At 46.0% G+C, this 72,089-nt stretch overlaps 1 protein-coding gene across 1 annotated transcript; it reads left to right on the top strand.

Annotated features, from left to right (window-relative positions):
• Positions 1-23,660: 23,660 nt before the first annotated feature.
• LOC140723494 (NACHT, LRR and PYD domains-containing protein 3-like) lies at positions 23,661-60,515 on the top strand. Its single transcript, XM_073038061.1, has 11 exons — positions 23,661-23,707; positions 31,394-31,562; positions 36,083-36,174; positions 37,774-37,940; positions 40,671-40,842; positions 40,941-41,006; positions 45,080-46,829; positions 54,754-54,840; positions 59,116-59,286; positions 59,442-59,609; positions 59,774-60,515. Exons 3-11 carry the CDS (start codon positions 36,165-36,167, stop codon positions 59,859-59,861), a joined length of 2,679 nt encoding a protein of 892 aa, XP_072894162.1. The 5' UTR covers positions 23,661-23,707; positions 31,394-31,562; positions 36,083-36,164; the 3' UTR covers positions 59,862-60,515.
• The last annotated feature ends 11,574 nt before the right edge of the window (positions 60,516-72,089 follow it).

The raw sequence follows: 72,089 nt of genomic DNA, 5'->3' as shown, positions 1-72,089 counted from the left end.
TGTGCCCAGTGAGAACCCAGATAAATCTGCTAGAAAAGCAATTTCAGGATACGCGACGTATAAGGTCCATGTGTTAACTTGATGATTAATTTTGTTGAATCTTCACCTTTATCCTCTGGAGCACTGAAATATATCTTCGAGATAGTGGATGCGATCACCAAGTGGAGAGAGGCTTTCCCAACTTGATAATGAAAACCGCTGACGGCACAGCCAGGATTTTGTTGGACAGAGTTTCTACCCGCTGGGGATTGCAAAGCGGTCTAGAAACAGTTATGGTCCCCGCTACACCCACATGTGAAACTGTTTGGGGTAAAACATATGTTGGTATCCATTATCGACCACAATAGAGTGAAATTGCTGAACGGATGAACAGAACTTTAAGGACAATGTTATCAAAAATGAAATGGTTATAATCCCTCTTTGGGCTAGATTTATCAAAGTCCGCGTATGATGTTATTGGAAAGGACAAATGCAAGCAGCAATTAAGGAGGCTCAGAATGATGCCGTCCATAATAATGTCCCCTAGTAGCTGAGTTCCAGAAAACATATTGTCAATGGGATGCCCTGGACCGAGATGAGATGATCCTCTTTGAATTATGTCTCAGGTAATTGACGGTGATGCGGATGAAGGAGTTGCGTAACCATTTCCACATTGCTCCCGGAGGATGAGGCTATTTCACATCTTTACACTCGCCCAAGCCAGGTGGAGACACTGGAAGAGATGGGAGATTGGAGATAAATACTCCGAACCTACAGGTTTTAGTTTTTACCTCACTTTTAGCAAGGACAGCAATCTTGCTTAAATGGAATGAGTCAACCCCTGCTACACATCTTCAATGGCTAGTTCATATTATGTCTTAGTTAAATTTAGAGAAGATCCGCTGCTCAGTCTTAAATTCGAAACAATCTTTTTATGATATCTGGGGACCTTTCTTAAATTACTTTTCCAAATTATTAAGTTTCACAGTGCACAGTCTTTTATGTATAGTTCTGTCTTCCCTTCTTTAGAGAATATGTTTTTTTTTCTAATGATCCATTACCATCCATCAGCTTTTTTCTTTGGTAGTTGGTAAGGTGTTGACTTTTTTATATAAAAATATTTTTATGATGTATGACCTATCTTTAATATTTTGATTACAGAGTGATATACCTTTATGTGATATGCTATAACATTTTGATCAATTTTATTACAATATATGAATGGTCACACTTTATGTTGAGATGTATCTATGTGTTGCACTCTGTAAATCTTGTTTTTGTCTTCTGAATAAAAATACTGTAAAAGAATATTTCACATATTTACACTCGCCCAAGCCAGGTGGAATCAATGGAAGAGAAAAACAGATGGGAGACCGTGTTTGTTGCGTGGTTTTCTGGAAATAAAGTGGGGATAATTGATCTGATATGAATGGATTTTAACAAGGCGTAAAGTTTAGCCATTGTAGGACCATTTATAACGTCACAAGCTTTGGTATCCAGGTATACAGAAAGCAAAGGATAGTTGTGGATGGAAAATTGTTCTCCCTGGATGTCGGTGAACTGTGGAGTTCTGCGGAGATCTGTTCTGAGACCACCGGATTTATGTGCTTCAATGAATGATTTGGCTGAGGAGGTGGAAGGGTGGTTTATGGTATTTGCAGAGTTTCGAAGGTTGGTGCAATTACGCAGAGTATAGATGGTAGTCACAGGTTACAACAGGACAGTGACAGGACGCAGAGCAGCGCTGAGAATTTACAGATGGAGTTCAACCCGGAAAGGTACGAAGTGATTCACTTTGGAAGGATGGATTTGAAGGCAAAGGTGATACTTTCTCGAGTCTACAGAGGGCCGTACATTAGTACGAGTTCAACAATGGAAACAGAGTGGTGACACTTTCGCCAATAAGCCGAGGTCCGCTCATCGTTACGAGAACCACAATCGGCACGGAGTGGTGCACTGCAGGAGCAGGAAGAAGTGTGGTTGACAGGTGGGCTTGGCTACATCCGGTGTTCTAAGCATACTTATAGTGATTCTCAAAAGGCAATATACCTAACAGTAAATCAAGGGAGAAAAAGACAACTTCATGGCAAATAATACAACAGCCTGAGTGTCTGTGGATTATGCATAGACTTTACTGACTATATTTGTTTAAACTGAGAATGGATGGAAAAATAGTAGTAGAATTGTGGCAGGTTTGAGAATATCTTTAAATTTAAAAAGACTGTATGGCACGTCAAGAGTGTGGGGAGGTCAAGTCATTGACTGGCAGAGGTCAGGTTCCTGCCAAACTGCTCATCTGTGCGCTGGAAAACATTGTCCTTCAAACTGTCCACAGTCCTCGCTCATTTCCCGAAGACACTCTCCCTTTTTGATCACAGGTCTCTGGAATATCGCTGTGGATCTTTTAAATTGTTTGTGGAGGAATATAAGTGCAGTGTTATTGTAATGCATGTCAGCTGTCATTGTTTATTCCATCAATCACTCCGCCCGGAATGACTGGATCGAACGAAAGAAAAGAGTGAACGAATGTTCCCCTTTAATAAAGAAGTGTTCTCCATTTCACCCGCCAGAAAAAAAAATCTTTCTCTCAATTTCAAAAGCGAATGTACTGCGTCAAACGTTAGAAAATAAATCGACTTCATGATGAAGCCTGTTTTAAACCAACAATGATATAAAAATATGCTATTTAAATCGCTGAAGCCAGGTATCATGGAAAAAAACATATCATATTTTGTTTTAAAGTAATTGGATTGCAATATCCCTTGAGGAGTTAAATTAATGACACGGGGACAGTGAGTAAAAATAGTTTAACGTAAGTGTTTGTACATTTGGTTGTCACTAATGTCCCTGACGTGATAGCCACTTTAATTGCCTCAGTGGAATTGCTCTCTCCTCAATAAAAGTCTGCTAAACCGATCACTGGTCCATCTGAGCAGATGGACCAGTCCGTACAACTGAACGCTGCTTCTGACGGAATATGGGATATCCGGCGATTTACTACATCGCGGCCATTTTCTATCCCACACTTGTAGCGGTTGGCGTCCCCGGTAAGATGCCGGAGCTGGTTACTTTATGTATGGTGCCGTCGTTACTCTGCTGCGGTATCCGCACTGTTACTGAACACAGATGCTACCATCGACTGAAACGTGTTTCCGGAATGGAGGATTCGAGCATCTAATGGTTTTATTTCCATTTTTTTCATATTTTGATCGTAGTTTTTTCTTCGTTTGTCAATTATGTTGGTGCCGATATTGACATTGCTTCACAATTTCACCTCGCTAGGCTTTCTGAAGTGATGCTGATCTCTGTTTTTCTAGGTCCGAGTCTCTATCAGTGCAGACACTCCGAACTTATAACAACGTGGCAGCTTATTTAAATGATTGTCCAACTATTTCCAAAACGTAGGTCTGTTCTTCTGTAAGTTGGTAAATGAGAACATGTGTTTTGTATCTCCATGCTGTCACTTTGTCACCGCTACAAACAATTCCTTCGGCTCTTTCACCTCTAATAATGGAAATGGTGTTATTTACAGGAGCGATCGACTGCTTACCGGTACGTGAGTCGTGGAACTCGGATGCCTCGCTCTGAACTGTGGGAAGGTCGCCAATCCACTGACACTCACATCCGTCATTGTCCTCCAGCCGGAGTGCAGCGACCGAGACAGCACACACTAGATACCCTCCATAGCATCGGTAGAATGGGGGCATTCGGGCAATTGCTGCTGAACATATTTCTATTTTTTTCCAAATTTCTTGTAGTTAATTTAACGGCGATTGTGATCCTATCTCGGGGAAAATGCGGACTCTCCAAATGCATCTCCCGTTACCTGGTTGGAATGGCAACAGCGGATCTGATGGTGGTTATCGTTGTTGCTTTAGTGGAACAGACCAACAATATCTACATTTATTCCAGATCCCTGCTCATCACTCCTGTATGCGCTCTGACACTTGTATTTCGGGTCATCACGAGGGACTGTTCTGTTTGGTTCACGGTCAGTTTTACCTTCGATCGCTTCATCGCAATATGTTGCCTAAAGCTGCGGGAGCGATACTGCACCGAGAGAACAGCAACGGTGGTTATCGTGACCGTGGTTATAGTGAGCTGCGGGAGAGGTGTCCCGTTTTACTTTGCCCTTCAACCTTACGTCATCATTGACAACACGCCGTGGCGGTGCACCGGCACATATGAATACGCTACTTCACCCGTGTGGAGAGGATACCAAATACTGATGATTATTTTAATACCAATGCTACCACTCGGCTTAATCCTGATGTTTAATTGGATAACCGTAAAAAATATCTTTGTGGCAAATAGAGTCCGCAGAAGGCTTCGGCACAGCAGCGACAATCAGAAAGATGCCGAGGTGGAAAAACGCAGAAAGTCGATGATTTTGTTGTTTTCTATATGCTAATTTCATATTATTTTGGATGCCCAAGTTAGCCCATTCCTTGAAATGGCAAGTGCAAAATTATTTTTACCAGGACAGATATTTGAGTTCCCCGGTATACATCCTACAACAATTTGGGTTCATGTTGCAAATTCTCAGCGTGTGCACCAATACTTGTATCTATACACTGACACAGAGGAAGTTCAGAGAAGAGCTGAGGAATGGAATGAAGTATGCGTTTACATTAAATGGCTATCTGTGTAGATAACGCCCGCGTCTAATGGCAATTCAGCGGAGTTTTCAAATAAAGCCGTTTTACAATGAACAGGTTTGGCAAATACGTCATAAAATCAAACAATCATATGCCTGGACATCCGGAAATTGCAGATTTGGCGGAAGATTGCTGACTTCATACAGTTCAGGTACAAACGCAATACAAACGCCCAATGCTGCTGGCGTGATTGTCACTTTGGTTGAAGTATGTTCCAAACTATCACAGACACTCGACTGTCACAAGGGCAGGGATGGCTTCAGGTCTTTCCGGGTTTTAGATGTTGAAAAATGGACAGGGTCGGGTAACAGAGAGTAAAGGGAGTGCGATGGGAAACCAGGGATAGTATCGCAGCTGCAGAAAGGGGGTAAAACATGGAGCGTTTGTTTGTTAATTGACTGTGACCCGAACACAGAAACATGAAGGGAGCGAACACCCCATCTGGAGTATTCTGTACAGCCGCTCATCAAATTAACAAAAGAAAACGCAACGGGAACGTGAGAAACCGATCCGTAAGCGGATCTTTGACATGTGTCATGTTATTGACTCGGGCAGCTGAAACTTATACAATATTCTTTGGCACCTTCCCAGGGTAATAGGTTTAGGTATGGCATAATTTCTCAGTTATGTCAAGGTAGGATAAGAAAAAAGGCGGATTATCGAACAGTCCATACCGGATCTAATATTAGAAAAGGAAACGGATCAGGTGACAGATCTCTCCGCGAGTCAGCATTTCAGAACGATAGGGCATAACTCCACAACATTTACCTTGCACAGGGGTAGGACCAGGGAGAATGGAGTGTGTTTAATTGGGGGTCTGCGATGCATGGTACTACCTGGCAGGAACTTGGCAACGCCCTCTATTGTTCTAAGTTCCATGTACCTATCCAAAACTCTTTTAAAATACCCTATCGTATCCACCTCCACCACGTTTGCCTGCAGCCCATTCCACGCACTTACTACTCTCTGAGTAGAAAAATTACCCCTGACACCTCCTCTGTACCTACTCTCCAACACCTTAAAACTGTGTCCTCGTGGCAACTATTTCAGCTCTGGGAAAAAGCCTCTGACTATCCACACGATCAACACCTCTCAACATCTTATACACCTCTATCAGGTCACCTCTCATCCTCCTTCGCTCCAAGGAGAAAAGGCCGAGTTCACTCAAACGATTCTCATGAGACATCCTTGTAAATCTCCTCTGCACCCTTTCTATGGCTTCCACATCCTATCTGTTGTGAGGCGACCAAAACTGAGGACAACACTTCAAGTGAGGTCTGACCAGGGTCCTATAGAGCTGCAACATTACCTCTCGGCTTCTCAATATGATGAAGGTCAGTACACCGTACGCGTTCTTAACCACTCTGTCAACCTGCGCAGCTGCTTTGAGTGTCCTATGGTCTCGGATCCCAAGATCCCTCTGATCCTCCACACTGCCAAGAGTCTTACCATTAATACTATATTCTACCATCATATTTGACCAACCAAAATGAACTACTTCACAGTTATCTGGGTTGAAATCCATCTGCCACTTCTCAGCCCAGTTTTTCATCCTAATAATATCCCGCTGCAACCTTTGACCGCCCAGAACACTGTCCAGAACACCCCAACCTTTGTGTCATCAGCAGTGGAGCAACCCATCCCTCCACTTCCTCATCCAGGTCATTTATAAAAGTCACGAAGTGTAAGGGTCCCAGAACAGATCCCTGAGGCACACCACTGGTCACCGACCTCCATGCAGAATATGACCCGTCTACAACCACTCTTTGCCTGGGCAAAGTTCTGGATCCACAAAGCAATGTCCCTTGGATCCCATGCCTCTTTACTTTCTCACTAAGCCTTGCATGGGGTACCTTAGCAAATGCCTTGCAGAAATCCACATACACTACATCTACTGCTCTTCCTTCATTAATATGTTCAATTACATACAGAAAAAAATTCAATCAAGCTCGTAAGGCACGACCAGCCCTTGATAAAGCCGTGCTGACTATTCCTAATCATATTACACTTCTCCAAATGTTCATAAATCCTGCTTCTCGGGATCTTCTCCATCAACTTACCAACGACTGAGGTAAGACTCACTGGTCTATAATTTCCTGGTCTATCTCTATTTCCTGTCTTGAATAAAGGAACAACATTCGCAACTCTCGAATCCTCTGGAACCTCTCTCGTCCCTATTGATGATGCAAAGATCATCTTCCGAGGTTCAGCAATCTCCTTCCTCGCCTCCCACAGTAGCCTGGGGTACATCTCATCCGGCCCCGGCGGGTTATCCAACTTGATGCTTTCCAAAAGCTCCAGCACATCTTTTTTTAAAAAAAAATATCTACATGCTCAAGCTTTTCAATCTGCTGCACGTCGTCACTATTATCACCAAGAGCCTTTGCCATTGTGAATACCGAATTAAAGTATTCATTAAGTACCTCTGCTATTTCCTCCGGTTCCATACACACTTTCCCACTGTCACCCTTGATAGGTCCTATTCTTTCAGGTCTTATCCTCCTACTCTTCAAATACCTGTAGAATGTCTTGGGTTTTTCCTTAATCCTGTCCGCCAAGGGCTTCTCATGGCCCCTAATGGGTCTCCTAATTTCCTTCTTAAGGCCCTTCCTGTTAGCCTTATAATCTTCTGAATTTCAAACATTACCTAGCTCTCTAAAGCTTTTGTAAGCTTTTCTTTTCTTCTTGACCAGATTTATTACAGCCTTTGTACACCACGGTTCCTGCACCCTACCATAACTTCCCTGTCTTATAGGAACATACCTATGTAGAACTTCACACAAATATTCCCTGAACGTTTGCCACATTTCTTCCGTACTTTTTCCTGAGAACATCTGTTTCTAATTTAAGCTTCCAATTTCCTGCCAGATAGCCTCATAATTCCCCTTACGCCAATTAAACGCTTTTCTAACTTGTCTCTTCTTAGCTCTCTCCAATGTTATGGTAAAGGAGATAGAATTATGATCACTAACTCCAAAATGCTCTCCCACTCAGAGATCTGACACCTATCAAGGTTCATTTCCCAATACTAAATCAGGTACAGCTTCTCCTCTTATAGGTTTGTCTACATATTGTGTCAAGAAACCTTCCTGAACACACCTATCAAACTCCACACCATCTAAACCCCTAGCTCTAGGGAGATGCCAATCGATATTTAGGAAATTAAAATCTCCCATCACGACAACTCTGTTATTATTACACTTCTCCAGGATCTGTTTCCCTATCTGCACCTCGATATCCCTGTTACTATTGGGTGGCCTATAAAAAACACCCAGTAGAGTTATTGACCCCTTCCTGTTCCTAATCTCCAACCACAGAGACACCGTAGACAATCCCTCCGTGACGTTCACCTTTTCTGCAGCCGTGACACTAACTCTGATCAGCAGTGCCACGTCTCCACCTCTTTTGCCTCCCTCCCTCTCCTTCCTGAAACATCTAAAACCCGGCACCTGAAGCAACCATTCCTGATTCTGAGCCATCCAAGTCTCTGTAATGGCCACCACATCATATCCCCAAGTACTGATCCACGCTCTACGCTCATCCGCCTTGCGTTAAAATAGACACATCTCAAACCTTCGGTCTGAGCGCGTCCCTTCTCTATCACCTGCCTATCCTCCCTCACACACTGTCTTCGATCTTTCTGTATTTGAGAGCCAGACGCCTCTTCCCCAGTCTCTTCAGTTTGGCACCTGAGAACATTCCTATCACATACAAACCTTTGATTTCTGTCCAGACAATCAGTCATCGCATGACTTTCATCCCCCTCCCCCTCACAATCTGCTCTAACACACTGGTTCCCCTCCCCCTGCAAATCTAGTTTAAACCCCCCGGAGCAGCACTAGCTAACCTACCCGCAAGGACGTTAGTCCCCTTCCAGTTCACGTGCAAACCGTCCCGTTGGAACAGGTCCCAACTTCCCTGGAACAAGGCCCAGTTGTCCAGAAACATGAAGCCCTCCCTCCTGCACCATCCCCTCAGCCACGTATTTAGCTGCATTAACTTCCTATTTCTAGCCTCACTAGCACGTGGCACGGGAAGCAATCCTGAGATTGCAGCCCTGGAGGTCCTGTCCTTCAACCTTGCACCTAACTCCCTAAACTCTCTTTGCAGGACTTTCTTCTTCTTCCTATCCATGTCATTGGTCCCAACATGGACCATGACATCTGGCCGCTCACCCTCCCTCCTGAGAATACCGAGAACTCGATCCGAGATACCGCGGACCCTGGCACCAGGGAGGCAACAGACCATTCGAGGTTCTCGATCTCTCCCACAGAACCTCCTATCTGTCCCTCCAACTATCGAATCCTCTATCACTACTGTTCTCCTCTTTTCCTTTCTTAATTTCTGAGCTGAGGGTCCAGTCACGATGCCAGAGACGCGACCACTGCAACTTGTCCCTGGTAGGTCGTCCCCACCAACAGTATCCAAAACGGTATACTTATTGTTGATGGGAACGGCCACAGGGGTGCTCCGCTCATTCTGTCTGTTCCCCTTCCCTCTCCTGACAGTCACCCAGCTACCTGCCTCCTGACCTTGAGGGGTGACTATCTCCCTGAAACTCCTGTCTATTTCTACCTCTGCCTTACGAATGATCCGAAGTTCATCCAGCACCAGCTCCAGTTCCCTAACGCGGTTTGTCAGGAGCTGCAGCTGGATGCACCTTTTGCAGGTGTAGTCATCAGGGACAATTGTGCTCGCCCTGACTTCCTAAATACTGCACCGGGAGCACTCGATCGCCCTAAATGCTGCCTCCAATACCTACTCCGAAGTTAATTAAATTAATTAAAGGAACTTACCCGGCCTTACCTCACTGGGAGCAAACTCGTCCTCAGCCTCTGCTCGCCGAAGCCTCTCGAGCCAGAGCCTCAAAGCTCCACTCCTACCCTGAGCCACTCACACCACTGGCCGCTCCTCTTCAGTTACCCGCCCTTTTATTTGTCCCTGCCAATTATCTCACGAGCCCTTCGCTCCTTCTCTTCCTTCTGCAACGGTCACACAGAACCGAAGGGTGCATGGCATCACCCTCAGACTATTCAGACTGTTAATCTTCCTGAGCACTTGCTCAGTCGTAATTTTCACTGCACATAATCCGCTTCCCTGGCATTCTTAAATGTTGGGTATACTGCAGATGTCTTCCACTTGGCCTCTGATTACAATATCTCCGGCGTCATTTTCTATTATTCCTATATCTACCCTCAACTCTCTTTTACGCTTTATATACTGAAAGAAAAACTTTTAGTAGCTTCTTTGATATTAGTCGCCAGTTTCCTTTCATAATTAATCTCTTCTTTCCCAATGACCTTCTTAGATTCCTTCTGCAAGTTTTTAAAAGCTTCTTAATACGCTATCTATCCCTAGCTTCGGCTTCCTTCTATGGCCTCTGTTTTGCTTTTACATTGGCTCTGACTTCACTTGTCAGTCACGGCAGTGTCCTCCTTCCATTCGAAATTATCTTCGTAATTGGAATATAGCTGTCTTGCACATCCCTCATTTTTCGCAGAATCTCCAGCCATTGCTGCTCCGCTGTCCTTCCTGCTACTCTCCCGTTCCTGTCAACCTTGGCCGGTTCCCCGCTCATGCCATTGCAATTTACCTCATTCGACTGAAATAACGATACATTGGAATTTAGTTTCTCCTTCTCAAATTTCAAAGTGAACTCGATTATATTGAGATCACCGTTCCCTAAGGGTCCCTTGCCCTTAAGCTCCCTTATCACTCTGGATCGTTGCACAACACCCAATACAACACAGCCGATGCCCCAGTGGACTCAACAACAAACTGTTCTAAAAAGCCATCCCTTAAACATTCTGCAAATTCTCTTTCTTGTACTAGCCTGGTATTCCCAATGCCCTTTCATGTTAAAAACCCCAACGATGATCATAACACTGCCCTTCTGACAAGCTTTTTCTATCCTTTGCTGTAATCTGTAATACACATCCCGGCTGCTGTTTCGAGGCCTGTATAAAATTGTCATTAGGGTTCTTTTACCATTGCCATTTCTTAATTCAACCCATGCAGACTCTACACCTTCCGATCCTATGTTATCCCTTTCACATGATTTAATATTATTTCTTATACGCAGGGTCACACCACCTCCCTCTGCCTACTAACCTATCTTTCCGATACACCATATATCCTTGCAGCGATTGCCGACTGGGACTTTCGGGTTGAAAGTTAGGAAGAGAAAAGGGTCAATACCTCTACTGGGTGTTTTTTATAGACCACCCAATAGTAACAAGGACATCGAGGAGCAGACAGGAAGACGGTTTCTGGAAAGGGGTAATAATAACAGGGTCGTCGTGTTGCGAGATATTGATTTCCCAAATATCGATTGGCAACTCCCTCGAGCAAGGGGTTTAGATGGGGTGGAGTTTGTTGGGTGTGTTCAGGAAGGTTTCTTGATACAATATGTACAAACGTAGATAAGCCTACAGGAAGAGAGGCTGTTCTTGATCTGATATTGGGAAATGAACCTGGTCAGGTGTCAGATCTCTTAGTGGGAGTGCATTTTGGAGATATTGATCACAATTCTATTTCCTTTACCATAGCATTGGAGAGGGATAGGAACAGACACGTTAGGAAAGCGTTCAGTTAGAGTAAGGGGAAATACGAGTCTATCAGGCAGGAGTTTGGAAGCATAAAATGGGAACAGATGTTCTCAGGGAAATGGACGGCCGAAATGTGGCGAATGTTCAGGAAGAAGGTACAGGAGCCTTAGGTCCCACACCACCTGGTCAGGAACAGTTATTACCACTCAACCATCAGGACTCAAACCACCGGGTTCAGGAACAGCTATTACCCCTCAACCAACAGTGAGGAGGTACAGGAGACTTAGGATATCTGCATAGATACTTTCCAAAGAGATAGGGAAAGGATGGTAGGGTACAGTCTGTTGAAAATCTAGTCAAGAAGAAAAGAAAAGCTTACGTAAGGTTCATTAACCTGTTAATAATAGAGATCTCAAATAATACAAGAATAGCAGGAAACAGCTGAAGAATGAAATTAGGAGAGCCAGAACGGGCCATGAGAAGGTCTTGGCGATTTGGTTGAAGGAAAACCCCAGGGAATTCTACAAATTTGTGAAGAGCAAAAGGATAAGATGCGAGAGACTAGGACCAGTCAAGTGTAACAGTGGAAAAATCTGGCTGGAACCGGAGGAGATTGCAGAGGTACTTAATGAATACTTTGCTTCAGTATTCACTACAGAAAAAGATCTTGACGATTGTAGGGGTGACTTACTGCAGACCGAAAAGCTTGAGCATATGGATATTAAGAACGAGGATGTGCTGGAGCATTTGGAAAGCATCAAATTTGGTAAGTAACCGGGACCGGACGAGATTTACCCCAGGCCACTGTAGGAGGCGATGAAGGAGATTGCTGAGCCTTTGGTGATGATTATTGCATCATCAATGGGAACAGGAGAGACTCCTGATGATGGGAGGGTTGCGGATATTGTTCTCTTATTCAAGAAATGGAGCAGAGATAGCCCAGGAAATTGTAGGCTAGTGAGTCTTACTTCAGTGGTTGGTAAGTTGACGGAGAAGATCTTGAGAGGCAGGAGTTATGAACATTTGGTGAGGTATAATATGATTAGGAATAGTCAACATTACTTTGTCGAAAGCAGTTCGTGCCTTATGAGACTGACTGAAGTTTTGACGATGTGACTAAACACATGAAGGTAGAGCAATAAATGCAGTGTGTGTGGATTGCAGCAAGGCATTTGATAAGGTATCCCATGCAAGGCTTATTGGGAAAGTAAGGAGGCATGGGATTCAAGGGGACATTGCTTTGTGGATCGAGAACTGGCTTGCCCGCAGAAGGCAAAGAGTGGTTGTAGACGGGTCATATTCTGCATGGAGGTCGGTGACCAGTGGTGGGTCTCAGGAATCTGTTCTGGGACACTGTTCTTCGTGAATTTTAGAAATGACCTGTATGAGAAAGTGGAGGAATGTGTTAGTAAGTATGCTGAGGACACGATTGGGGATGTTGTGAATGGTGTGGCGGGCTGTCAGACGTTACAGCGGGACATCGATAAGATGCAAAACTGGGCTGAGAAGTGGCAGATGAAGTTCAAACCAGATAAGTCTGAGTTGGTTCATTTTGGTAGTCAAATATGATGGCCGAATATAGAATTAATGGTAAGGCTCTTGGCAGTGTGGAGGATTAGAGGGATCTAGGTGTCCGAGTTTGATAGGATACTTAAAGCTGCTACACAGCTGCTCGAATCTTGACTCTGTGGTTAAGAAGGCATACGGTGTATGGGCCTTCACCAACCGTGGGACTGAGTTTCGAAGCCGAGAGGTAATGTTGCAACAATATAGGACCCTGGTCAGAGCACATTTGGAGTAGTGTGCTTAATTCTGGTCGCATCAGTACAGGAAGGATATGGAAACCAGAGTGGGTGCAAAGAAGACTTACAAGGATGTTGCCTGGATTGGGGAGTATGCCTTGCGAGAATAGGTTGAGTGAACTCGGCCTTTTCTCCTTGGAGTGACGGAAGGTGAGAGGTGATCTGCTAGAGGTGTATAAGACGATGAGAGGCATTGATCGTGTGGGTAGAGAGATCACAGGGTGGGTAGTCAGAAACAGGGTGGGTTCGCAGGGCTGAAATGGATAACACCAGAGGGCACAGTTTTAAGGTGCTGGGAAGTAGGTACAGAGGAGATGTCAGGGGTAATATTTTTATTCAGAGAGTGGTGAGTGCATGGAATGGGCTGCCGGAGACGGTGGTGGAGGCGGATACGATAGGGTCTTTGAAGGGTCTGTGGATAGGTACATGAGCTTAGGAAAATAGAGGGCTATGGATAACCCTAGGTAATTTATAAAGGAAGTACAAGTTCGTCACAGCATTGTGGGCCGAAAGGCATGTATTGTGCTGTAGGTTTTCTATGTTCTATGTATACCACTCGCTGTGAGATGTGGGGACGATGTCTGAGGTTTCCGGATAGTAAACACAAAGTACACTGCAGATGCTGTGGTCCAATCAACACGTAGAACAAGTTGGAGGAACTCAGCAGGTCGGGCAGCATCCGTGGAAACGAGCAGTCAACTCTTCGGGCCAAGACCCTTCGTCAGGACTGAGAGGGAGGAGGCAGGGGCCCTATAAAGAAGGTGGGGAGAGGGTGGGAAGGAGAAGGCTGGTAGGTACCAGGTGAAAAACCATAGAGGAAAGATCAAGGGGTGGGGGAGGGGAAGCAGGGAGGGAATAGGCAGGAGAGGTGAAGAAGGAATGTAAGGGGAAAGCACTATGGGTAGTAGAAAAGGCAGAATCATGAGAGAGGTGATAGGGAGCTGGAAGAGGAGGCAGAGTGAAAGTGGGATGAGGGAAGAGGGGGGGGGAATTACCGGAAGCTGGAGAATTCGATGTTCATACCAAGGGGCTGGACACTACCTAGATGGTAGATGAGGTGTTGCTCCTCCAACCTGAATTTTGCCTCATCATGGCATTAGAGGAGGCCATGTAGGGACATATGCGAATGGGAATTTGAAGCAGAGTCGAAGTTGGTGGCAGCCGGGAGATCCTGTCTGTTGGGGAGGACAGGTTTCCGGGGTCGTTGAGTAGCAGATTCAGCTGTGTGACCATGTGAGGTTGGGTCCAAGTACAATGCACCCGGGGATGAAGCTGCTCAGTGTTTTGAGGTGTTGAGCCAGTATTTATTTTCTAAGCTCAGATGTTTGTTTCTGGAGTTCCTTTGGAATTAATGACTGCTAATCTGAGGAGAGATGAGTTCGCATTCCATCCCTCTCAGATAGAGGCTGAGAGCAAATGGCCTGTTCCGTGCTTGCAGTAGAAATAGACCCGTGAGTATGGTGTTCAAACTGTGTGTGGAAATCCACCCCGCCCCCACTGTTCCCTGTCTCTCAGTCGGTGGAAAATATGAAGAACCTCAAAATGCGGGAAATCTAGACTAAAAACGGGAGATAGTTGAAACCATTCTGACGTACGGTTGTGAAACCAAATCGCTAACTTAGTACCTCTTGAAGTGGACCTGTGCACAAGCGCATGTTTTGTGACTGCTAGGGGAACAGTAAAGAAACTTTAGTTTCCTCCTGTAAATAATCCTGGTACCACATTCCCTGTTTTTACTGAAATGTGTTCATTACAGCTGTTGCTCACAAGGGTAATCTCAGGAATAAGAGGGTTTATGTATGACAAGCATTTGATAACTCTGGGCCGGTACTCTATGGACTTCATAAGTATAGAGGTGGACGGGATCTTATTTAAACCAACAGAATGCTGAAAAGCCTGGATACAGTGGACGTGGACAGGATGTTTCCATCAGACGGAGAGTCTGTGGTCTGAGAGCACAGCCTCGGAATAAAGCAGCTTCCCTTTAAAACTGAGATGAGAGATATTTCTTCAGCCTACGAGTGGTCGGCCTGTGGAGTTTGTTACAACAGAGGATGGCTAAGACTCTCATTGGGTATATTTATGGCAGAGTGTGATTTTTTTGTTTGTTAGCCAGAACTACTAGAGGATAAATTAAATATAGCGTGAGGTATCGTTGAATGCAGCCTTCACAATTTTAGATTCTTCATTTCAAAATGGCTGCAGTGCTAATATGTGTCACAATGGCACTCACAGCATATGATGTAGAGTTTCTTAATTCCCTTTTCGGTTACGTTTGGAGTGCCACTTCCTCCGTTTCCAGGGTAACAGCCCAACAGAGCTGCAGGAAGTGTTGAACATATTTATGGCTCTGTGGTCATCGCAGAGCAAGGGTAACAGAGTGGTAGTGGGAGGAAATGATGCCGTGAGCATTGACTGTACGGAATGTATTACACCAGGTCCGGAATAGACTCAGAACTAACAAACCGGTGGGACGGGGTGGCATTTACACAGCTTGGGGTGTTGCTGACGTTTTGCAATCAGTTACAATCTGCGCAATAAAATGAAGAGAATAAATCTACAGTTGTAGGAAATTTAAAACAAGAAGGAGGAAATACAGGAAACGCTCCGCAGATTGCCAGATTCCGCATTCCACTCTCTGAGTGCAGCAGTTTCCCTCAGATTCCCCTTAAATAGTTCAATTTTCACCCTAAACCCATGCAACCAACCTAAGGGATGAATGCCAACATGCCTTCTCCCTATTTATACCATCATAGTTTGCATACATCTAGCAGGGGTTCCCAACGGACCCCACGGATAATGTCAGGGATCCATGGTATAAAGAAGTTTGGGAACCCCTGTAACTCAGTTCCTTAAATAACAGCAATTTCAGGATGTATATTATATATATTTCTCTGACATTAAATGCACCTTTGAAACCTTTGTCTGCCAGGGCTACTGCAGTTTCTACACTAACCTGCCGCAAGATCCGAGGGACACCTTGTCAGGCACTGGGTATTCATCCATCCTAATTCATGTCAACACAGCAAGCACCTGTTGTGCAATTTATGTTCAATCCATGGCCCGACTCCCAGGTAAATATAGACACACAGAAGTTATTAAAAATCTCCCCATCACTTTCAGCTCCATTGGTAGATGAGAACGCTGATTCTCAGGAGAAATTTTGTGACAGTTATTGGGGCGGTGAGAAAACCACAAGTTTTCTCAATGAATTATCCTGCCACCAAACTGTCTGTTATCCCATGGAGATGTGCACAATACAGTTGTGGTTTACAAAGTTCATGAGTGATTCTGGAACGAAAAACAATGGTGTAGGAGGGGCTTTTAGTGTCTCTGGGCCTGTGCTCAATGGAAGGGCGGTGACTCTGGGAGCAGCAACCTCAATGCAATCCTGCTGTCTGGGTAGATTGGATGGGGACAAGATGCGTCCAACAGAAGGAGAGTCTAGGATCTGAGGTCACCATCTGAACCCATTCAGTTGTATTTGGGGACCTCCCCTTCCATCATTCTGTCGGTAGCAGGATCTGAATTGCACCTGTATCAATGCCGGGGGTTGATTGTAATTATAAGTTACTTGCAGACACAAAAATATGACGGAATATTTAACCACTTAATGGGAAAAAGAGTGAAATTCATGATTATCACCACAATGTATTGTGTGATGCCTTTTGTAAATAGCCCAAAGTGGACAGTTAGAGCCGACAGGCAACATCCAACAACCTGTTTTGATTTTGTAACAGCTTCTGCACTACTAGAAGTTCAGAGATGGAACGACCAGCAGATGTACTGGAGGCACCTCTGGACAGGGTTAAAACAGCCACTGAAATTTTAGCTTCCCCATTACAAAATGGCTGAGAGCTCAGTATTCACCTTTGTCATAATGAAACTCAGAGCATGTGAGGTTGAGTTCCTTATTTCATATTTTCAGTTAGTTCTTCTCAGCCACTTCCTCCATCACCAGGGTAACAGCCCACCAGAGCTGGTGACCCATAGCCCGGTTCCCTGACCGTTGAAAGCATCATCAGGTTCAAGTTCTGTTTGGGATGATGGATTGTTAACTTTAGAACTGGGAATAGCCAAGACACTGCAGCACCTTACCGACAAGAAAGAGTCCTGGGAGTGTTGGTGCTTGGGCTATAATCCTGGAATGGGGCTCCAGAATTATGGGACTGGCAGTGTTAGGGTTTGGCTCTGGCCCAGGTTTGTGCTTCTGCAGATGAGGTTGAATGTTCCTCATTCTGCAGTAAAGCAGGTTTCCGGTCGGGTTGTGGATAGAGGTTGTAGAACATGAGTTATGATGAAAGTTTGAACAAACTCTGTGCTGTAGTGGAATTAATTTAAATTGGGTGTTCTACACATGTCCATTCCCCAGGAAAATTGCATCATTTCAATGTAAAACTTGGGTTGTTTCTATAGAGTGGTGCAGGCTGAGGTTTTCGCAATGAATTATCCTGCCACCAAATTGTCTGTTATACATGAAAATGTGCTCGTTAGAGTTGTTGTTTACAAGGTTCACAAGACTGATTCGGGAATGAAACGTTTGGGGCATTTGGTGTCTCTGGGCCTGTTCTCAATGAAAGACTGGTGACTCTGGGAACAGAAACCTCGATGAAGTGCTGAGGTCTGGGTGGATCCGATGGGGACAAGGTGTTATGGGGACCGTGGCGGGTCTCTTTTCTAAGAACGACAAGTCAGCATACAGAGGAGAGGTGCAGTGGCTAACGGACTGGTGCAGAGCCAACAACCTGTCTCTGAATGTGAACAAAACAAAATAGATGGCTGTTGACTTCAGAAGAGCACAGAGCGACCACTCCCCGCTGAACGTCGACGGCTTCTCCGTAGAGATCGTTACGAGCACCAAATTTCTTGGTGTTCACCTAGTGGAGAATCTCACCTGGTCCCTCAACACCAGCTCCATAGCAAAGAAAGACCAGCAGCGTCTCAACTTTTTCCGAAGGCTGAGGCAAGTCCACCTCCCATCTCACATCCTCATCACATTCTACAGGGGTTGTAATGAGAGCATCCTGTGAAGCTGCATCACTGCCTAGTTCGGAAATTGCACCATCTCCGATAGCAAGACCCTGCAGCGGATAGTGAGTTCAGATGAGAAGATCATCGGGGTCACTCTTCCCGCCATCACGGACATTTACACCACACGCTGCATCCGCAAATCTAACAGCATTGTGAAGGACCCCACGCACCCCTCATACAAACTCTTCTCCGTCCTGCCATCTGCAAAAAGGCACCGAAGCATTCGGGCTCTCACGACCAGACTATGTAACAATTTCTTCCCACAAGCCGTTAGACGCCTCAATTCCCAGAGTCTAGTCTGACGCCAACCTACACACACACACACACACACACACACACACACACACACACACACACACACACACACACACACACACACACACACACACACACACACACACACACACACACACACACACACACACACACACACACACACACACACCTGAACACCAACCCACTGCCTTTGCAATTGCTCATTGCTTTTTCAATTCCTGCTAAAACATGGCTTACATTCACATTTACATTTACATAATTTATTATTATATTTTAGTTTGTCCTCTACTGTTCCTGTTGTCTTGTTTATTAATTATTGAACTGGCTTGCTCTGTTTTGTGCACGTTATGTATTCTCGTGTAGGTCTGAAGTCCATTGCAGTTTTGTGTTGTTTCAGGTAGTCCAGTGTAGTTTTCTGCCGTTTCGGGTAGCACCAGGGTCCTGGAGGAACGTTGTTTCGTTTTTACTGTGCTCTGTACCAGCGGTTATTGTAGGAATGAGAATAAAAGCGATTTGATCCTGATGTTTTCAACAGCAGGAGAATCTGGGATCTGAGGTTACCATCTCAACCCATTAAATTTTATCTGAGGACCTTCTCTTTCATCATTCTGTCCGGTTGCAGGATCTGAATATCGCATATCAATGCCCGGGGTTGATAGTAGTTATAAGTTACTTGCAGACACAAGAATATGACGGAATTTTTAACCACTTAATTGAACAAAGAATGAAATTTCACAGTTATCACCTCAATATTTTGTGTGATGCCTTTTATAAATATCCTATAGTGGACATGAAATAGAGCAGACAGGCCGCATTCAAGAACCGGTTTTTATTTTGGGACAGATTCTGCACTACTGGAAGTTCAGAGATGGAACGACCAGCAGATTTACAGGATGCACCTCCAGACAGGATTAAAACAGTCACTGGAATTTTAGCTTCTCCATTACAAAATGGCTGAGAACTCAGTATTTATCTTTGCCATAATGAAACCCAGAGCATGTGATGTTGTTCCTTATTTCATATTTTCGGCAAGGTAACAGCCCACCAGAGCTGCAAAGAGTGTTCAACATTTTTATCTCTCACGACGAATGGTCTCGGCTCGGAACGTTGACTGCTCGTTTCCATGGATGTTGCCCGCCCTGCTGAGTTCCTCCAGCTTGTTGTACATGTTGATCAGTTTCACGTTCTGTTTGGAATGAGGTGGGGGGTGTTAATTTTAGAACTGGGAATAGCTAAGACACTGCAGCATATTACCGACAGGAAAGAGTCTTCCGAAAGTTGGAGCTTAGGCTAAAATCCTGGGATGGGGACTCCAGGATTATGGAACTGGCAGTGTAAGGGTTTGGCTCTGGCCCAGGTTTGTGATTCTACCGATGAGGCTGGATATTCCTCTTTCTGCAGTAAAGCAGATTTCCGGTCGGTGGTTGGATACAGTGGGTGAACAACGAGAGGTTGAGCAGACCATGTGCTGTAGGGGAATTAATTTAAATAGAGTTTTCTACACAAGTCCATTTCCCAGGAAACGTGGATCATTTCACTGTAAAGCTTGGTTGTTTCTCTAGAGTTGTGCAGGCTGAGGTTTTCTCAATAAATTATCCTGCCACCAAATTGTCTGTTATACATGGAAATGTGCACATTAGAGTTGTTGTTTACAAAGTTCACAAGAGTGATTCGGGAATGAAACGTTTGGGGCATTTGGTGTCTCTGGGCCTGTTCTCAATGGAAGGCTGGTGACTCTGGGAACCGTAGCCTCGATTAAATGCTGATGTCTGGGTGGATCGGATGGGGACAAGATATTAAGGGGACCGTGGCGGGTCTCATCAGCAAGAACGACCAGTCAGCATACAGAGAAGAGGTGCAGCGGCTAACGGATTGGTGCAGAGCCAACAACCTGTCTCTGAATGTGAACAAAACAAAAGAGATGGTTGTTGACTTCAGGAGAGCAACCACTCCCCGCTGAACATCGACGGCTCCTCGGTAGAGATCGGTAAGAGCACCAAATTTCTTGGTGTTCACCTGGCGGAGAATCTCACCTGGTCCCTCAACACCAGCTCCATAGCAAAGAAAGCCCAGCAGCGTCTCAATAGACAATAGACAATAGGCAGTAGGTGCAGGAGTAGGCCATTCGGCCCTTCTAGCCAGCACCGCCATTCACTGTGATCATGGCTGATCATACACAATCAGTACCCCGTTCCTGCCCTCTCCTCATATCCCTTGACCCCGCTATTTATAAGAGCTCTATCTAACTCTATCTTGAATGCATCCAGAGACTTGGCCTCCACTGCCTTCTGGGGCAGAGCATTCCACATATCCACCACTCTCTGGGTGAATTAATTTAAATTGAGCGTTCTACACGTCCATTTCCCAGGAACCTTGGGTCACAACTTGGGTTGTCTCTCTAGTGTGGTGCAGGCTGGGCTGAGACTTGATGGACGTTTATAAGATTATGACAGGCAAAGGGAGAGTAGATAGGCAATATCTTTCTCCCAGAGTTGAAATGTCTAAAGCCGGACGTCATGCATTTAAATTGAGGTCGGGTTGTTTCATCGGAGGTGTGAGAGACAAGTTTTTTTTTCCCACAGAAAGTGGTGTAGCTGGAAGGTCCTGCCTAGGATGGTGCCAGAGGCCAATATAATGGGAACTTGTAAGAGATATTTAGATGGGCACGTGAACGTGAGGGAAATGGAAGGATTGTGGGAATTGTGTAGGCAGGATGAATTAGTTTAGTTGGACAGTTGATTACAAATATAATTGGTTTGCCACAACATTGTGGGCCGAATGGCCTGTTTCTGTGCTGTACTGTTCTATGGTCTGTGTCTGCTATTGAGAAGTTCAGGGTAACAGAGGCAAAAGGAGTGAGTGGGAGCAACAGGTCAGCTGGAGCCCAGTGTGGGGAATGTGAGATCACCGAGTTCTGTCGGAGAAACGGAAACACTGAGTGTGTTTAAATGGTGAGGGACTGAGGTGCAGTGGGTAGCGAGAGAAGTCAAAGGTACAGTGAACTTATTGTAAGAGCTATTTGGTATAAGTTGGTCCATCTCTCACATCTTCGTGCCCTTTCATGATCTCTCTCTCTCTCTCTCTCTCTCTCTCTCTCTCTCTCTCTCTCTCTCTCTCTCTCTCTCTCTCTCTCTCTCTCTCTCTCTGTCTCCATCCCTGGAGACAGATTTTGAATCTACTTCTATTATAAACCTCCTGATCCTCATGATAATCTCGACCATACCTCTTCCCAACCTATCATCTTTAAGATACTGTTCACTCTTCTCAGTTTTCTTGCATCCGCCGAACTTGATCCCACTATGGATGCTGTCCTCACCCGCATCACCCCTATTTCTAGTACGTCCGTGCTCACCCCTTCCCACCGCCCTCCTAGTGATGGAGTTCCTCTTGTCCTTGTCTACCACGCCTTCAGCCCCTGCAACTTCCACCATCTCCAAAGAGATCTTACAACTAAACACCACCCCACTCTGTTCTTTCAACAGGGATCACTCCCTTCACAATTCCCTTGTTCGTTCATCCCCCCTCACTAATCTCCTTCCAGCCACTTAGCCCCGCAAGCGGACTAAGCGCTACACCTACCCGTACACCCCCTCCTTCACCTCCATTCAGACACAAAACTGTCCTTCCAGGTGAGCCAACACTTCACCTGCGTACCTGCTGGGGTCATCTATTGTGTCCGGTGCTCCCGATGCGGCTACATTTACACTGGTGAGACCCGCCATAAATTGGGAGACCGTTTTGTCGAGCATCTCTGTATCATCTGCCACAAGGGGGACTCCGCAGTGGTCAGACATTTTAATTCGGATTCCCATTCAGAGGTCTCGACCGATAGCCTTCTCTTGTGCCAGAATGAGACCACCCAGAGGGTGGAGGAGCAGGATATATTCTATCTGCGTACCCTCCAACCTGACTGTATGAATATTGAATTCTCCTTCCAGTAAACAAATACCCCCACCCACTTTTCTATTCCCCACTCTGAATTTTCATTTCTGCTCACCAGCTCTTTACTTCCCCCTGGGTCCCCTCCTTCCCTTTCTCCTATTGACAACACTCCAGTTCTATATTCTCCAGCCCTTGACCTGCCCAACACTTGACTTCACCTATCACCTCCCAGCTCGCCTCTGTCTCTTCCCCGATCTTTTTATTCAGATCTCATCCCCTCCTCCCTGGGATTGAAAAAAGGCTGTTGGTCCAAAATGTCGACTGTTTACTCTTGTCCATAGATACTGCCTGTTGTGCTGAATTCCCATGGCATTTTGTGTCTGTTGCTTTGGATTTCCAGCATCTGCAGGCTTTCTCGTGTTTGAAGTAATTATTTTGGCTTTGTTGAGATTATACCTGGAATATGGTGTAAAATCCCGCTCCCCATACGAACACGGGTTATACAGACCAAAGCACAAACTGCCGGAGGAACTCAGTGGGTCGGGCAGCATCTGTGGAGGGAAATGGACCATCAACATTTCGGGCCGAGGCCCTCCCTCTGGACTGAGAGTGGACGGGAAATAGTCAGAGAAAAGAGGTGAGGGGTGGGGATGGTGCAAGAGCTGGGGAGTGAGAGGTGGATCCAGGTGAGGGGGAGGTGAGAAGGTGGAAATAGTGACGGGGTGGGAGGTGAGTGGTTGGGGTAACACGGGGCTGCAGAAGATATTTAATTCCATGGAGGATTATCGAAGAGGTTAGAGAGTATTTGTTATAGAGATTGACCAGACTGATTCCTGGAGGACGATGAAGTCTCAGGGATGGTCTTCTCATAAAACAGCGGCCGGCTGATGTGTGGGGACCGAAGGGATCGAGGAAATGAGGATCGTGGAGAAACATGTGGCTGAGATGGGAGAGCAGCCGCCATCTTGCTGATGTTTTGAGGGGCTGAATGGCCACCTCCTCCTGTTTTTTGCTTGATGTTTCAGTGTTCCTGTCCAGTGAGGCTCCGGAGGAATGTGAATAGAAATTAGTGTTTAGAAACATAGAAGTCGTTTCAATGAATCTTGCACATTTCCTCTTCGGGTGGGAATTGTGTGTCGGACAGGAATGGGAATCGAACCCGTAACTCTGAGAACCGGGAGGTGGAGAGATGGGGACGGGGAAGATACAGAGGGAAACATTAACAATGTAGCTGGTGTAAATATGAAATAATGTGTAAAATGCGGCAGGTAGGTCGGGCAGTGTGAGAGGGGCGAGGAGCGGAGTCAGCGGGTCGGACGGGAGACCCTCCACCCTCACCCATCGCCTGATCCACTTCTTGTTCCCATTTCAAACGCAGATCAGCAGCATCTGCGCTTTTCGCTTCCGAGGCCCCGCCCCCGCTCTCACAGTGGGCGGTGGTTTTGGTTCCGTTCTTTGTTGAAGCGGATCGTCGGCGGGGAGCCGGTGGACCGATCGCTGTCTGCGGGACAAATTGATCAAGTTCTCATTGGTCAGTATGGAGGCCGTTCACTCGGGGTGAACGCGACCGACAAATTCCCATCGGTGTGTACTTTAGCCGATTCCGGGGGAGGGGAACCTGATGTTGGGCAGAGAGTCCCGTTAACTTCCTCGAACTGGCGGCCTCGTCCCGCTTCCGGGATACAACCTGTCGTGGTCGGTCCGGGTTATGGGACCTTCACACCGAACCGCCTGAGATGAGCCGCCGCTCAGCCGCTGGTGTTCTGGTCCCAGGAGCGGGATGAGGTGGTCATGCCGAGACTGAACCCATCCATTAAGATGTACCTGGGGAACTTTACCTCCATCACCCGGCCCGGTATCGAATCCAAAATTCACCTGGATCGACGCCTGGGGTCGATAATTGTTTTACATATTTCAAGCACACTGGAAGCGACCATTAGGCCTGTTGTGTTCTTGCAGACAGAGGGTTAAACAGAGTAATCGCACCCTCGGTTGAATCCTCCACGTGTATGAGTAGTTCCCTCTTTCCCCCGTTCAGACGGGACAGTGAGATCCAGATCTCTCACGTCCTCTCGGGGGACTGGGAAGTTTATTTCCATCTTCTTTCCATTGCTACGACTTGCCGAAATGCTGACAGTGTTTCCCGATGTCTGGCCCTATTAATGCGAGAATTAAGTCTTGTTCATTTATCTGGGTTTCTCAGCAGATCGGCAGCATCTTGGACAGTTCTGGAACTGGGTCTTCCACCATTTGTCCTTTCAGAGATGTAGTCTGATGTAACGAGTTCCCAGCATTTTCTACATCATAATTTTACGTTTTGTTCCTGCTACACTGCAGGAAACATGGCAGACAGCTCTGCTGGGCAAGATCCCACACAGCAGGAAGATTGTGATCAAATGTGCTCGGTTTAGCTGCTGGGGTCAGGCTGGAGTGTATCCGCATCCTCTATACAGACCGGGAAACCAGCCTGAGCACCGGACCCGGCAGAGGGTCATTCGGTTCCAATTCCACCTTAGTTTGTGAATCGGAAATGGCAGGAACACCACGGCAAATTGCCGGCACCAAAGCGTCTTTGTATGGGTGATAATATTGGGCTGGTGACTCTGATGATATGGAACTGGCAGTATACGGGCTTCAGTCCAGGTTTGTAATTCTACAGCTGGGATCGGAATTTTCTCAGTCTGCAGTGAAGCTGAAATCTCGGGCGGTTGGGCATTGGTTATGAGGAAATCACCGTCAACACTGTCCAATAGGATATCATATCTGTCAAGTATTTTGGAGATTATTTAACAGTTAACTAGGGAGTTGGGTGAAGTTGGGCAGTGATGTTGTTCATCTGAACTTCGATAGAGTCTGTAACAAGATCCCGCATGGCAGCTGATCGGAAAAGTTCGGTCACGTGGGATTCACGGGGAGCTGGCGAGGTGGATTCACACCGGGCTCGATGACAAGAAGCAGAGGGAGATGATTGAAGATGGTTTTAGCGAATGGAGCCCTGTAGCGAGTGGAATGTGTGTGTCAGTGTCGACACCTCTGTTATTCATTATTCATGCCATTGATTTGTACATGAATGTTCAAGGCACGATCAGCAAATTTGAATTGAATTGAATTAAATTGACTTTATTTCTTACATTCTTCACATACATGAGGAGTAAAAATCTTTACGTTACGTCTCGGTCTAAATGTGCTATGTGCAATCAAAGTAATTTATAATTTAAAATAAATTGAACATTCCATATAATATAGATTACCACAGATCAACGTGAGTTAACTAGTCTGATGGCCTGGTGGAAGGAGCTGTTCCGGAGCCCGTTGGTCCTGGTTTTTTATTCGGCGGTACTTTTTTTCGGAAGGTAGCAGCTGGAATAGATTGTAGTTGGGGTTTCTCTGGCCCCCAATGATCTTTCGGGCCCTCTTTACACACCTGTCCTTGTAAAGGTCCCAAATCATGGGAAGTTCACAACTACAGATACGCTGGACTGTCCGTACCACTGTCTACAGAGTCCTGCGACTGAGGGATGTACAGTTCCCATAGCAGGCAGTGATGCAGCCAGTCAGGATGCTCTCAGTGGTGCCCCCATAAAAAAACTTCTTCGGAATTAGGGGTTTTGGCATATAGATGAGGGTAGTGCAGTGGATGTGATCTACATAGATTCTAGTAAGGCATTTGACAAGTTCAAACGGTAGGCTTATTCAGATAAACAGAAGGCATGGGATCCAGGGAAGTTTGGCCAGGTGGATTCAGAATTGGCTTGCCTGCAGAAGGCAGAGGGTCGTGGTGGAGGGAGTACATTCAGATTGGAGGGTTGTGACTAGTGCTGTCCCACTAGGATCGGTTCTGCGACCTGTACGTTTCGTGATTATTATTAATGACCTTCATGTGGGGGTAGAAGGGTGGGTTGGCAAGTTTGCAGACGACACAAAGGTTGGTGGTGTTGTAGATAGTGTAGAGGATTGTCGAAGATTGCAGAGAGATATTGATAGGATGCAGAAGTAGGCTGAGAAGTGACAGATGGAGTTCAACCCGGAAATGTGTGAGATGGTACACTTTGGAAGGACAAACTCCAAGGCAGAGTACAAAGTAAATGGCAAGATACTTGGTAGTGTGGAGGAGCAGAGAGATCTGGGGGTACATGTCCAGAGATCCCTGAAAGTTGCCTCACAGGCAGATAGGGTAGTTAAGAAAGCTTATGGGGTGCTAGCTTTCATAAGACTAAAGATAGAGTTTAAGAGTCGTAACGTAATGATGCAGCTCTATAAAACTCTGGTTTGGCCGCACTTGGAGTACTGTGTCCAGTTCTGGTCGCCTCACTATAGGAAGGATGTGGAAGCATTGGAAAGGGTACAGAGGAGATTTACCAGAATGCTGCCTGATTTAGAGAGTATGGATTATGATCAGATATTAAGGAAGCTAGGGCTTTACTCTTTGGAGAGTAGGAGGATGACAGGAGTCATGATAGAGGTGTACAAGATATTAAGAGGAATAGACACAGTGGACAGCCGGCGCCTCTTCCCCAGGGCACCACTGCTCAGTACAAGAGGACATGGCTTTAAGGTAAGGGGAGGGAAGTTCAAAGGGGATATTAGAGGAAGGTATTTTACCCAGACAGTGGTTGGTGCGTGGAATGCACTGCCTGAGTCAGTGGTGGAGGCAGATATACCAGTGAAGTTTAAGAGACAACAAAGGTATACGGAGGAATTTAAGGTGGGGGGTTATGTGGGAGGCAGGGTTTGATGGTTGTCACATTATTGTGGGCCGAAGGGCCTGTAATGTGCTGTGTTATTCTATGCTCTATGTTATTCGATACCGAACTTCCTCAACCGTCTGAGGCGCTTTTGTGCCTTTTTCACCGCACAGCTGATGTGAACAGACAGTGTGAGATCCTTGGTGATGGGGATGCCGAGGAACTTAAAGCTGTTCACTATCTCAGCCCCAGATCGACTGATGTCAATAGGGGTTTACCCGTCTCCATTCCTCCTGTAATCCACAACCAGCTCCTTTGTTTTTGCGATATTGAGAGGAAGGTTGTTACTTTGCCACCACTGTGTCAGAGAGATGACCTCTTCCCTGTAGGCCACCTCGTTATTGCTTGAGAGGAGGCCAATCTATGTGGTGTCGTCGACAAATTTCATTAGCAGATTAGAGCCGTGGGTGGCGACACAGCCATGGGTCTACAGGGAGACTAAATTCGAGAGACTGGTTGTTATGGCAACAGGTGACATTGAATTTCAAAGACATCTTGGTCAGTTTTTGAGATGGGCTGAGGAATGGCAAATGGTTTTTAACTTGGACAAGTGAGAGATGATGCATTTTGGACAGTCAACTAGGTAGGACTGGTATAGTGAACGGGAGGGCATCGGGTGTTGTGGAACAGAGCGACCTGGGGTGAAAAGAGTACAGTTCACTGAAAGTGGACGTGCAAGTATAGAGGGTGAACAAAAGGGCTTTAATAATGCTGGCCATCAGTTAGGGTATTGAGTTCTGGATTATGAGCATTATATTGTAGTTATACAATTTTTTGGTGCGGATACACAGAGTATTATGTACAGTTGTGTTCACCCTACTGTAATACAGATATTATCAGTCTGGAGATGGTGCAGACGAGATTGCTGAAAATGATGCCTGGAATAGAGGGCCGAGTCATAGGAAGTGGTTGGCCAAGCTGGATCTTCATTCCAGAGGAGAATGGAGGTGACATTGTAGGAGTTTATAAAATCAAGAGGGAGTATAGATAATGTGGTTGGTCATATTATTTTTCCAAGGGCTCAGGATTCAAGCTTGCGTAATGTCATTCCAGTATAGCAGAACAAAATAATTGTTACTCTGTGTTCGAAGCAGGACACAGAGAAAAAAAAAACAACAAAATGACAGAGACCACAATAATAAACAAAACACAATACATAAAGTATGATAGCTTAAAACATTGATTGTAAGTCCCTAAAGTGACGTTAGGAACAGGAGTGTCTGGACATACGGAGACTGCCAATATTTGCCTGTCCATAAAGTGACGTCAGGCACAGGAGAATCTGGGATACGGAGACTGATTTTGATTGTATGTCCCTAAAGTGATGTTAGCCACAGGAGAATCTGAAGATATGGAGACTGATATTGATTGTCTGTCCATAAAGTTACTTTAGGCACAGAAGTGCCTAGAACTGTCAGGAAACTAGTAGTGGGTAGGGTGTGGAGGGTGGGTTATGAGTATAGGTGTATCAGGCTCACTACCTGGGGAAAATGACTGTTTGGAGCCTAATTGTCCTGGCGTGGATGTTACAGATCCACAATTCCTTTTAGGTAGCACCAGAGTCGTAAAGAGAGTTTTGGGCATCTTGACCTTTATAACGCAGGTTATTTAGAAGAGGGGTTGGGATATTAATGCTAAAGTTGTAAAAGACACCGTGATTTCCAAATATGCAGAATTGTGTGCAGTTCCGGTCAGCTGCTGGGAAGAAAGATATCGATAAGCGTGAAAGAGAGCACGGAAAATTACACGGACATTGTTGGTGTTTCAGAAAGCAATTATAGTGATAGGTTGAACAGGTTGGAACTTGATTACCTGGAATACAGAGAAATGATGGGATATATATAGGGTTCCAACTTTTTTATGTCATTTGCCCCTTCAATTAAAGCAGGGGTCCATGGACCCCAGGTTGGGAACCCCCGCTAGAGATACAGAAATCTATGATGGTATAAATAGGGTGAATAAAGGTAGGAATTTCCCCTCAGGTTGGGTAAGATCATGGATTTAGGGCAAAAAGTGACACATTTATGGGGAATCAGAGGGGGAACTACTTCACTCAGAGGGTGGTGCGAATGCGGAACCAGCTCCCAGCAGAAGTAAGAGATGGAGGCTCAATTGTAGTATTTGAGTGATTTTTGGGTCGGTACATGGATGAGGGAGGTATAGAGGGTTATGGTCAGGGTACAGGGGGATGGGACCACACCGAACATGGCACGGGGTGGATGGGCTAACAGTCCTGTGGCTGTGCTCCAAGGGCTCTGTGAATCTCTATTGAAACTTCTACACACAATCGACAGGTCGAATCCAACAATGTGATTTTATTTTTGGACCAGCGTCTGCACTGCTGAGAGCTCTGTAGAGCTGAAACTACCATGAAATTTACTCAATGCACCCAGAAAGGGTGAATACAACCACTGGAATTTTAGTATCCCCATTACAAAATGGCTGAATGTTCAGTTCATCTTTGTCACAATGAAACCGAGAACGTGTCACACTGAGTTTGTTATTTCCCCGCTCGGTTATCTTTGCGAGGCACTTCCTCCGTCATCAGGGCAACAGCTCACCAGAGCTGCAGAGAGTGTTGAACATGTTTATCGCTCTCTGGTTGCTGACTCTCAACGGAGAGAGAGAGTGGCCTCAGATACGAGGATGTTTTCAGCATTTACTGTTTGGGATGGAATGAAGAAGATTGTAGGGATTGTATTTATGCAATTCTGTTCTGGGTGTCAAACATCTTGCAGTTAGTCATCGTTTCTGCAAGAAAAGAAACAAAAACAATTCTCTTGCACTGAGTTTCCAGTGCTATATTTCCAATTTTATATTTAGAACATTTTGTTCCTGTTACACGACGGGGAAAGTGCCGGCTCATAGACCTGGGCCACACCGCACTCAACAATAAAATAATGAACAAATGTGCTCAATGTAACTGTGGAGGCAACTATCATCTCCCGCTGATCCCCGTCCAGACAAAGGATCATCAGGCTCCAGTTCTGTCACGGGTTGGTGTGGGAGTGTAAGATTTTGAACTGGGATTAACTGAGACACTGCCGCATATTACCGGCAGCAAAGAGCCTTGGGAGAGTTGGTGTTTGAGATACAATCTTGGAACGGGAGCTCCAGGAATATGGAAATGGCATTGTTTGTGCTTCGGTTTACGTTGGTGCTTTTACAGATGCGGTTGTATGTTTCTCCTTCCGCAATGAAGCAGACATCTCCGGGGGCTGGATATTGGTAGCGTGAATCTCTCAGTGTGAGATTGGGAATACCTAGTATGAGATGTGGAAAAGATGTGCGGGCTGTGACCCTCTGAGGTTGGATCTTGGGATACCACACATGTTTTGACCCAGATAAAATGAATCAGGGGATTAAGGTGTCCGGGTTTATGAGCTGTTGATCGAGTATTTCTGTTCTGTGCTCAGATATTTGGTTCTGAAGTTCCTTTGGAAGCAAAGCAGAGACTGAGTTCCCATTCCATCCCTCACAGGTAAAGGCTGTGATTAAATACACTGTTTTGTGCTTGCACCAGTAGAAATAGACCGGGGTTTCAGAATTCAATTCACATTTGGAAATTCCCCCTCACTCTCACCTGTCTGTCTGCCAGTGGGAGTCAAACAGAAACTCAAGATGCTGAAGGTAGAACAGAACATGGAACAGTACATCACAGGAACAGGCCCTTCGGCCACAATGGTGTGCCAAACCAGCTAAAAAGTAAATCAACCCCCTCCCTCAAAATCTAGGGTTGGTGGGGGTGGGGGGTGAAGTTAGGGCGGAAGTGATTATTTACATCAACTGAATAACAACAAGCCTGGATACAGTGGAAATGGAGAGGGTGTCTGGATTAGACGGAGAATCTGGGAACTCAGGGTGCTGCCTCAGAATAAAGAAGCTTTTCTTTAAAACTGAGATGAAAGCAATTACTTCAGCCAAAGGTTGTTTGATCTGTGGAATTTGTTACCACTAAGGGCGGTGGAGGCGATCATTGAGTATATTCATGTTATGGATTGCTAAATAGGTTGAGAATTATAGCAGGAAGGAAGAATACGGTGTTGGAAAATAATCCCCCTTGATTGATTACGGAGCATTCTAGAATGACTTAATCACATAATTCTACTCCTATATATTATGACTTGTATCTTATACCATGACTGAATGATGACTTCCTTGTATCCCATCACAAACAACAGAAAATCTTCAGATGCTGGAAATCCAAGCAACTCACACAAACTGCTGGACTAACCGAGCAGGCCGGGCAGCATCTATGGAAGAGAGTAGAGTCGACATACGGATGTTGCCTGGCCTGATGAGTTCCTCCAGAATTTTGTGTCTGTTCTTTTGTGTCAGGCTTGGTAAAGAGTGAGGGGCAGTTACAGATTTCTTCACTCGGATTATGACACAGCGTTCATGATTTAAATTTCAGGTTAATGCTTTGTTCTCGTTTGTTTTAGTAACATACTTCATTTTCTCTCTGGTTAAAGTTAGACCTGCGGTGAGAGGTTTATTGGAAGAAACGCCCAGAACTGGAAGCAAACCACAGCTGAAAACGAGGGAACAGCAACAAGTTAACCAGCCCGAGGACTGAGAGCACCGACTGGAGAGAACCATTCTGACTCGGAGATTGCATTGATTCAGCCAGAAGAAAGTTTGGTGAGTCTCATTTACCCAAATAACTGGTCTTTTAGACATTACATTTCTGTACCAAGGAAGGTAGGAAATAACTGGAGTGGGACTGAATAAACCTAGAAGTGCCAGTTATGCCAGTTGCAATCATTCCAGATATACTGATGTGCTGTCAGCATCAGCTCTATGAAGCCACGCACATTCCTCATATTCTTTGCTCATTTCAAACTTGTCACTGCTGATGTTTCCTTGCTTGTCTGTGTTACGTCATAATAATCTCAAAATGCGTTGAGAATTTTTTCCCTTCAGAAGACGCCACAGTTGTTTCCTGCTGTAGTGATTGTAGAAATGTGGAATTACCATGAACTACAGCAACATGTCATTGACCCCTCTGTCTATTGCAAGCTGCAATGATATACTTGCCCTCGAGTATATCGTCGTGCAAGCCTCTGCTAAGAGCAAACCCTCTTGAAGCCAAATGTCCCGGCACGACATTTAATTCAGTCGGAACTAGCAAATGTCAACCAATAATTTAAATTTACATACCCTGTCGTCATCGTGTTTTTCAACCAATGAATTGTCAGAACCTATGAATCTGTGATTAAGCAGAAATAGGTTTTGCAATGTTCCCATTTAATCCTGTACCAAAGCCATGGGTTATACCTGTACTTGAGATGAACGAATGTCCTTGCAGCCAGGACTACTAGAGCTACCGGAGTCGGTTTAAACTCAGTCATTTCGGGATGGGAAGCAGCGTGTTGGGTCAGATGATGGAGGAGTTGATATAAAGGTAGATGCAATGTTCAGAGAGACTGTGAAAGATTGGCTGTGGAGAGGGCATCGTGTAGTGAAAAGCAGCAACAGTTTCCCTTCCCCCTCCCCACACACCCTCTCACCCTCCTATTCTTTTGCCAGTATTGATCGCGGGAGTTAGGAACTCTTTCTACTCACTGCCCAGAGAAATTAAAGCCTTTTATTCCATTCAAAGCTCTGTTTGTTTATAAAGAGTGGGGTTGAAGTGTTATCGAAATGAACATGGGAGAATGCGTAACGAAAGTTTAAATCAGATCAGCAGCAGGTTCGGAGGGCCGAGTGGTCCACTTATGCATTTGGTGTGTTGATTAGAAAAGTTCTGACAGTTTAATTCGTGTAAGCCAATATAAGTTCTGCATAATAATTATATTATGCAACTGAAAAGAAACCATACATCGATTAAGTATATACATCGAGATTTGTGTGTTAATGTTGTATCCCGGCAGGTTGCGGATCGACCATGACACAATCGGTGAGCTGGTCAGCGCGGTACGGGACCGACGGACGCGCTCCCCGTTCCCTGTTACTGACTCGACAGTCTCCCCATCCACCACGCGCACCAGCTCACCGCCCCGCCCACTGCCCACGCGCGCCCTCTCGCGGAGCTTCGTCACCCTCGGGCTGACATTGATACGATTTAAGCATGCTGCGCGTGCCCGGTATCTCCCGTGAACTGACGTGAGATTTACTTGTCTCTCATTGGTGACACCAAATACCAATTTAGCATAACAACCAAAGGGGATATGGGCTTCGTCATTAAGGAGTTCCCTTAACAAGGATTTGGCGGAGCTGTAAGGGTGACGGATTGAAGTGGGAGTTCAGGGGGTTTATCTCCTCAGAATGAGCTAGGATGGAGAAGGCTTCAGCATATTTTTAGTGGACACCGATAAAGTGTTGCCTGCAAGTGCGGAGTCGGGGTGATTTTAACAGCAAGTCACGATCTTACTATCTGACACGGTGGGCTGGAGGGACCCGGTGGCTGCCTTTTGTTTGCGGTGTCTGGGTTTAAACAACGGAGTAAACAGACCCACCTTGGGCCAGCAGTCTGTCCCAGTGGGTGCAGTGTGGTCAGATGCTTGGAGTATGGTTGCTCCCTGTCTGCATTAGGGACAAAATGCAACATTTACAAGTCTGTTATTGACTGAAAACATCTATAGTCATTCGTTTTTTTTTTGTTTATGATACAATCATTGTCCAATTTATGTTCAAGTTTAATAGTCATTCAAAACATACATGAAAACACATGAACACAGCCAAATACAACAGCGTTACTGCACACAAAGCCTCCTTACTGGAAACTGCCTCTCTAAGATACCCCAAGGGCATAGGCATTTCCTGAATAATATTATCTATCCATCGTAGCCTCTGTCATCCTCTCCTTTTGCCTTCTGTTTTACCGAACATGAGAGTCGTCTCCAAAGAATCCTGTCCCCTCATGATGTGGTCAAAATAATTGAGCTTTTCAAACTTCCCAGTGAGCAGTCTGGCGTATTTCTCCAAGTATTGACTTGTTGGATCTTCTTGCTGTCCAACGAACACTTTCCCCCAACATCCAACTTCAGAGGCGTTGATCAATTTGTATTCAGCCTTATTAATAGTCCAGCTCTCACAGCCTTACATCACAACTGGAAATACTATATACTTGACTCTACGGTCCTTCGCAGACAATGTTATGTCTCTGCATTTCAGTATTTTATCTAAATTTGCCATTACTACCCTTCCCAGAAGTAAGCGCCATTTAATACGCTGCATTTACCATCATTTTCAATTTTTCTTTATTGATTAAAAAAATTATATGAATAGATACAAATCAGAGGTGAAGTTATATCAAATACAAAATAGAATAAACGTACAAAGAAAATGATATACACTGTCAAAATCATGTGTAATATAATATTAGGTTATTATATATAAACAGAGAACCTCAACTCCTCTTGACAATTCATACAAAAAAAGACTGGAAATGTTCTATTTATAGGAGAGAAAAAAACACTAAACTAACCTAAAACAAAAAAAAAGAGGGGGGGGGGGACTGGGCATTCCATCTGAGGAGAAGATTACAAAAAAAGAAGAAAACGTCTTTCTGGTCAAATCTGAAACTTCACGGAGGAAGAAAGAAAAGAAAGAAAAAAAAAACAAAAAAAAATTTAAAAAAAGAAAAGAAAAGAAATTAGATCGTATGAAAATATTGAATAAAAGGTGGCCAGGTTTGTTCAAATTTGAAAGATGTATCAAACGTCTGACTTCTAATTTTCTCCAAGTTTGTACAAAACATAATGGAAGAGAGCCAGAAAAAAAGCAGTAGGTGGATTAGGATCCTTCCAATGCAACAAAATAGCTCTCCTACCCAATAAATTTGAAAAGGTTATCACATTTACCATCGATAGAAATCTTTGAACCAGGGAAGAAAAAATCCGACTCTGCTTCCACTTCCTTTCCATTTATTACCACAGAGTTAATAGGACTGGCTGGTTTTCTTAATATTGAGCAAGAAGCCAGCTTTCAACTTTGTTCTTTCACTTTCATTAGAAGCTTCTTCAGATCCTCCTCACTTTCAGCCATTAGAATAGTATTACATGCATATCTGAATTTATTAATATTCTGTCTGGTAATTTTCACTGCAACATTTTGAGTCCTCTCGACCAGCATTCCTCATATGTTCAGCATATAGATTAAATAAGCAGGGTGACAATATGCAGCCTGGTCATACTCCTTTCCAAATCTTGAACCAGTTTGTTGTTCTGTGTCGTTCTAACTGTTGCTTCTTGATCTTTGTACAAATTTCTCATAAGGCAGAACAGATGTCCAGTTATTCCCATTTCTTTAAGGATTTGCCATAGTTTATTATGGACGACACTGCTGAAGGCTTTAGAGTAGTCAATAAAACATAGATAAACACTTTTCTGAAATTCTCGCGTTTTCTCCATTATCCAGCGTAGGTTAGCAATTTGGTCTCTGGTGCCTCCGCCTCTTCTAAAAGCAGCTTCTATCTGGCAGTTCGTGTTCCATATATTGCTAGGGTCTTGCTTGCACAATCTTTAGCTTTACCTTTCTAGCACGTGAAAACTTTCGGTAATTTGAACAATACTTTACATTTCCGTTCTTGGGTATTGGGATAAAAACGGATCTTAATCCAGCCTAAAAGTCATTGTTGTTTATATTTTCCCAGATCTGCTGGAAAATTGCATGCAACACTTTTACAGCATCACCTTTTAGAATTTTCAACAATTTTACTGAAATCCTGTCACATCCTGCAGCCTCATTATTGGCAATGTTTTCTATCGCCAATTCGACTTCACTTTCCAGAATGTCTGGCTCTAGATCGATGAGGGAGTCATTGCAGGTGTCTTTGCTGTTGGATCTTTCTGCAATTCTTCTGTATGTTCCTGCCGTTTCCCTTTGATGTCCTTTGCTTCTGTAAGGTCCTTCCCTTCTTTGTCTCTACCTATGCTCATTTTACATGAAATGTTCCTTTGATTTCTCGAATCTCCTGCAACAGATCTCTTCTTTTTTTCCAATTCTGTTGGCTTCTTCAGCTTCAGTGCATCGCTCTTTTAAGTAAGTTTACTTATATTTCCTTGCTATCTTTTTGAAATTTGTATTCAGTTGGAGGTCTTTGTACCAATCTCCATTTACTCCCTGGAATGTAGGAGAGTGAGCAATGACCTTACAAAAGTGTTTTAAATTTGAAGGACAGAGTAACTGAATCATACTTTTTTATTTGTGTAATTCAGGTCATTGCCAGCAGGTGGGGCTTTCTTCCACCCGGACGTCAGACCAGCAGACGATAATCAACCAACGTCAGTCAGAGTCAGAATGGACACTGGTATGTTCATTGGGCTCTTTCTTATTAAAACTCTGTCATCGTGGTACACGTGTAGTCAAATCATCAATAATTCAGAGGGCTAAACTTGGGCGATAAAGGGGCAGAGAGAAAGTACCATCAAACAGGGTCATTGTTCCAACTGTTAAAGCGACTTTGAGCACTGGAACAATTCACCAGCTCCAGCGCAGGGACCTAACGAGGGGAATGGTCGAATCGCTCCCCTCACCACACAAATCTTCACCTGAGTGAAAGGAGAAGGAGCCCCCGAATAAGGTGGGAGTGGGTAACACTCAGACAGGAATACAGCAGCGGGCAATGTAACAGTCGAGGGAACAGATAGAATTTCCGTCAGCATTTGGTACGCCCTGATGTGGGAAATGCCTCCGACAGCCATTGAGAGAAACAGATGGTGTTTTCTGTTTGGAAGGGCAATGTTGAATTCTCCCCAGATTAACGGGTTGTTGCACAATGGAGGTGAGGAGAGTTCCCGGTGTCTGTTCCCCCTGGCCGAGTTAAAGAACGTTATATTGAGGGAGGACGGGCTGGGTGCAGGAGACAGTGAACAAGAGAAATTGTACACAGGGAATCTGGTGGGTGGGGGGGGGGGGCTACTGAAGCAATGAAATGTCCTTGGCAAATAGGATTAAAGTAAAACAAAATAATAAGTGGAGAGGGCACCGTACAAAATGCTGGAGGAACCCAGCTGGTCAGGAAGCACCTATAGAGAAAAAATAACCTTCAACGTTTCGGGCTGAGAATCTGTAAATTGATTTCAAAGTCGTCTTGGGTACATAAAATGGAGTCAGCACTAGAGGAGCGTTGTTCTGGCTGAAGGTCTGTGACCAGTCGTGTTCGCAAGGATCACTGTTTCGCCATGCGTCGTGTGTGTGAATCAAATAGGTTAATCATATGATATACTGGGTGGACTTATTCGTTGATTTACAGAGTTGGAGGAGTTGAATAAATTTGGGACTGTTGTCAATATGTTCAGAATCCAGTTAGAAATAGGAACAGAGAGTCACCAAGTACAGATAATTCAGGCAAATGTGAGAAGTTGCACTTTGAGAGGTCAAATTCGCGAGCAATGTGCACAGTGAATGTTGGGACTGATAATAAGATTGATGTACTGTCGGGTCTTGTGATGGATGTGCATAGCTCCCTGCAGGTGGCAACACAATTGGTAGTGTGCTAACGATGAGTTGAGGTATTTGTTAAAGTTAGACTGTAACTGGATACGCGTTGGTTAAGAGACAATTTCAGTATTGTGCACAAATCGAGAATGATGTGGAGGGTCTGTAGAGGGTGCAGACGAGTTTCACCACAAAAACCTGAGGTAACAGGTTTAAGTTTAGATGGTAAAGTTTAAAGGGGATTTAGGATGCAAGTTTTCCACAGAGAGTGATCGGTGTCTGGAATGAGCTGCCGAGGGAGGGACTGGAAACAGATACTCTGCAGCGTCTGAGAGGCGTTTGAACTCATGAGTAGGCTGGGAACGGAGGGATATTGACCATGTTCCTGTAGATGGGATTGGTTTAAATTGGCATTGTGCCCGCATACGCATGGTACATCTACTATTTTATGTTCTATGACCAACTACAGATCTGAACTCTGCCATCTCCGCCTTCCTGTCAAATTGTGAGGATCACCAACTGTTCCAGTTGACGAGATTCTACATGGAGCGACTGGAGCAGGCGATTGAGGAGGGTGTGGAGGGCGTCAGTTTCATGTTAACTCATGATCATCATTTCAATGAGCGAGAGTATCACGTAAGTGGTTGGAACATAGGCTGAGTGTAGATTCTACAGAATCTATCACAGACCGACAGAACCGGTTTAACGGCACCTCTGGGCAATGAAAATCCTGTAATGCTTGTGGTGAACATCAAGAAAAGAGTTTTCATCTGCGAAAACACGGAACTTTTATTAACCAATTCAAGCCTCTCTCCAGTTTTCTGATCACTTTCATTTATAGACAGATTAGGATACAGGCAATGATTGAGAGGTGAATTTAGTGATGTGACACTTGACGGACATTGCAAGTGGACAGAAAACTCTGACATCACACCATGTTCCCAATGTTCGACCTTAGTGGCCATTCATCAATGTGTTCTCCTGATGACCCACGGGTTTCCCACAAATCAAATATATAGTGACTTATTTCTCAGCTCATTCTCAGTCTACCTTCAACTCCATTTTCAACTCAGGCAACACTGACTATCGTCTCTCATTTGAACTGCTGACTCTTATTTTGATCAATATCCCAACATGCCTCATGGTTCTGTTACCTTTTGTTCCTTGTGACATTCAGTTTGAATTTGTAATTACCACAGCATTTACTGTTAACATGGGAAGTGCAACATTAGTGCCACTGAAAATATTCTAAACATCTACAGCTAACATAGAATTACAAAGAAACAGCTTTCCAATGGTCCTCGTGCTACTGGAGTGCTTTCACCTATTGCCACCCAGAATGAATATTAGTGAAGAGCCAGACACCATACTGAACACGACATTCCACGTGAGGCACCTGACAATTTCAGTCCAAACTTCTTACTCAACATTCCCACCAGTCGGCTTTGGTCTGTCACACATGCACAATAGTCCTGAGTTTGCTGGCTGCTCCTCACTGCCAGTTTCCAGCTGTTGGCTTTGGTCTGTCACACACGCACAATAGGCCTGAGTTTGTTGACTGCTCCTCACTGCCAGTTTCCAGCTGTTGGCTGGCACTGGACCCCTCGCGGAGCCTGGCAGTGAAGTGTGAAGCTGCTGCGGTTCACCAGGGATTACCCTGGCGAAAATCAACAGGGACCCGGCCATAGTTTCACCTAGTCATAGTCATCAAACCCTACAGTACAGCAACAGGCTCTTCTGCCCATCCAGACCACACCGACCTATTATCTGCTTAGTCCCATTGATCTGAACCTGGACTGGAGACATCCAAAACTCCCCCATTGAATGAACTTATCCAAACTGATCTTAAATAATCAACTCGAATGTACATCGACTAATTAAGATGGCAGCACGTTCCACGCTCTTCAGCAACCTCTGAGTGAACAAGTTCCCTCTCATATTGCCTTTCACCTGTCATCATTACCCTATGATCTCTAATTCCAGTCCCACCCAACCTCAGTAATAAATGCATTTTCGCACTAACTCTCTCTATACCTTTTATAAACGTGTATACCTCTTTCACATCTCTCCTGTTCCTCCTACACTCTATGGAATAATGTCCTAACCTATTCACACTTCCTCTATATCTCAGATCCTTAACTCCTGGCAACAATTTGTATTTTATTCTGCATTCGTTCAATCTTATTGATATCCTTCCCGGAGGTAGGTGTACACATTGCTTCAAATTAGCTTCTGCAACATCAACTTCGACATAATATCCCAACTTCTGTATTCAATATTTTGATTTATGAAGCCCCATGTCCAAAAAGCTTTACAACGCCATCTACCTTCGATAAAAATTTCTAAAAACTTTGCAGGATCTCATCACACTTCCTACTCTTGTCATTGGTACCAACGTGGACCAAGACCTGCTCATTCTGCCCTTAAGAAAGTTTCAGAGTCGATACGAGATATCACTGACCTTGGCAAGACACCATCCAAAAATCCTGTTCTCGTAAATAGAATCTCCAGTCTGTTCTCCTGACATTGAACTCCCCCTGTCAGTGCAGCTCAGCACTTCTCATCCCTTCTGAGTCACAAAGACAAACTCAAAGCCAGAGGCATAATCACCGTGGCTTTCCTCTGCTAGGCAATACCCCGAAACAGAAAGCCATATACCTGTTGTAGAGGGGTTTCCTGCAGTGGCTGTCTATCCTCTTCTTACCCATACCCCCGCCTCCCCCGCTGACGTCACCCAGTTGCCTGTGTCCTGTTCCCTTACCCCGCTGACGTCACCCAGTTGCCTGTGTCCTGCGTCCAGCTCCCTCCCTGTACAGTCTGTCAGTCAACCTCAGCCTCCCGAGTGATCCCGGGTTCATCCAGCTGCAGCTCCAATTCCTCAGCACAGACTGTAAGAAGCTGCAGCTGGATGAAATTCCCGAAAGTGCAGTTGTCAGGGACACTGGAGGTCTCCCTGACTTGCCGCACCCAGTAGGAAGAGCATCCCACTATCCTGCCTGGCATTCCCACTGTACTAACCGTGAAAAAAAGAAGGGAAATATTACCCAAAATCTACCTAAATCCTCCGCCTCTCCTCACTGAACACTCTCTGACACAAAGCCTCAATAACCTACTCTATCTCTGGCTCACTCACACCATGTCTGCTCCTTTTAAACCTAGCCAAATGGATAAGTACATCGCAATCTGTGGCATTCAGAAAGTCATCACTGGCCATGCTAACTTCTTTTAAAATCTCTCTCCTGCAACAAACACTTCAATGGCTGTTAGTGATCTGTGGCGAGCAGAATGTGCTGGGTCAGTCCATGTCCAGGGTAGATTTCTACCCATCCCTCCGCTCCTCAATATATTTCCCATTGTTCATTACAGAGCGTGACTGAGCTCGCGGAGAAGGGAAACCGATCGGGCGCTTCCAAACTCCTCCTGGATCTGGTGATGGAGAAGGGCTCCGGGGCCCGGAGGGTGATGTGGGAATCCTTTGTGAAACTACATCACCATTTACCGAAGCTGAGCAGAATATTGAAGGAAATACGGGAACGAGGTACGGTGAACAATACACAGTGTGTTACAGATGTAAATGCTGATGAATTTACAGTATTACACAGAACAGACTTCATGCAGGTTAATCTGTTTGAACAGGTGACGGCCAGTTCGCCTACATGGACACTGAGCGGGGTTTATCTGAAGTGCCCAAGCATCTGAAAGGTAAGTGATGGACTGGAAAGCTCAAAGCCTTTATTTCACTGAGAGTCTGAATAAGTCTCTTTAGAGGCCTGTTTAGAGACTGTCAGAGTCTGGGAGACAGGTTTTTGTTGTTATTGCACGCTGAGAGTCTGAACACGTGTCTTTAGAGGCCTGTTTAGAGACGGTCAGAGTCTGGGAGATGGGTTTTTGTTGCTGTGGCTAAAGGACAGGAAGCAATTTGCATTTGTCACAACACCCGGCACCTTCCCGATCTCGGGATCTGTACCCGGAGGCCTCTGTGAGTTTGATAAACAGACATTCCCGTCGGCCTCTGTCCTGTTGCAATCGCTGTACCTACCTCTCCACCTATCTTTGTATCATCCGCAAACTTTGCCACAAATACATTTATTCCATCATCTAAATCATTGACAAACAATCTGAAAAGCAGCGGTCCCAATACTGATCCCTGAGGAACACCACCAGTCACTGGGAGCCAATCAGAAAAAGGCCCCTTTTATTCCCGCTCGCTGCCTGCTGCCTGTCAGCAATTCCGCATCACGTGCCAGTATCTTTCCTGTGACATCATAGATTTTTATCTGCTTAAGCAGGTTCGTGTGCGGCACCTCATCAAATGCTTTCTGAAAATCCAAGTAAATGGCATCCAATGACTCTCCTTTGTCCAGCCTGAAGCACCGTGAAATCCACCGTGAAATCTAACAGAACCATTGCTAACTTATTTTGTCATTAGTCTCAAAGTACCTCGAAACCGCAACCTTAGTAAGAGACTCCAACTCTATCCCAGCCGCTGAGGTTTGGCTAACTGGCCTATAATTTTCCTTCTTTTGCCTTCCCCCCTTCTTAAAGAGCAGAGTGAAAATTGCAATCTTCCAGTCCTCCGGGACCATGCCTGAATCAAGTGATTCTTCAAAGATCATGACCAATCCATCCGTCATCCCTTCAGCAACCTTTCTCGGATCTCTGGGATGTAGTCGATCTGGCTCAGGTGACTTTGCACCTTAAGAGCTTTCAGTATGCCGAGAACTTTTTTCTTTTAAAATAGCAATGGCACTCACTCCTACTGCCTGTCACTCGCAGACCACCGCATGCTGCTAGCGTATTCCACAGTGAAGATATACGCAAAGCACACATTGTTATTCTGCCATTTGTTTGTCCACCATTACTATCTCACCGACATCATTTTCCAGTGTTCCAGTATCAACTCTCACCTCCCTTTTACTCTTTATATTCCTGAAAAAGGTGTTTATTATCCTGCTTTATATTATTGGCTTTTCTGCCCTCATATTTCATCTTTTCCCTTCTTATCGCTTTTTTAGTTGCGTTTTGTTGGATTTTAAAAGTTTTCTATTCATCCAACTTTCCCTCACTTTTGTTCTCCTGCATGGCCTTTCGTTGGCTTTTATGCAGTCCTTAACTTCCTTTGTCAACCATTGTTGCCTGCACATGACACTTGAGAACTTCTTCCTCCGTGAGCCGTATCTATCCTGCAACTTGAGACCTATTCCCCGAAGCTTCAACCATCTCTGCTCTGCCGTTATCTCCACTAGTATCCTTCTCCAATCTATCTGGGTAAGCTTCTTTCTCGTGCCTCTGTAATTCGCTTTATTCCATAGCGATACTGATACCGTAAGCTATGCTTCTCCCTCTCAAACTTCAGTATGAATTCACTCATATTATGATCACTACCAGTTCTGTGTTCTTTTGCATTAAACTCCCTTATAAGATCCGAGCTATTACATAACACCCAATCAAAGACAGAATTTTCCTGAGTAATCTCAAGCACAAGCTGCTCTAAAACGCTCTCTAGTAGGTATTCAATAAATTCCCTCTCTTGTGATCCGACTCCTGAGTTTTTTGGATTTTCTAATTCCCCGTGCATATTGAATTATGTCATCACCTTGATGACACGCCTTTCCCAGCTCCCTTTGCAATCTCAACCCCACACCTTCGCTACTATTTGCAGGCCAATATAAGATTCCCATAAAGCTTTTTTTAACCCCTGTAGTTTCTTATCTCCACCCACAAAGATTCAACATTCAATAACCCTATGTAACCTCTTTATCAAGATGTGACTCCATCTTGAACCAACACAGCCACACCACCACTGACTATGCCTTCCTGCCTGTCTTTTCGACAAGACGTTTGTGGTGGCGTGTTGGGGAGGAAGCATTAAGAAGAGGGACGCCTCACGTCTTAATAAGCTGGTAAGGAAGGCGGGCTCTGTCGTGGGCAAAGTACTGGAGAGTTTAACATCGGTAGCTGAGCGAAGGGCGCTGAGTAGGCTACGGTCAATTATGGATAACTCTGAACATCCTCTACATAGCACCATCCAGAGACAGAGAAGCAGTTTCAGCGACAGGTTACTATCGATGCAATGCTCCTCAGACAGGATGAAGAGGTCAATACTCCCCAATGCCATTAGGCTTTACAATTCAACCGCCAGGACTTAAGAACTTTTTAAAAGCTATTATTAATGCTTTTTGAGATAGTGATTTAGATGCATATCATATTTTTTACTGAGTTAAGTATTGTATGTAATTAGTTTTGCTACAACAAGTGTATGGGACATTGGAAAAAAGTTGAATTTCCCCATGGGGATGAATAAAGTATCTATCTATCTATCTATCTATCTATCTATCTATCTATCTATCTATCTATCTATCTATCTATCTATCTATCTATCTATCTATCTATCTATCTATCTATCTAAATCTCTGAAAATGCAATAAACCACCCTTCCACCTCCTCATGAAAATCATTCATAAAAGCACAAAAATGCTGAGTCTTCTTTCAGCCACGACTCATTGATGCCCACAACATTATACCAACCAATCTCTAACTCCGCCAAGAGTTCGTCCACCTTATTCTAAACGCTGCATGCATTTACATGCAATGTGTTCAGTTCTCCATCTGCGCCTTTTTGAATTTTGTCTGTGTGGTACAATTTAACACTTTGCTCTGTCTGTATTTGAACCCAGTCATTGGCTTGTCCTTCCTTACATTCATGTTAAACCCATCATCTACTTGTAAAATCGCTGGTTTATCCACAGCTCTATCATCCTAGTTCCAGTCCCCCGGCCATTTTAGGTTAAAACACTCCCAACAGCTCCAGTAAATCTGCCTATAAGAATATTGGTCCTCATCGGATTCACGTGCAACCCGTGCCTTTTGTACTGGTCCTACCTGCCCCGGAAGTGGTCCCAATTATCCAGAAATCTGAATTCCTGCCCCTTGCTCCAAATGCTCTGCCACCTCATTCTATTCCTATTGCCACTGTCGGGTGGCACAGTCAGCAATCCTGAGATCACTACTTTTGAGGTCCTGCTCCTCAGCTTTTTTCCTAACCCCCTGTGTTCGGTTTTCCAGACCTCCTCCCTTTTCTCTTCCTATGTCGTTGTTACCAATGTTTGTCACGACTTCTGGCTGCTCAACCTCCCTTCTCAGGATATTGTGGACGCGTCCAGAAACATTTCGGACAATGGCACATGAGAGGCAAAGTACCATCGGTGTCCACAGAATCACCGACCTGCCCTCCTGACTTTAGAGTTCCCTATTACCGCTGCCATCCTCTTCAGCTTCCTGCTCTTCCGCACATCATCGGGGAATTGCCTGAGTTCATGTACCGGCTCCTCGGAGAATAAGAAACTGTAGACCAGTGCGGGGTGTGTTACATTGTGACTGGCTCAGACTGGAAAAGGAAACAGAAATTCTGTTCCTTTTCTGTGGCTCAGTACTGACAGCTTCATCCTAAAGGAGTGTCAAGAACGTGGGGTCTATTGTGAGAGAAGTAAAAGTCAGTAGAGCACGTAAATGCCCCCCTCACCCCCCACTGTTACCCTCTGCAGGGTTGCACAGTTCAGCAGAAGCTGAGCAGTGAAAGCAGTGAAACAGCAGTGATCTGAGTTAGATCAGAAATGTTTCTGGGCCGTAGTTCATTTTCAGACACTGTAATCTCTGATCACCCGATTTCACACAAACAGTGTCTTTAACGAGTAGTTTTTTTATTAAATAAAATATGTTGTGAGCTCCATGTTCATCAGATCAGGGATTGACAACCTATTTCTTTCCGTCATAAGATGTTCGAAGGAAACACAAGGAGACTCTGCGGACACAGACTGAAAAACTGAGAGTGAAAACGATCCTGATGAGGGAGAAGGTGAAGGTTTTCCAGCTGGTTGATCAATACGCTGAGCTCACGGTCATTTCTACTGTTCGAGATCGGACACTGGTGGAACATGAGCTGCTGGCAAGAGGCAGAGACCACGAGGAGTGGAGAGAAAAAGATCTCCGTGGTAAGCTGGAAAAAATCCGGACTGAACAGTTATTCAAGAAGAGCTTTGTTCAAAAATTGAAAAGACCTTTCTTTGGAAACAAATCCGGGATGTCCGCAGCAGTGGCTGGAGTCCCGGGGATCGGGAAAACAACAATGGTACAAAAGATTGTATATGATTGGGCCGCGGGGAAGATGTACCAACAATTCCAGTTTGTCTTCAGTTTCAAATTCCGGGATTTAAACTCCATTAACTGCAGAATAAACCTGAAAGAACTGATTCTGCATCAGTATCCTTACTTTGGGAATATCCTGGGAGAGGCCTGGAAACACACAGAGGGACTGCTGTTCATATTCGACGGATTGGATGAATTCAAGGACAAAATCAACTTTGCTGATGGTCTGAGAGACACAGAATCACAGTACACAGATCCTGAATTCAAGTGCAACGTGTCTGATATTGTGTATAGTTTAATCCAGGGCAAGGTGCTCCCAGGGTGTTCAGTGCTGGTGACCACCCGCCCCACTGGGTTACATTTATTGCAAAAGGCAGACATCAGTGTCTGGGCTGAAATCCTGGGATTTGTTGGTGAGGAACGGAAGGAATATTTCATCAGGTACTTTGAAGATCAGACAGTGGCAGAAGCTGTTTTCAAACACGTGAAGGAGAACGAGATCCTGTACACCATGAGCTACAACCCCTCCTACTGCTGGATCCTCGCACTGGCACTGGGCCCCTTCTTCACACAAAGAGTCAGGGACCCGCAGCGAGTTCCCAAGACCATCACCCAACTGTACTCCTACTATATTTACAACATCCTGAAAAACCACGGCCGTGAAATTGAGTGCCCCCGTGAGGCGTTACTCAGGGTTGGTCAGATGGCCTTCAGAGGAGTGTCCGAGAAGAAGATTCTGTTTACAAATGGAGATTTGATCAACTACAATCTGCAGCCTTCCCAGTTCCTGTCCGGGTTCCTGATGGAGCTTTTGGAGAGAGAGGATTCTGCCCGGAGCGTGGTGTACACATTCCCACACCTCACCATCCAAGAGTTTGTAGCTGCAGTCGCACAATTCCTGAATCCACATTCCGGGGATATCCTGAAATTCCTTACAGAAGTCCACAGCACAACAGATGGGCGATTTGAGGTATTTCTCCGTTTTGTTGCTGGTCTCTCCTCCCCAATGACAGCTCGGGGCCTGGAGGAGTTTCTGGGTCCATTCCCTCATCAAACAACATGCCGGGTGATTGACTGGGTGAAGGAGGAGGTTAAACGGCAGATTGGAAACACATGGACTGAAGCTGGTAAAAGGAGCCTCCTGAACACATTGCACTATCTGTTTGAGTCTCAGAATCGTGGACTGTCTCAGGCCGCGCTGGGATCTGTGGAAACACTTTCATTCAGTGGAATGACACTGACCCCGATTGACTGCACGGTCCTGTCTCATGCCATCGGACTCTGTGATACAATAAAACACCTCGACCTGTGGAACTGCCACATTCAGTGTGAAGGAACCCAGCGGTTGGGACCCGGGCTGCACAAGTGCCAGGAGTTGAGGTAACTTGATTTATCTCTCACTCTGAACTGTGAAACTGTCTCATTGTGTTGTTTCAATGTAAAGGAATTTCGGTAAATTTGTAGTAAATCAGATTGTGAAGAATTGTAACAAATGCCCACGGGGATCGGTCAGTAATTCCCCAAGGACGGGAGGGTTCTGTGGGTCCTTGTGAAGGGATGTTGGAGACTTCATCAGATCAGTGAACAACGGCCATTGGTTTAATGGTAGTAAATCACAGGAATGATAGATAGATGGATGGATAGATAGATAGATAGATAGATAGATAGATAGATAGATAGATAGATAGATAGATAGATAGATAGATAGATAGATAGATAGATAGATAGATAGATAGATAGATAGATACTTTATTCATCCCCATGGGGAAATTCAACATTTTTTCCAATGTCCCATACACTTGTTGGAGCAAAACTAATTACATACAATACTTAACTCAGTAAAAATATGATATGCATCTAAATCACTATCTCAATGGCCTTGTATCTCGCTGCCTGTGACACGTCCATTGACAATGTTCCTTCTCACTGTTACTGACACCCAGACTGACACTGACTGCAGCAGGTGGGTCAGAGATTCACACACCCTTCCCGGTGAGGGACAAGGGACCGTCAGCACACAGTCCCAGTGAGAAGGAAATAAATACCATTGTGAGATTGTCCTCCCCTGCCCTTCCCCGTGTGTGACTTTGCTCACTTCCAGATACGCAAAGAGCGAGGGCGCATCTCCTCTGGGTGTCTGTTCAGACCCAACACACACGTACAAGAAATTTCTGCATCCTCTCGTCTTGTAGGATTATCGTTTACCCTTGGAATCCTCCTGTGGGACCTCTCATCCCAATCCCACTTCCATTCATTGGAATCTTGCCCCCATCCCCATTCCTCCTGTGGGCTCTCTATTACACTTACCTCATCCTCCTGTGGGATGTCTTTTCCACATAACCCTCCCCCCACCCTTCCTGTGAGATCTCGCTTCCCCATCCCCCTTCCCCCTATGGGATCTCTCCTACCCATCCCTATTACTCCTGTAAGAACTCTCTTCCCCATCTCCCTTTCACCGATGTGATCGCTCTTCCCCATCCACCTTCCTTCTATGGATTTCTCTTCCCATCCCTTCCTGCTGTTGGAACTCTCTTCCCCATAACCTTTCCTCCTGTGTGATCTCTCTCCCCCATCGACTTCTTCCTGTCGGATCTCTCTTTGGCATGCCCCATCGTCCTGTGGAATTCCTCTTCCCAACCCCCTTCCTCCTGTGAGATTTCTCTTCCCAATCCCACATTTTCCTGTGAGAACTCTCTTCCACATCCCTCTTCCTGCTGGCCGATCTCTCAACCCCTTCCACCTTCATCCTGTTTAATCTCTCTCCATATCCCCCTTCCTCCTTTGTGATCTTTCTTCCCCATCCCCCGTTCGCCTGTGGGAACTCTCCTCCCCATAGAATCATAAAATCATAGAACACTACAGCACAGAAAACAAGCCATTCGGTCCTTCTAGTCTGTACCAAAACCTTATTCCGCTAGTCCCATTGACCTGCACCCAGTCCATAACCCTCCAGTCCTCTCCCATCCATGTATCTATCCAATTTATTCTTAAAGCTTAAGAGTGAGTCCACATTTTCCACATCAGATGGCAGCTCGTTCCACACTCTCACCACCCTCTGAGTGAAGAAGTTCCTCCTAATGCTCCCCCTAAACCTTTCCCCCTTCACGCTGAAGCCATGTCTCCTCATATTTACCTCTCCTAATCTATGTGGAAAGAGCCTATTCGCATTTATCCTGTCTATGCCCTCATAATTTTGTAAACCTCTATCAAATCTCCCCTCATTCTTCTACGCTCCAGAGAATAAAGTCCTAACCTGTTCAATCTTTCCTTGTAACTCAACTGCTGAAGACCAAGCAACATCCTAGTAAATCTTCTCTGCACTTTTTCCAAACTTACTGGTATCCTTCCTATAGTTAGGTGATCAGAACTGCACACAATACTCCAAATTTGGCCTCACCAATGTCTTATACAACCTCACCATAATATTCCAACTCCTATACTCAGCACTTTCATTTATTAATGCCAGGATGCCAAAAGCCTTCTTTACAACCCTGTCTACCTGTGACGCCACTTTCAGGGACTTGTGTATCTGAACCCCCAGATCCCTTTGTTCCTCCGCACTCTTCAGTGCCCTACCGTTTATCGTGTATGTCGTACCTAGATTTGTCCTTCCAATATGCAACATCTCACACTTGTCTGCATTAAATTCCATCTGCCATTTTCTGGCCCATTCTTCCAGTTGGTCTAGATCCCTCTGCAAGCTTTGAAAGCCTTCCTCGCTGTCCACAACGCCTCCATCTTAGTGTCATTCACAAACCTGCAGATCCAATTTATCACATTATCATCTAGATCATTGATATAGACAACAAACAACATTGGTCCCAGCACAGATCCCTGAGACACACCACTAGTCACAGGCCTCCAGTCTGAGAAGCAATCATCCACTACCACTCTCTGTCTTCTCCCACACAGCCAATTCGAATCCAGTTTACAACCTCTCCATGGATAACTAGTGTCTGGACCTTTAGAACTAACCTCTTATGTAGGACCTTGTCAAAGGCCTTACAAAAGTCAATGTAGACAACATCCACAGCCTTTCCTTCATATGCATTCTTGGTAACCTCCTCGAAAAACTCTACAGGATTCATTAAACACAATCTACCACACACAAAGCCATGCTGACTATCTTTAATCAGCCCTTGGCTGACCAAATCCTTGTATATCCGATCTCTCAGAACATCTTCTGATAATTTACCTGTTACTGATGTCAGGCTGACTGGCCTGTAATTATCTGGTGTACTTTTGGAGCCTTTTTCAAACAACGGAACAACATGAACTACCCTCCAATCCTCCGGCACCGCACCCGAGGCGGAGGACATTTTAAATATTTCTGCCCGGGCCCCTGCAATTTCTACACGAGTCTCTCTCAAGGTCCGAGAAAATATCATGTCAGGCCCAGAGATTTATCTACCTTTATTCACTGTAAGGCAGCAAACACCTCCTCGTCTTTAATCTTTATATGTTCCATGACACTACTGTTTGTTTGCCTTAATTCCAGATCCGCTATGCCAGTTTCCTGAGTAAACACTGATGCAAAAAAAAAAACTGTTTAAGATCTCTCTAATCTCGTGAGGCTCCACACATAGATGACCACTCTGATCTTCGAGGGGACTAATTTTGTTCTTTACTATCCTTTTACTCTTAATTTACTTGTAGAAACCCTTCGGGTTTACCTTCACATGATCTGCCAAAGCAACCTCATGCCTTTCAAGTATCTCATTTCTTCCTTGTTGCCTATACTTGCTAAACACCTGCTTAACCAGATCACCAATATCTCTTGAAAACCAAGGTTCCTTATGTCTGTTCACTTTGCCTTTAATCCTGGGAGGAACATGCAAACTCTGCACTCTCCAAATTTCACCCTTGAAGGCGTTCCACTTACTGAACAGATCCTTGCCAGAAAACAACTCATCCCAATCTATTCTTCCAAGATCCTCTCTCATTTCCTCAAAATTGGCCCTTCTCCAATTCAGAACCTTAACTGGTGGACCAGTCCTATCCTTATCCATAATTATCTTGAAACTAATGACATTATGGTCAATGGCCCCAAAATGTTTGCTTCCATATACTTCTGTCACCTGACCTGTCTGGTTCCTTAATAGGAGATCAGGTACTGCATGCTCTTTCGTTGGTACCTCAATATATTGATTTAGAAAACTTTCCTGAACAAACTCCACGCCATCTAACCCTTTCTCAGAGTGGGAGTCCCCGTCAATATGTGGAAAGTTAAAATCCCCTACGATTACAACGTTCTGTTTCTTAAATCGGTCTACTAACTTTCTACAGATTGCTCCTCCAATTCTATCTGCCTATTGGGCGGTCTATAATACAACCCTATTAGTGTGGTCACACCTTTCCCGTTCCTCAGCTCCACCCATATGGCCTCTATAGACGAACCCTCCGGGCTGTCCCGTCTACGCACAGCTGTGATATTCTCCCTGACTGGTAATACCACTCCTCCCCCTTTCATTCCTACCCTCTATCACATCTGAAACAACGGAACCTCGGAACATGAAGCTGCCAGTCCTGCCCCTCCTGCAACTAAGTCATACTAATAGCAATAATGTCGATATCATCGTGCCAATCCACGCCCTAAACTCGTCTGCCTTGCCTACAATACTCCTTGCATTGAAATAGATGCACCTGAGAACATTTCTGTCACGTACAAACCATTGATATCTGTCTATACAAGCAGTCCTCGCATGACCCTTATCCTCCTCCAGCTCACTATCTGCTCTAACACTCTGGTTCCCCTCCCCCTGCAGTCTAGTTTAAAACCCCCGGAGCAGAACTTGCTAACCTACCGGCAAGGATGTTAGTTCCCTCCAGTTCAGGTGCAAACGGTCCAATTCGAACTGGTCCCACCTCCCCTGGAAGAAAGCCCAATTGTACAGAAACATGAACCCCTCCCTCATGCACCATGCCCTCAGCCACGTATTTAGCTGCATTATCATCCTATTTCTAGCCTCACTAGCACATGGCATGGGTAGCAATCCACCTGTGGGATCTCACTTTTCCATCCCCCTTTCATCCTCTGGGCTCTCTGTTCCCACTCCACCTTCCTTCCAACTGTTGGACCTCTCCTCAGCATCCACCTTCCTCCTGTGGGATCTCTCAGCCCCATCCCCCTTCCTTCTGTGGGATCTCCAAGCCCCATTCCCCTTCCTTCTGTGGGATCCCTCATCCCCATCCCCCTTCCTTCTGTGGGATCTCCCTTCCCCATTCCTTCTTGCTGTGGCATCTCTCATCCCCATCCCCCTTCCTTCTGTGGGATCTCTCATCCCCATCCCCCTTCCTTCTGTGGGATACCACTTCCTCATCCACCTTCGTCCTGTGGGATCTCTCATTCCTATCCCCCTTCCTTCTGTGGGATTTCCTTTCCCCATTTCCTGCTCCTGTGAGATCTCTCTACCCATCCCCCTTCCTCCTGTGGGCTCTCTGTTCCCTATATACCTTCTTCCTGTGGGATCTGTCATCACCAGCTCCCTTCCTCCTGATGAATCTCTCTTCCCCATCCCCATTCCTACAGTGGAATCTCTCTTCTCCACCCCCCATGCTCCTGTGGGATCTCTCTTCCGCATCCCCTTTCACCCTCTGGGGCCTCTGTTCCCATCCCACTTCCATCTGTGGGATCTCTCTTCTCCATCAACTTCCTGCTGTTGGATCTCTCTTCCGCATCCCCCTTCCTCCTGTGGGATTTAATCACCCCACCCCTTTCTTCCTGTGGGATCTCTCTTCCCCATCCACCTGACCCCCGTGGGGTCTCTGTTCCCATCCCTCCACTTCCTATGGGATCTTGCTTCCCCATTCTCCTTCCAACTGTGGGATACCTCCTCCCCACCATCTTTCTTCCTAGGGATATATCTTCCCCAACCCCCTTACTTCTGTGGGATCTCTATTCCCCATCCCCTTCCTCCTGTGCGCTCTCTCCTCCCCATCAACTTCCTGCTGTGGGATCACTCTTCCCAATCCCCCTTCCTCCCATGGGATCTCTTTTCCCCATCGTCCTTCTCCTATGAGATCGCTTTTCCCTATCTGCGTCCTCATGTGGGATTTATCTTCGACATCCCCTTTCCTCCTGTGGGATCTCTCTTCCCCATCCCCCTTCCTCCGGTGGGATCTCTCTTCCCCATCCCCATTCCTCATGTGCGTTCTCTCTTCCCCATCCCCATTCCTCCTTTGGGATCTCTCATCCCCATCAACCTTCCTCGGATGGGAATTATCTTCCCCACCCCCTTTCTTCCAGTGGAATCTCTCTTCCCCATCCCACTTCCTCCTGTGCGATATCCCTTTCCCATCACCCTTCCTCCTTTGGGATCACTCGTCCATCTCACTTTCTCCTGTGGGATCTCTCTTACCCATCCCCCTTCCTCCTGTGGGATCTTACTTCCCCATCCCTCTTCTGCCAGTGGGATATCACTTCCCCATCCCCCTTCCTTCTGTGGGATCTCTATTCCCCATCCGCCTTCATCTGTGGGGCTTCTGTTGTCATATCCCACCCTTCTTGTGGGATCTCCCTTCCACATCTTCCTTCCTCTTCAGGGATCTATCACTTCCCCTTCCCCCTTCCACCTGTGGGATCTCTCTTCCACATTCCCATTCCTCCTGTGGGCTCTCTCTTCCCCATCCTCCTTCCTGCAGTTGGGCCTCTGTTCCCATTCCCCTCTTCCTGTGGCATCTCACTTTCCCATCTCCCTTCCTCCTTTTGGAACTCTCTTCCTCATCCCCCCTCCTGTGGGTCCTCTGTTCCATGTCCTCTCTTTCTGTGGGATCTCTCTTCCCCATCCCACTTCCTCCTGTGGGATAACCCTTTCCCATCACCCTTCCAACTTTGGGATCACTCGTCCATCTCACTTTCTCCTGTGGGATCTCTCTTACCCATCCCCCTTCCTCCTGTGGGATCTCACTTCCCCATCCCCCTTCTGCCTGTGGGATCTCACTTCCCCATCCCCTTTCCTCTTGTGGGATCTCTATTCCCCATTCGCCTTCTTCTGTGGGGCTTCTGTTGTCATACCCCACCCTTCTTGTGGGATCTCCCTTCCACATCTTCCTTCCTCTTCAGGGATCTATCACTTCCCCTTCCCCCTTCCACCTGTGGGATCTCTCTTCCACATTCCCATTCCTCCTGTGGGCTCTCTCTTCCCCATCCTCCTTCCTGCAGTTGGGGCTCTGTTCCCATTCCCCTCTTCCTGTGGCATCTCACTTTCCCATCTCCCTTCCTCCTTTTGGATCTCTCTTCCTCATCCCCCCTCCTGTGGGTCCTCTGTTCCATGTGCTCTCTTTCTGTGGGATCTCTCTTTCCCATCCCCATTCCTCCTGTGGTAACTCTCCTACTCATCCCCCATCCTGCTGTATGATCTCTCTTCCCCGTCCCTCCTCTTTCTGCCCGTCTCTCTTCCCCATGCTCCTTCCTCCTGTGGGATCGCTCTTCTTCATCCCCCTTCTTTCTGTGCGATGTCTCTCCCACATCCCCTTCCTCCTGTGGCATTTATCTTCCCCACTCCCTTTCATCCTGTGGGAATCTTTCTGCCCCATCCCACTTCCTCCAGTGGGATCACTCTTCCCCATCTGCCTTCTTCCTCTGGGATCTCTTCCGCCATCAACCTTCGCCTATGGTGCCTCTGTTCCCATCACCCCACTCTTCTTGTGGGATCTCCCTTCCACATAGCCCTTCCTGCTTTTAGATCGCTCATCCATCCGTCCTCCTCCTGTGGGCGTTCGCTTCGCAATCCCCCTTCCTGCTGTTGGGCCTCTATTCCCATTCCCCTCTTCCTGTGGCATCCGTCTTTCTCATCTCCCTTCCTCCTGTGGGATCTCTATTCACCATCACCCTTTCTCGTGTGGGATCTCTCTTCCCCATCTCCCTTCCTCCTGTGGGATCTATCTCTTCCCCATCCCCTTCCTCCTGTGGGATCTCTATTCATCATCACCCTTTCTCGTGTGGGGCCTCTGTTCCCATCCCCCACTCTTCTTGTGGGATCTCTCTGCCCCATCCCTTTAGCTCGGGTGGGTCTATTTCAAAATGTCCCATTGACATTTCTGCATTTCGGTCAGGAACACTTTTCTCTCCATCGGGGAATGGGGCAGAATATGTGGAGTTTGCAGGGTCACACCGGCAGACTAAATTACCGACATTTGGTGAATACGCTGGAGCTGGGCAGTGAGGGACATTGACAGTGATAGGAACTCCGATCAGTGATTTACTGAAGGGTTTAATGTTTCCTGAAATATCCGAGTGAGAGAAATTCCCCCCAGACCCACGGTTTGAATCACTTTGTTCGTCAATCTGTCTGTTTGTGTTTAGACTTGGGGGGAACCAACTGGGAGATTCAGGAGTGAAACTGGTGTCTGCGGCTTTGAGGGACCCGGAGTGTAAAATACAGAAACTGGGGTAAGTACCAGACTGTGGGAGATTGTGTTTACAGTCACTGGGTGTCTGACAATGAACATTAATGTGATCAGTAGAAACAAAGACATAGATAACATACAGGACAATACAGGCCCTTCGCCCCACAAAGCTCTGCAGAACATGTTTCTACCTTAGAATTACCTAGGTTTTACACATAGCCTTCCATATTTCTAAGCTCCATGTAGCCATCCTGGAGTTAAAGGATCCTATCGTTTCCGCCTCCACCACCGCCGCCAGCAGCCCATTCAACGCACTCACCACTCTCTGTGTAAAAAAACTTACCCCTGACCTCTCTGTACCTACTTCCAAGTACCTTAAAACTATGCCCTCTCGTGCTAGCAATTTCAGCCCTGGGGAAAAGCATCTGAAAATCTACATGATCAATGCCTCTCATTATCTTGTACACCTCTATCAAATCACCTCTCATCCTCTGTCTCTCCAAGAGAAAAGGCCGAGTTCACTCAACCTATTCTCATAAGGCATGCTCCCCAATCCAGGCAACATCCTTGCAAATCTTCTCTACACCCTTTCTATGGTTTCCATGACCTTCCTATAGTGAAAAGACCAGAATTGAGCACAGTACTCCAAGTGGGGTCTGATCAGGGTCCTATATAGCTGCAACATATAACCATATAACCATAACAGCACCGAAACAGGCCATCTCGGCCCTTCTACTCCGTGCCGAACGCTTACTCTCACCTAGTCGCACCGACCTGCACTCAGCCCATAACCCCCCATTCATTTCCTGTCCATATTCCTATGTAATTTTACTTTAAATGACAATACCGAACCTGCCTCTACCACTTCTACTGGAAGCTCATTCCACACAGCCACTACTCTCTGAGTAAAGAAATTCCCCCTCGTGTTACCCATAAACTTTTGCCCCCTAACTCTCAAATTATGTCCTCTTGTTTGAATCTCCCCTACTCTGAATGGAAAAAGCTTATCCACGTCAACACAATCTATCCCCCTCATAACCTGTCAACTCTTAAACATTACCTCTCGACTCTTAAACTAATCCCATGTCTGATGAAGGCCAATACACTGTATGCCTTCTTAACTGCAGAGTCAACCTGCATAGCAGCTTTGAGTGTCCTATGTACTCGGACCCCAAGATCCCTCTGATCCTCCACACTGTCAAGACTCTTACCTTTAACACTATATTCTACCAGCATATTTGACCTACCAAGATGAACCACTTCACACTTACCTGGGTTGAACTCCATTTGCAACTTGTCAGCCCAGTTTTGCATCCTTTCGGTGTCCCGCTTTGACCTCTGACAGCCCTCCACACTATCCACAACACCCCTAACCTTTGCGTCATCAGCAAACTTACTAACACTACCCTCCACTTCCTCATCCAGGTCATTTATAAAAATCACAAAGACTAGTGGTCCCAGAACACATCCCTGAGGCACATCACTGGTCACCAAACTCCATGCAGAATATGACCCGTCTACAACCACTCATTGTCTTCTGTAGGCAAGCCAATTTTGGATCCACAAAGCAATGTCCCCTTGGAGCCCATGCCGTCTTACTTTCTCAATAAGCCTTGCATGGGGTACCTTAACAAATGCCTTGCTGAAATCCATACACACTACATCTACTGCTCTATCTTCCGGTCCCGGTGACTTATCCAAATTGATGCTTTCCAAAAGCTCCACCACATCCTCTTTCTTAATATCTACATTCTCAAGCTTGTCAGTTCACTGCAAGTCAACCCTAGAATTGCCAAGATCCTTTTCCGTCATGAATACCGAAGCAAATGGTTTATTAAATACCTCCGCTATTTCCCCTGGTTCCATACGCACTTTTCCATTGTCACACTTGTTTTGTCCTATTCTCTCACATGTTATCCTCTTGCTCGTCACATACTTGCAGAATGCTTTGGGGTTTTCCTTAATCCTGTCCGCCAAGGCCTTCTCATGGCCCCTTCTAGCTCTCCTGATTTCATTCTTAAGCTCCTTCCTGCCAGCCTTATTATCTTCCAGATTCATATCATTACCTCGTTTTTTGAACCTTTCATAAGCTCTTCTTTTCTTCTTGACTAGATTTACAACAGCCTTTGTGCACCACAGATCTTGTCCCCTACCATCCTTTCCATGTCTCATTGGAACGTACCTACTCAGAACCCCACGCAAATATCCCCTGAAAATTTTCTACATTTCTTCAGTACCTTTCCTTGACAACATCTGTTTCCAATGTATGCTTACAAGTTCCAGCCTGATAGCCGCATAGTTCCCCTTACTCTAATAAAAGGTTTCCCTTGCTTGCCTGTTCCTATCCCACTCTAAGGCTATGGTAAAAGAGATAGAATTGTGATCACTATCTCCAAAATGCTCTCCCACTGAGAGGCCTGACACCAGGCCAGGTTAATTTCCCAATAGCAGATCAAGTACAGCCTCTCCTCTTATAGGCTTATCTAAATATTGCGTCAAGAAACCTTCCTGAAAACACATAACAAATTCCACCCCATCTAAACCCCTCACTCTAGAGAGCTCTCAATCAATATTTGGGAAGTTAGAATCTCACACCTCAACAACCCTGTTATTATTACTCCTTTCCAGAATCTGTCTCCCTATCTTCTCCTCGATGTCCCTGTTACTGTTGGGTGGTCTATACAAAACACCCAGTAGACTTATTGACCCCTTCCTGTTCCTAACTTCCACCCACAGAGACGCCGTAGACAACCCCTCCATGACGTCCTCCTTTTCTGCAGCCGTGACACTATCTCTGATCAACAGTGCCAGGTTCCCACCTCTTTTGCCTCCCTCCCTGTCCTTCCTGAAACATCTAAAGCCTGACACTTGAAGTAGCCATTCCTGCACCTGCACCATCCTAGTCTCTGTAATGACCACCACATCATAGCTCCGAGAGCTGATCCACGCTCTAAGCTCATCTGCTTTATTCATCATACTCTTTGCATTAAAGTAGACACATCTCAAACCATCGGACTGAGTGCCTCCTTCTCTATCACCCGCGTATCCTCCCTTTCACACTGTCTCCAAATTCTCTCTATTTGTGAGCCAACCTCCCTCTCCTCCATCACATCAATTTGGTTCCCTCCCCCCAGCAATTCTAGTTTAAACTCTCCCCAGTAGCCTTAGCAAACCTTGCTGCCAGGATATTGGTCCCCGGGAATTCAAGTGCAACCCGTCATTTTTGTACAGGTCACACCTGCTCCAAAAGACGTCCCAATGATCCAGAAATCTGAATCCCTGCCTCCTGCTCCAATCCCTCAGTCAATGTGTTTATCCTCCACCTCATCCTAATCTTATTCTCACTGTCACGTGGCACAGGTAGTAATTCCGAGATTACTACCTTTCAGGTCCTGCTTCTCAACTTCGTTCCTAACTCCTTGTAGGACCTCTTCCCTTTTCCTACGTCACTGGTACCAATATGTACCACAACCTCTGGCTGTTCTCCCACCCACTGCAGGATATCTTGGACGTGATCAGAAACATCCCAGACCCTGGCACCTGGGAGGCAAACTACTATCCGAGTTTCTTTACTGCGTCCACAGAATCGTCTGTCTGACCCCCCTGTCTGTCCCCTATCTCTGCTGCCCTCCTCTTCCTTTCCCCACCCTTCTGAGCCACAGGGCCAGACTCTGTGCCAGAGGTGTAGCTGTTGTTGCTCCACCTCCAGCAGTACTCGAACAGGGGAACTTATTGTCAAGGGGTACAGCCACAGGGGTACTCTCTAGTACCTGCTTCTTGCCCTTCCTTCTCCTGACTGTCACCCACTGCTTCAGTCTCCCGTGGCCCCGGTGTGACCACCTGCCTGTACCTCCTCTCTATCACCTCCTCGCTCTCCCTGACCAGACAAAGGTCATCGAGCTGCATCTCCAGTTCCCTAACTCGGTCCCTAAGGAGCTGCAGCTCGACACACCGGGTGCAGATGTTGCCGTCCAGGAGGCTGGGAGTCTCCAGTATCTCCCACATCTGACACCGAGCACAGAAAACCAGCCTCACACACATACTCTCTGTCTGTATTGTAAACAGATAACCTACCTCGCCTCGACCCTTTATCGCCGAAGCCCCGTTAAACCAAAGCCTTCCTACTCTGTCTCCCGCTCCTCTGACGCTCGCTCTGTAAATCTGTCTTCCTTTTAAACTCTTCTTGCTGTTCTCACTGACCGACTTGCGCAGTCGTGCTGAACAAAAGAATCAGTAATTGTGTTACTGACAAACACTGGGGATTTGTACCGTCTCCTGTCTCTCTGTGTCCTTCACCCTCACTCTCTCTCATCTCCAGGCTGATGGAAGTCGGTCTCACAGTTTCTGGTGCCGAGGATCTCGCCTCCGCTCTCAGTACAAACCCATCACTGACGGAGCTGGACCTGAGTTATAATAAACTGGGAGATTCAGGAGTGAAACTGGTGTCTGCGGCTCTGAGGAACCCGGAGTGTAAAATACAGAAACTGTGGTAAGTACCAGACTGTGGGAGATTGTGTTTACAGTCACTGGGTGTCTGACACTGAATATTAATGTGATCAGTAATTGTGTTACTGATAAACACTGGGGATTTGTACCGTCTCCTGTCTCTCTGTGTCCTTCACCCTCACTCTCTCTCATCTCCAGGCTGTTCAATGTCGGTCTCACAGATTCTGGTGCCGAGGATCTCGTCTCCGCTCTCAGTACAAACCCATCACTGTCGTGGCTGGACCTGGGATTAAACTCGCTGACAAACCGATCTGTCCCCGCTCTCCGCCGACTCATACTGACCCTCCCGAGTCTGAAGCGGTTCGGGTGAGTGTTTGTGTTAATGTTCAATGTGATGAAATATCAGCGGATCCGCGGGTTTTCTGGTGATATTTGTCTGTGAGTGTTGTTGAAACATTAACCCCAGTCCCCTGTTACTGACACTGTTGTGTAATCTGTTTATTTCATCTTTATTCTCCCATCTGTTTCAGGCTGGTGGGGAATCAGTTCAGTCGGACCGGGAAGAAGGAACTAAGATCTCTGCAGGAACCCAGACCCGGACTGAGAGTGATCGTGTAAACATCTGAATGTGTGAACATCTCCGCCCGCGGGATGGGGACATTTTGGCCGACTCCCCGCTCTCCCCTTTAACTCCCGCCCTTACCTTTGATGGCCGCGCGGCGGGGGTGATTCCAAAAGGCTTCAGTCTCGCGCTGTGTGTCGCTCGGAGCGCTGCCGCAGTGACGTGATTCCGCCTGTTGTCCGGCGGGGCAGCGTCCGGATGTGCGTGTACGAGACTCCCCGCGGGACACCCCGGGGAATTACCCAGACAGGAAGAGCCCCGGGTCTGGGGCTCAGTCTGGGACACCGGTGTCCCGGGGTGGGATTATCCCGGGAGAGAATCCTTTTGTTCTCTTTGCTGAGGACGGTGCATTTGGCAGTCTGGCCGATATAATGATGTTAAATTGACAAATCCCTCAGCAGTGACCCTGGATCTGCAGCGATCCCGGACACGGCCCTGAATTGTGATTTTATAATCATCGGTTCCCCGATGCAGAGTGACGGTCTGAAACGGGACTGATTATTCAACCGGTCACTCGTTGTCGCCGGTCAGTTAATTGTGTGTGACTGTGAGTGAGTCGGGAGCAGCTTATTTATTCCCGCACGTCAGCAGCTCACACATTGTTTAATTTACATTTGTCATGATGAAATCAATAAACCGCTGTAACTTCCTGTCTTGGTGTCGGTCTCGAGTCACATTAAAGGAGAAACAGTGATCTGGGGTTACTGTTGGCACCCGCCCACGGTGAACTGCAATAATGGGTCTGAGCTCCTCACACTGGTACAGCAGCGTCTCAGAGTCTGGGTGCCCAGGATCTCATCTCCACCCTACCCCCATCGTGGCTAACTGACCCCGCAGAGAGTTAAAGTCGACTGTAATGTCAGATGTGATTTCACTTGGGTCCCGAGTACGATAGGGATGGAGAAGGAATACCGGCGTTGAGCCACATCATTCCATCAGACTCCCAGCGTCAGACACAGAGTGATTCTCCCTCTACACCGTCCCATCACACACTCCCGGGGTCTGACACAGAGTGAAGCTCCCTCTACACCGTCCCATAACACACTCCCGGGGTCTGACACAGAGTGAAGCTCCCTCCACACCATCCCATCACACACTCCGGGGTCAGACACAGAGTGAATCTCCCTCCACACCGTCCCATCACACACTCCCGGGGTCTGACACAGAGTGAAGCTCCCTCCACACCATCCCATCACACTCTCCCGGGGTCAGACTCAGAGTGAATGTCCCTCCACACAGTCACGTCACACACACTCCAGGGGTCAGACACAGAGTGAATCTCCCTCCACACCTTCCAATCACACACTCCCGGGGTCAGACACAGTGTGAAGCTCCCTCCACACCGTCCCATCACACACTCCCGGGGTCTGACACAGAGTGAAGCTCCCTCCACACCTTCCGATCACACACTCCCGGGGTCAGACACAGAGTGAAGCTCACTCCACACCGTCCCATCACACACTCCTGGGGACAGACACAGAAAGAACAAGGTATGTAGTTCTCGAGTTGAAACAGATCACAGAGGAGACACTTATTGTGTTCACCTTGGAATCGTAGCACAGGGAACCACACACACGGACGCACACACACACACACACACACACACACACACACACACACACACACACACACACACACACACACACACACACACACACACACACACACACACACACACAGACACACACACACACGCACACACACACACAATGAATATACGTAGAGACGGGGAGGAATGCAGTGTGCACAGAACAGGAGAGGGTGGGAGGGGGCACAAACGGGCAGGGGAGTACAGATGGGGAGCAAATCCTTTTGCTCCCTTTGCTGAGGACGGTGCATTCGGCAGCCTGGCCGATATAATGATGTTAAATGGACAAATCCCTCGGCAGTGACCCTGGATCTGCAGCGATCTCGGACACGGCCCTGAAGTGTGATTTTATAATCATCGGTTCCCCGATGCAGAGTGACGGTGAGAAACGGGACTGATTATTCAACCGGTCACTCGTTGTCGCCGGTCAGTTAATTGTGTGTGACTGTGAGTGAGTCGGGAGCAGCTTATTTATTCCCGCACGTCAGCAGCTCACACATTGTTTAATTTACATTTGTCATGATGAAATCAATAAACCGCTGCAACTTCCTGTCATGTTGTCGGACTCGAATCACGTTAAAGGCGACGCAACTCTACCCATTCGCTTGCATTGTCCAAACTTCCAATGGGCCCCGCCCCTTCCCATTCACTCCCACTGTTTGCCTCCCAATGAGACCCCTTTCAGTTCATTTCCAACGGGAAAGTGATCCTGGAATTTGATGGGGACGCCCTGAATTCTGTATTTGACAGAACTCGGAGCGGGGTTTACGAAATTTGACGAGAACTCCGGTGGGTTTATTAGTTACACGGAAAGTCGAGGGTGGTGTGGATGTTGACGGCTTTGTAACACTGACGATGCTCATCTTCCGGCGGAGACGGTGTGTATGATCGGACGGAAGGACCTTCGGCACACCTTCTTGAAGATGGCGGGGGTGGGGGTGCATGTGAGAGAGGTTTATGGTTTCCGTGTCCCCACGCCCGATTCCCGGTGTCCACATAGCACACAGGAAGTTATACTTGGCACGGTTCCCGCTCTTCCTATCGTGGCTGGGAAGTTTGCTAAGCACGGTTCCCGATCTCTGCCTCCACACCGAGAGTTTTACCGCGCACGCTGTTTGGTCTCTCCACGACACTCGGAGTGATGACGCACAGGATCCGGAGATGAGGATGTCGGATCGGTCTCTATCGTTTGCGATATATTTATTATTTGTGATAAACAGTCCGCACAATCGAGTGGAGGGTGGTCGAGAGTGTCTGTCCTGCGAGGGGCTCCTGATTGAAAATGGTTAATAGGGAGGGAGCGACAGAAGGATTTAGAATCATCAAAGGGAGGGAGTGAAAGGTTGACTGAAAATGGTCTCCAGGGAGAGAGTGATGGGCTGAGTGATATTGGGCGCCAGGGAGGGGGCGATGGACGGATTTAAAATACAACTCGTCACTGTTGTTAAAATGGTCACCGGGGAAGGAGTCACGCACGGTGTCGAGGTGGCCGACAGGGCGGGAGTGATACACGGACACGAGAGTGGGAGTGACAGGCGGAGTTAAAAGTGTTAACAGGGTGTGTATGACTTACTGATTGAAAAAATATCACAAAGCAGGGTGTTATGTGCTGATTAAAATAGGATTCTGGATTAAAGCCAAAATATGCAATTATCACCAGGGAGAGAGTGACGCGTGCACTGAAAATGGTCACCAGGCAGGGAGGGATGTACTGAGAGTAAATGGACACCAGGAAAGGAGTCAGAGGGATTGGCGGCCGACCTGAAATAGCCCCTGATTCCTTTGTTACAATGGCCGACAGGGAGAGAGTGATGGACAGAATTCAAATGGCCAACAGGAGGGAGAGACGCACCGGGTAAAATGGCCGAAATGGAGACAGTGGCACATTGTGAAGAGAGAGGGGTAATGGGTCGATGTAAAACGATCTAATGGGAGAGAGTGACGCTCTGACATAAAATGGTCGCTCCTTCGTTTAAAATGTCTGACGGGACAGTTTAGGACGATTGCCTCAGTGCTATTGAAAACGGCCGTCACCATGGTTAATTCTGTTGAGGAAAAAGGAGAGATGTGGTGACTGAAGGTGACCCCGTTCGGCCGGGTTGAAACGGGACCAAGGAGGGAGAGATGTGGTGACGGAAGGAGACCCCGTTCGGCCGGGTTGAAGCGGGACCAAGGAGGGAGAGATGTGGTGACGGAAGGAGACCCCGCTCGGCCGGGTTGAAACGGGACCAAGGAGGGAGAGATGTGGTGACTGAAGGAGACCCCGCTCGGCCGGGTTGAAAGGGGACCAAGGAGGGAGAGATGTGGTGACTGAAGGAGACCCCGTTCGGCCGAGTTGAAACGGGACCAAGGAAGGAGAGATGTGGTGACTGAAGGAGACCCCGCTCGGCCGGGTTGAAACGGGAGCAAGGAGGGAGAGATGTGGTGACTGAAGGAGACCCCGCTCGGCCGGGTTGAAACGGGAGCAAGGAGGGAGCCACTCCTTGGTTAAAGTGAGCGGCAGAGAAGGAGTGAAGGACACGTTGACTTCAAATGGCCGACGCTTCACTGGAAATGGCGGCTGGGGAGAGAGTGACGGCTTTGGTAGAAGTGAGCACAAGAGAGGGAGGGACGCGCTGATTTAAAATGGGCGAATCCTTGGTTAATGTGGCCGCCAGGGATGGAGTGAGACACTGACTTACAATGGCCACTGTCACACACAGAATCTATGGCGTAGGAACATGCGGTGCCCATGGATACAATCCCGGGATCCCGTGTGTTATTGGTTGTCATAACTGTTTTATATCGTCTTGGGTGTTGTATATATGATTTAATTCTAATCATTTTGTCATTGAATAAACTTATGTATATATCTCAGATATTCACACATACACATATACATGCGGGTTTTGGGGAGGAGGGGTGAGGGTTTGGGAGGAAGAGGAGTGATGGGACGACGAGTGGGCTGATCAGACGGTGAGCGTGGCGAAGTCACTAACTCAATAAGGGACGGAGAGGGGAGGGGCGAAAGTTCCTGTCACAAGCAGGAGGCCGGCATGGAGAAGATAAAGCCGGTGTGAGGAGGAGTGAAACGACAGGAAGGGAATGGGACTGATGGGACAGGGAGGGAGGGAGAGTAATGGGACGTGGAGGGAGGGGAACATGGAATGGGAAGGGAGGGGATGTAATGGGACGGGGAGGAGTTTCTGATGTGGTGGCCAGTGCAATCATGTTTGCTGTTGTGTCTGGCTGAGGGTAGCAGACACCAACAGAATCAACAAACACATTTGTAAGGCCAGTGATGTTGTGGGGCTGGAACTGGACTCTCTGACGGTGGCGTCTGAAAAGAGGATGCTGTCCAAGTTGCATGCCATCTTGGACAATGTCTCCCATCCACTCCATAATGTACTGGTCAGGCACAGAAGTACATTCAGCCAGAGACTCATTCCACCGAGATGTAACACTGAGCGTCATAGGAAGTCATTCCTGCCTGTGGCCATCAAACTTTACAATGCCTCCATCGGAGTGTCAGACACCCTGAGCCAATAGGCTGGTCCTGGACTTATTTCCACTTGGCATGATTAACTTATTATTATTTATTTATTTATGGTTTAATATTGCTATATTTCTACACTACTCTTGGTTGGTGCGACTGTAACGAAACCCAATTTCCTTCGGGATCAATAAAGTTGGTCTGTCCGTCTGTCTTTAGCAGCCGGAGCTGAGAACAAAAGGAAAACAAAACGTGCAGCAGCAATAATACCATTGATAATAATTTACCTGTTTACAAACAGGATATAAAATTATAGCATCATGCATCCCACAGCTATTCGACACTCACTGAGATAATCACAATATACTTACAGAAGAGCGGAAAGTATGCCGTGAGGGTGTGAAAATATGTACAGATAACTGATAACAGATTCTGTAATTCTAAATCAAGCCCAAATGAATGTGAAAACTTTCATGTTGTTATGTTGACTACCAAAAATCATTTAATTCTGCCCCACACGAGAGAAACATGTAATTTGGACTGGACAACCACAGAACATTAAACATAATGAAAGGTGCAATAGAGCGAGTAGAGCAGCAAGGTCCGATACTCCCGATGGATGGAAATGAAACAGATAAACACCTGGGATATCAAAATGCAAACGAATTGGATCATAGTGTGACAAATTGAAATAAATCACTTCAGGGCTTAAGAAAATGTGCCAGAAAGAGCTCAACAGTGAAAATATTACAAAGGCAACACACTGTTCGGCCGCAAATACATTATGTTTGTTTTTCGAAACAGATTTGGAAAACTGATAAAGAAAAATAACAATTGAAATGAAATTTTTAGAAAACACTACATACACTTGAGAACAGGTACCTCGGACAGAGGCAGAAGAGGAATAACAGATGCAATAAGTTTACGCAATAGTCAGATGAAACTTCGAAAGATAACTTTTCATCAAGGAAGACAAGATTTAGAAATCAACGCGAACATGTGGAATTCTGATATGGAGACGCCAACATTAAACTTCAATAAAAGTACAAAATAGAAAAAAATAACAAAATTATCACTTTGTAAGAAAGAGTTAACCAATGGAAGAACATGACCCTCTGTGGAGGACATCCCCACGATCTGAACAGAGTCGATGTCAACAAGGAAACGTCGAAGGTTTGGCTCAGAGTTGGAGTTCTTTTCCCAGGAACGGTGCAACTCAAGTCGGTGAACTCTGAACCAATATAAAATACAGAAGAATGAACAACAGATTAAAGCCGACAATGTCACGAGAAACAACCGAACGTAGCACAGGATCCTGCAGCAGATTAACTCAGTTTGATCACTGATACAGGTGAAATCAGGTGGTAAGCGTCATTCACCAAGTTCTTGCTTTAAAATGCTAACTCATTAAAGGCAGCGCACGTCACTACAGAGAGAACCTGATCCAGTTTGAGAGTCGGAGTCCTACAGTTATATTAAGACCGGTCCATTATTACAGACAGGGCCGATACATGATGCCCGTCCGGATAAAGAAGCTACAACACCTTATAGCCATTCCAGACACACACAACTTCCATAAATCAAACTGAAACACAAACGGCAATGTGCTGACTTAAAAGAGAAAATTGAAACGCTATTGAAAATGATCGGGGTTTAAGACCATAAGACAAAACTGCAGGGTGAATTCTACCATGCTATGACCACTTATCCCGAAGGGCTCCTTTACCTTAAGTTCCACAATCAACTTCCGTTCATTGCACAACACCGAATCGAGAACAGCTGATCCCGCAGTGGGCTCAACCAGAGCTGGCCGAAAAGCCATCTCGAAGCCATTCCAGAAGTTCCCCCTGTTTGGATCTGGCACCAACCTCATTTTCCCAATCTACCTGTATATTGAAATCGCTCATGATGATCGGAACACTGCCCGCTTGGCATGTATTTTCTACCTCCCGTTGTCATTTGCAAACCACATCTTTACTCTGGTTTGGACGTCTGTATATAACTCCCATCAGGCTCTTTTCTTTATTTTCGCAGTTTGTTAGTTCTACCCACAATGATTCAACACTATGCCACCTATTTTTTTATGATTTGATTTCATTTTGTTTTTACCAACAGAGCCACACCAACCCCTCGGCCTATCTGCCTGTCCTCCAAGTACAAAGTGAATCCTGGGACATTAAGCTCCCAGTTAAAATCTTCTCTCAGCCACTGTTCACTGATGCCCACAACTCCTTACACGCCGATCTGTAGCTGTGCTGCAAGTTCATCTCCCTTATTCCATATACTGTGCGCTTTCAAGTATAACACCTTTAGTCCTGCATTCGCCCTTTTCGATTTTGTCCACCTTTTGCATTGCAACATCCTGTTGATTGCAATTTTGCCCCATGATCAGCCTCTCTTTGTTAAGAAGTCTCTCTACCCACTGGCTCTGTAAACCGACCAGTTCATCATCTGCACGATCAATTGGGTTCCAATCCTCCGCCAGATTAGCTTAGACCCTCCCGAACAGACATTGTCTAGTATACATTGTCCAATAGTAATATTCACAACTGGTCTCATCCCAACGACTCCATGCATTAGTATTAAACAGTTAGACTTACACAGCAATAGACATGTAAATTTCCAGAAAGCCACAATACTAAACAACTCCAGAATAAGTGTCCTCGGCTATGCACATACAGCAAGTTGGACCAGCTTGAGCTGAAAAAAAAAACTAAATAAAAATCAGAATGAAAGAGTTCATTATGCTTGAGATAGACGGGGTTGGTAATGCTGATTAACTCACAATACATAAAAAGTCTCTCAATGGTGTGTTTCCCAAGCAACCTCTGAGTTGTCTACACCGTCTAAACCAGTCCAGCTCCTGAACTTCACATGAGGTTTAACTACTAAGCCCAGCGGAACCATTTCTATTGACAGGATGAGGAGCAAAGGCGGCTCACCATGGCTTCGGACGGATGGGGCTTGTCAGCCGGGGTTGGCACACATCACGTAGATGGAAAATTCTGTTCTGAAACCGACGACAAAACCCAGTCCTGGGGAAAGGCTCGGTAGCAAACTACGAGGAAAAGTCCGGAGCAACAGCTCCACGGCAAAAGCGTGCTCTGTGTATTCTGTTGTAATGGCTTTCATATTGTCTTGCATATCAGGGAGACAACTCGGTCGTATCAACCACGGTCGACACTGGCCAATGGAGGGAGTCAATAATAATGCAAGACAGTAACTAAACAAATAAACAAACAAATAAATGAATGAATAAATAAATAAATACATACATACATACGTAGGCAGGTAGGTAGATAGATAGCTAGATAGTTAGATCAATATAGGTAGATAGGAAGTCAGATAGACAGGGAAGTAGATAACTTGATAGATGAATACATCACATCAATATTACGAGAGAATGACTTTCAGAGCCATTGAAAGTGTGTCCATGGTTGTGGAATCTGTTCAGTTTTGCGGCGAGTGAAGTAATCCGCGTTGTTTCAGTTGCCTGATGGTAGGTGTGAAGAACTGTTCCTAAACCTGGTCTTGCGTCTCTTTCCGATGGCAGCCGGGGTAAAAGAGAATCACCTGGAAGGTGGACGCTCTTGTTTACGCCTTCTGCTTCCTTGTGACGTCACACGTTGTAGATGTGACGTTAGTTTCCTGTGTTTTCACCTGTCGGGTGTGTGGGGCTTTTCCTGTGATGGGATGGGATGCATCCACTACCTTGTGCAGGTGTTTCCGTTCTGCGGTATTGGTGTTCCCATACCGGGCCGCCATGCAACCGGATCAATACTGCACTCAGAGCTGAGATTTATAGCGCAGTCCAAGCCCAGATTAGCAACCCAATGGCAACCGACTCATTAGTCTAAAACTCAAAATCAAATATTTCAACATGCTTTCATTCTCACAATCTGCCGGCGTGTTGGTTCCAACGCATTTGGGTCTGCCGAGGTCTGTCACGTGTCAGGTGCCTGAGAACTGGATGGTTGCTAATGTATTCTGTTACTTAAGAAAGTTTCTGGGACTAAGTCCTTGAACACGACGTCAGAAGTGGGTGCAATATTAGCAGATATTCTACCTGATCGAATATGTGAATATTTGGTTAGACCGGGACTGATTAGGTCTGTGCGTGTTACGTAGTGCCTCACCAATCTTACAAAGTTTTTCGGAGAGGTGACCAGGAAAGCTGATGAAGGAATCACAGTGGGTCATGTCCGCCTGGACTTTAGAAAAAGCCTTTGTCAATGTCGGGCCTGAGAGGTTGGTCCGGAGTGTTCCGTGTTTTGTCACTGTGAATGCGGTAGTAAATTGGATGCAACATTGGCTTACTGCAGGGGTTCCCTTCCTTGTATCCACGGACCCCTCGGTTAATCGTAGGGCTCCACGCAATAAAAATATTGGAAACCCTGTCCTAGAGGCAGAACCCAGAGGGTGGTAGTAGGTAGTGGCCTCGCTAACTGGAGGCCTGTAGTTACTGGTGTACCACAGGTGTTGCACTGGGTCCATTGTTGTGTGTTATATAGATCAATGATCTGATCGACAGTCTGATAAGCTGAATCTGCAGATTTGCGAATGATACGGATATTGGATGAGTAGTAGAAAGCGAGAGTGGCTGATGGTCTTGAACACAGGTCAGTGTGTGGTGTATCACTTTGGAAGGATAAACCCTGGTAGGACTTACAGTGTAAAAGGTGGGGGGGGGGCATTGAGTACTGCAGTATAACAGAGGAACCTGGGAAGACTGATACATAATCCCTTGAAGGTGGCGTCGCAGGCAGATAGGGTTGTAAAGAGAACTATAGGGCCATCGACCTTCTGACATCGAAGCAACGAGTACAGGGGCTGTGATGCTATGCTGAAGCTGTATAAGACGTTGGAAATGCCTAATATCGAGTATTGTATGTGTTCTGGTCCGCAGACTGCATGAACGATATCAATAATCTTGACGGAGTACATAGAAAAATTAGAAGGATGATGCAGGGACATGAGGAGAGGAGTTGGAGGGAAGGTTTGAGTAGGTTAAGAATAGGTTCGCATTCCTCCAAGCGTTGGAGTGAGAGGGAAGGTTTTTAAGAGATGTTCCAGTTTATGAAGGGTATAGATAGCGTAGATACAAGCAGGCATTTTCCACTGAGGTTTGACTAGAGTAGTGAGCTACGGGTGAAAGGTGAAATATATCCGGGCAATATGCGGCGGGACATCATCTTGAGGCAGCGAGAGTGTGGAACGGGCTTCCAACGGAAATGGCGGATGCGGGACCGATTTCAACATTGAAGAGGAAATTGGATCCGACACGAATGGGAGGGTTATGGACGGCAAGGTCCAGGTGCAATGTCCATGGGACTAGGGAGAGGATCAGTTCGGCGCTGGAGGATGAGCAGAAGAGCCTGTTTCAGTGCCGTACTGCTCGATGACTCTGTGACCAAATGCCACTGGGGGATGTTCTCCAGCGGGGTGAGGGTACTCCCGTCAGACTGGGTGTGGCGAGGAATCAATATGAGACCACTGACCATTTCTCTCATAGTCTGCTGTAGGCAGAAATAATTATCGCACTTTTGTGCAATTCTAGTCCGTCAGTTGAGCAACGATTTGGCAAAGCAGCATATTATATTATATTATAAGACTACTGCACAGAGTCTTGCCATCTTCAGAAGTTTTCTGATGACTCTACCATAGTTGGATGCATCAGCAAGGAAGATGAGGCTGAGTACAGGACGACGGTGGGAAACTTTGTCACATGATGTGAACAGAATTATCTGCAGCTTAATGTGAAAAAAACTAAGGAGCTGGTGGTGGACCTGAGGAGGGCTAAGGCACCGATGACCCCTGTTTCCATTCAAGGGTTTGGTGTGGACATGGTGGAGGATTACAAATACCTGGGGATACGAATTGACAATAAACTGGACTGTTCAAAGAACACTGCGGCTGTCTACAAGAAGGGTCGGAACAGTCTCTAGTTCCTGAGGAGACTGAGGTCCTTTAACATCTACCGGACGATGCTGAGGACGTTCTATGAGTCTGTGGTGGCCAGTGCTATCATGTTTGCTGTTGTGTGCTGGGGCAGCAGGCTGAGGGTAGCAGACAGCAACAGAATCAACAAACTTATTCATAAGGCCAGTGATGTTGTAGGGGTTGAACTGATAGCTCGGTTTAATTATCCTGATGCTTTACTGTGTCCGTGCATTCATGCCCCATTACCCAGTTCATCTCTGTTTAGCAGCTTTATACGCACTTTTTCCTTGAATCAATTTCTTTCTGAAATCCGGCTTCGAAAATCATCTAGTAACTCTGTAACATATTTAATATCGTTACTGCTACCTATTTGCATTAAAACCGATGTTGACACAATATTTTCTGTTTTTCTCTGTCTGGTAGAGCAGCGGACAATGTCTGTAATGCTGGGGTCATTGGTTTGCATTTCGCGCCGCATACTCGCCAACATCTGTGTTTGCGACTGACTCCGGTGACAGTGCAAACATTGAGGCTTTGCGCCAGAAATCATTCATGTTAATGTCCAGTAAAAAATAAATCCCCGCAAGCAAAGTGACAGTGAATCACATGAAAGGTGCGTCATCACGGGGAAGTGACAAGACAGAGACTCCACTTGCAATGTGAGAGTGGAATCAGCGCTGATGAGGTGGACTCACCCACAGGATTACAGACTCCTGTCGTCACCAGCGATGCGCAGATAATGCCCTGTCATTACACGGAGTAGTTTGACAACATCGCATCTGGTGTTGCGATCCCAGCATCGGCCGTCTCTTGAGGCTTCATGACAGGTGTTGAGTTCAGTTCAATGAAATCAGGCCTGTTATTTTCCCACTGGCATTAGGGTTGGTTAGAGCAGAGATATTTTTGCTAACTAGCAGTAATTAGCACCAGTCACTGTACAAGTTGTTTTCATTATTGGTGACCGATTGCTCTATAAAAGAATGTCATTCTGTGCTTCAGCTACATTGAGGACGGAAACATCCAGACGCGGTGGACTCTCAACAACGTGTGATCGGTGAAGAGTTTTACCATGAAGGCACAAAAGGAAATTTGTTCTCTGGGCTTTGTTATAACTGTTTGAGTTTATTTACTGGCTATTTACAACTTTTATGAAATTCAGAAATTGGGAACATTCCAAACGGAACAGCGTTGGATTAACAATGCTTGAAGAGAGGGCTATTTGTT

The sequence above is a fragment of the Hemitrygon akajei genome, unplaced genomic scaffold (assembly GCF_048418815.1).
Source record: "Hemitrygon akajei unplaced genomic scaffold, sHemAka1.3 Scf000115, whole genome shotgun sequence".
NCBI lineage: Eukaryota > Metazoa > Chordata > Chondrichthyes > Myliobatiformes > Dasyatidae > Hemitrygon > Hemitrygon akajei.
Note: the sequence above shows the minus strand (reverse complement) of the source record. Positions and strands in the feature narration are given on the sequence as shown.

Excerpts from the sequence above, each read along its gene's own strand:
- LOC140723494 (XM_073038061.1), top strand. Across the intron at positions 40,843-40,940 it reads GAAGGAAATACGGGAACGAG|GTGACGGCCAGTTCGCCTAC; the intron begins GTACGGTGAACA and ends CTGTTTGAACAG. Across the intron at positions 41,007-45,079 it reads AGTGCCCAAGCATCTGAAAG|ATGTTCGAAGGAAACACAAG; the intron begins GTAAGTGATGGA and ends TTCCGTCATAAG.